Source organism: Styela clava, chromosome 13 (assembly GCF_964204865.1).
Source record: "Styela clava chromosome 13, kaStyClav1.hap1.2, whole genome shotgun sequence".
NCBI classification, from domain to species: Eukaryota; Metazoa; Chordata; class Ascidiacea; order Stolidobranchia; family Styelidae; genus Styela; species Styela clava.
In genome coordinates this window covers 15,413,073-15,475,278 of record NC_135262.1, presented here as the reverse complement: position 1 = coordinate 15,475,278, position 62,206 = coordinate 15,413,073, and the positions used below count along the sequence as shown (strand labels likewise).

The window sequence follows — 62,206 nt, the reverse complement described above, 5'->3', positions numbered from 1 at the left end:
CATTTGGACTTCGATTATCATCATGAATCTGAAATCTCAAAATTTTGACTCCGACTACGAAACGTTGAATATAGACGATTCCATCTCTCATGGAGACATGCTAATCGTTGCCTGCCCAATCTCGGTTTTGTCCCGATTTTTGTTGGGTTCCATCTAATAATATGTGCAATTTATTGTTCAATGAAGGTTTGATATATTTGCAACAGTAACACGCTCGCTCACAGTAAACGTATAAGTCACGCTATCGTTGTTATTTACACTTACCTTGGCCAACCATGCCTTCTACGTGTAGTTACGTGTAGGACCAGCATTGAAGCAACGGCCAACATACGAAACAGTCTCAGTATTTTGTTCTTCATTTCGACTCAGGATAAATATTTTAGAGACTAGAGAATTTTATTTAATTAAAACTAAACAACAAGCAAATATATTAATGCAAGGCTACAGATCTGTTAACACGAATTTGCGAATTGCCATGGTTGTAAAACGAAAAATCGCTATTCTTCTGGGCGCGCTACGCTCCAAATCATAACCTCCATATTGAGTTTGACTCCGTAGTTATATACATAGTTTATTTTCAAGACTGTACGATCTTTTTAGTCCATGTATATTTTTACGACACTCGCCCTTTTTTAATTTTCTACAACATTGTCAAAAGATTGGCGCATTCTGCTTGGATTTCAGAGCACGAGTTGAAGCGGTCTTATAATTGAAGCTATTGTTTTCGTGTATTATTGGGTATAGAAAGCGTACAAATAAGATAATCATAGTGGCTGCGAACCACGCGTCCGGCCCCGCCTGTTTATCGGTAGATGTAAATGTAACCAATGGCTTCTAGGGCGGTAGGTGAAGCAATCCGACCAGCAGAGAATACGCGACCTATCCTGCTGCTATCATTTCCCGAAAACCAGCAGACCCGTCGCAGTCCAGTAGCGGTTCTTTGAGAGTGCGCACTAAAACACTATGACCACCATGAACCCAGTAGTCAATTCGAAGGGCGTCCGTTAGAATATCATGTGGGATAATCGATCAGGGAGACGCGAGCATATCCCAAACACTTACCGCTTCAGAGATTTTTCCACATTCCTAATTGCCAAGGGTGCAACTTTGCGCAATTTCCTCGTCCGAAGAAGACCCAACACCCATCGGCCCTATTCGAGACGTTGCTTTGAATCCAGGCTTTTGTCACCAACTTTTATGCGTTTTCAGCATAAACATAAAGTGCAATCCTCTCACGTAACCGCAACAACTATCACGTTGGATGAAGAAAGAATCAATAGACGAAGAAAGAATAGAATAGCGCTACCGCGAATTTTAATTTTGTAGCGTTCGCCATATAGTTCGATTCCGTATTGTCAATAAATATATTTCGAATACAAAAAAGGCGAAACGTTAAGCAACGTAATATGCGATCGAAATATAACTTGGCCAGTGTTCGCATAAGCAAAGTATTATATATATTGTGATATCGAAAAATATGGAAAAACAGAATTGCGTCTTGCGCAAGATGTCAACCTTCTTTCCTTTGTCTTTTGCTTGCTTTCGCTCCTACAATCAACAACAATCTTACAGTTTAAATGTTATAGAAATATAATATAAGTGGTCCATAAACCAGGGACTTCTGCATTTCGTTATATAAGTCTGAAAGATTGAATTCGTCGACCGTATTGATTAAATTATGTTCAAAACATTTGCATAAATGGTTTAAAATCCATTTTATCTGAAGTATATCCGACTACTTTGTTACAATTTCGGTACCGCTCTAAAAATATATAAACAATCATCAAACGCATTCCAACAGTCAGAAAACGCGAGGCGGTCCAAACTACATAATTTCCTTCGATTACGTGAATGAAAATGCCAGAGAGAAAAAGCCAATGCGCAAAAACAATTACCCCTGGTATATATAATATAACATTTAAGTATATATATAATCGATAGCATTTGACAACTTCTTTATTCAAGAAAACTGTGCCAGAAGTTGGAAATCATCATAAGTGTAAACATCGTTTTGCTCCCACTCTGCTCATTGAGTTCTCCCTGGCAGACGAACATAAACAAACCATGTTTGGAAACAAGTGCAGTAATCCCACGATCTGAGGTTTGATCAGCAAGGTTGTGAACATAGACTCGTTTTCCCTTTTTTGACGTGCAATTTTGGCTCGGCAGTGTGGTTAAGCATTAGGGATGCCGTCGCCGCAATGTCTATAATGTGAAATACGTGTGGTCGTTTCGCAATAAGCAGCCATAAAAGACCCATCGACTTCATGTGATAGAAAAATGAGACATACACCCGACAATAAATTGGATGGTACATTGGTCGCAAATGTAACACGCATTGCACGTCATTGAATGCGCTCGATATCGCTCCCCAATGTTTCAAGTGACCCCGTTTACACACAACGCGTCACTTCAGTGCGCGGCGGCGCTTCTGATTGAGCGACACATTATTTCACATTCATTTATTATTTTTCTAAATTATAGCTGATAAAGTTATTGTATTATTGGGTAAATTCCACGCCCAATGATATTATTTATTTTTGATGCAAATCGTCACGCTAATAACCGAATTGCGTAAGTCATTTTTAGCAGTTTTGAGAAAAACGTAAAAAACTTCCTAATGATATTGTTATGCCATTGAGAGTCAATAATTTGCCATGGTTCAATTTTTTGATCGTAGCCGGATTTAAGTTAATTTGTATGACGCAGTTAAGTGACGTCATAATGGCGCACTGTGACTTAGGCAGAAATGTGTCTATGACTTGGGGACATACGCAATTTTGCAACTTTACTATATGCACCAGTCCTGAAAACTAAACATTCTAAAAACGAATGTGATTTTCAGTATCTACAATGTCTAATCCCCAAAATAGCTAATAAGTTTCAATTACATTATTTTTATGTTTAAAAATATATATTTCATCAATATAACACATTCTGTACACCCACCGAAATAAGACTAAGATTAAATATAAAGAATAAAACAGCAATGCACCCAATTTGAAAGCCAACCAAGGTGTATTGGACTCGGACAGTGAATATCACAAGTGCACTCCTCCTTATACTGTAGTATAAATTCAAATTAATACGCGCTAAGCTAGAATCCGAGATGCAAAAACTCGAAAATACTTCACCGAGGTTATTTTGCCTTTGTGACGTCACAATAGTCCTGCAGGAACAATGATAATTCATTATGACGAAACAATTGCACAAATGTGCATGTCATACTAAATCTTCATTTTTATGGGTTTCGGAATTCTTAAAATAAAATCTGAGTTAACAGACAGGTGCGCAGCATCACATAAATACCTATTTCATAAAAAACTCAAAATCGCCAAAAATGACTTACGCAATTCCGGTTTTCCGGCTTACGGTTATTAGCGTGACATTATGTTTATACTTGAAGTCTCCTCTGACTGTTCAATGTTAATATACTCTATGACTAGTTTGCTTTCCTATGGGGGTTATATCTAGAGTGGATTTGGTCATATTGAACCAAATTGCAATGGTATTCAGTTAGCAATATACTCTACATTAAATGAAATTTCTAATTGGCATACCCAGGATGGTGCATTGTAACGAATTATCCACAATTTCTCAAAATGGACAACAAACTACATTTGAAATTAGTTATGTGCGATGTGAATACTTGGTTTAATTTTATTTAATAATCAGAATATGGCAATTGGGTATTCTTGATGGTCTCTATTTTGTGGATATTCAACATAATAAATTGTAATATTGACGATGATTTATAATAAATATCTTTCTGCACCTGTCCTTGCATAGTCTGAAATAGTCTTTTTATTCAATTTCGTCCTTTTATAATTAAGTAGTTCACAGCCCATTTTACTCCCACGTATTGGAAATTTTCGATGTTCAAACTAGCTTTCGATTTCAAACTTGTTAAGTTTGAACTTTAATGTTGTTCAATGAATAATTGTATATATGACTGCCTATGTTTCAAGCAACCGCCCCTGGCGCCATCGAGCGATACAAAAATGACTCGCACAATGTGAACACCAGTGCTGCGCGACCAGGAGCGCGGCCGCAACGCAACGCGACGCACCTTAACAGTTTATTCACAAATAACATAACATCTATTGTAAAACAAACAGTGTACTAAGTGGCACAATGATCAATGAAACTGATGTAGCGTACTGCCTTCGTCCAAAATCTCATTTAAATTAGGCCCAAAGCTACATGTGCTGATTCCTCAGACCGCTTGTATAGGTATGAATCCGTTAGAGGAGATCTGTTTTCGCTTTTGGTTATTTTGATCATTCGGAATAATAATTCGAATGTGTGAGTTTTGAATAACCCGTGGGAATTAGCCGTCGATTCGTTATATTAATTGATATTTTCAACAGAAATTTATATCCATAAAAACTATAGTCGTAATTTCAGCAGACACAGGTGAGCCGGATAAAACACTTCGATGAGTCGGATCCGGCCCTCGGGCCGTAATTTGCCCGCCCCTGGTTTATAGTCATTGTAAACGTACTGCCAATAACACCATCTCATGGAGAAAAGTCAAATAACCAATATAAGCAATAAAGTAAACTATACAGGTAAACTCATAAAATAAAAAGCGGAGCTCATAAGTATTCTATGTTAGTAAGAGATGGGTAAGGAGTGACAGACACATCATAATAGCAATGTAAGTATCATCACATAAGTGTGTTTCAAATATAACAAATATTACAACGTGATCACTTTGATGGTGGAACCAAAATAAAGCCTTATCTTTAACATCATGAGCAGATTAAAATATAGTTGACAATAAACTTGAAAAAGAATAAGCTAGAAATTGGTTTATACAAAGTGTAGAAAAAATATAACATAAAGCCTTTACCGCAAAAAAATTATATATTTACATATCGACAAAATGAAAAAAAAATTGTATTTTCATAAAATAAAATTTGCTCAGTCCCAATTTCCGTTCAGTCGTCGTCCACGGAATATAAGAGTTTTCAAGAGCATAGTTTTTTGGCCATTTTGATCACGACGACAGAGATGGAAATAATGCTCCACACTAGAGATCCAATCCATGATATAGAAGAGCAGGTGGTGTTGAGATGAGGTTGAGTTAGTAGATACCCAACAATACCTGAAATGTGAGATCTTATCATCAAATAATGCAAATACAAACAATCATGCATTTCGTACCTAAACGATTTAATGTAACGTCTGGAAGAAAGTTTCAGATTATACTCCTATCTTCTTGTTCTATCAAAGTATCTGAAGTTGTTTTTGTACGAAAAAATGATAAAAATTTAATTTGGTATTTGGATATATTTTAAGACATTGCCATTCATAAACAATAAAATATTTTGTATTTGATGCTTACCACAAACTCCCCAAATGACCATCACAATTTCGCAATAGTTTATATCCCATGCTATCTCGCCGGAAGAAGCTCTGTACTGGTGGGATAAAAAAAACTGCGTAATTCAATGAATGTGTTAGTGGTAGTTAATAAAAAAATGTGCGATCCACCAGGTCACGATGAAGGTGTCTGAAAAGCCCTCCTGCCGCAACATTTCTAAATTTTAAATAATGAATCAGCATTATGCTTGGGTACTTCCAGAAGAAAATTTAAACGCAAAAATTGCTGACTCAAATATTTCTTTGACCTCCTTTTAGCCAGACGAGCATGGTTGGCACGAGCTCATATTTTCAACGATAAATTTAGGGTATCGATGGGGAGTCAATGTAACACTCTCGACAATCATTACTGAGGGCCATTAACGGCATTAGTAATGAGGTTGACAATTCTTCGTTCATTAGATTATGACAATACCTTTTTGTTCATGTAAGTCAGTTACAAATACATGATTGTCCTTATTTCTGAAGTGTTGGCAGATCGATTTTTAGTCAAAACTAGGTATATATGATATTCTAGAAATTTAGGGGTCGTATTTTATCAGCAGAGACTACGTGATATATCTTAACTTGCTCCGCCGAATTTTTGTCGCTTCTGCGCTCTGAGAATATAGACTATATAGGTCAACTTATTCAACGTTTTAAAACTGTCGGAGATCGTGTTACAAACTATACAGTAACATCTAACCATTCAGAAACGATTCAAATATTCATAACTTTATGGAGAGTACGTTAAAAAAGTGGCAGAAATTTTATTTCAATAAATTATGAACCCCCGAAAACCGTTAAATACTTAATACCGTTGAATAACCACAAATAAATAAAGATGAAAATGTTAAAATTACCTTTAATAATGATAATTACCATGCCCGAAGCTGAGTATCCGAACCATAGCACAAAATATATGAATGCACCTGAAAATAAAAAACAAATTATTTCATAGTTTCGATTCACAAAAATGTTGATAAAACAGAAGAATCTGTGGTGACGAAACGTACCGCAATAATATAATGGTTATAATTACCCAATCAGCTATTCAACATCATACTTACATTTGTTTGACACAGCCTTGGAGACAGTCTTGACATCGTCCAATCGAATCCAATTTTTTTGACTTTCGATTTTCGCTGATTCTGGATCATTGTTATTTACACCAAGCTGTCCCATAGTAGTTAATGTTGTATACACAAATATTCAATTCAACTTAGGATTTCTAAAAATCTAAATCATAAACAAATCGCAATCAAAATATAGGTACTCCTGAAGTATGTGAACCTAGATGGCGGACACCGGAACGTAACATGTGTAATAGGTTAGGGTTAGGCCATAATTTCAGGTACAAATACTACGGGAGTCACTTGGCTAGTCTTCGAACTCGTAATAGAACTAAAATAAGGAAAATTGGAATAAAATTATGGCCTAACCCTAATCTGGTAAACATACTACGTTTCGGTGCCGCCATCTTGGTTCACATACTTCGGGAGTTCCAAATAATGTATTGCAGATCTCTCTTTTCCTCTCCTCGTTGTTTACCTGTCTATCTCTCTCTCTCTCTAATTCTAAGAAATTTCATGTTGGCGCGCGATCAACCATCTTAATCATCGTAAAGAGTTCATGGTTAGAATACTCGTAGGTCGGTATTTACACGATGATAAAGTGAAAGCACGCCTTCCGGACTTCAATATTACGTAATGGGTAAGTGGTAATACAAGTCATATATATGCTCAGTATCGTATTTACCATTCATATTTACAGAACCAAACTGGTTGGGATATATTCTTATGATACCTTATATACACTTATATGAATAATATTCTATTGTTCAATGCCTTTTATTTGTTTCATCCATACTTCAATATTACGTAATGGGTAAGTGGTAATACAAGTCATATATATGCTCAGTATCGTATTTACCATTCATATTTACAGAACCAAACTGGTTGAGATATATTCTTATGATACCTTATATACACTTATATGAATAATATTCTATTGTTCAATGCCTTTTATTTGTTTCATCCATAAATATCAAGTTTCGTGTTTGCTTTTCCCATTACTTGCCTTGCCTTTCAGATACCTTAGTTGCAACATAATGTTATCTTAAGCAATAAATAAAAGAGTGAAAATGAGGACCGCAATTCGCTTGTGTTTCAGAAGATATTATTTTGAAGATGTTAATTTTGATATTTGGTTAGGCATATATTTTATAGCATTGTACCGCGCGTTAGTCATTTGTTTTTCGAATAGATCCATATCATTACCACCATTGCCTAATGAGTATACTCATGTCAACCCAATAGTTTGATTCTTTCAGGACACCTTATTAAATCAGACGTGCCCAAACTGTGTGACGCAGCACACTAGTTTGGCATATAAGAAATCAAAATTGTGCCACCAAATTTTATATGTTGAATTCATACTTTTCTTGGTCCTCCCGGAGTATGTGTAACAGGTCAGGGTTAGGCCATAACTTTATCCCGATTAAGAATTTATTAGTCCCTTTACACAACTTGATGTAAAGCAGGCAAACGAAATTAGTTATCTCCATATTAATACACATACTTCTGGAGTGCCCTTTTCTTTTTGTACCGAGAACATGTACGCGCAGAATAACGCGACATTACAAAACAGCTGATGCGGCATCGCACTTGCCTGATCCAACCTGCTTATGTCAATCAGTAAAAAATCAACTTCTGGATTTAAAAAAAGACACATCTCTGGGCACAGAATGGGGAGATGAATATCATCAAATCAATTGTTCGCGCAGAGAGATTTCTTGCGAAATTACTTCACCAATCTTACAGACGGTATCATTGAGTTATCGAATGCTTTTGAACGAATTTGCGTTTATACAGAAACACAGCAACTTGATTTGACCCAAGTCCAAATAGAATTATTATAATTAGTGTGGTAAATTATTAAATGTCTTATATTGGGTACTTTCAACATTGGACTTATTGCATGGGTTCCATTACATTTGAACCCACGTATGTATACATTTGAACCCGTAATTTAAACCCACGACAATTGCACCTGCATATTATTGCACCTATGAAATTTTTTTTTTCACGGATATTTGAACCCTTCTAACCCTAACCCATGGATTTTAGCACCCGCATATAGATTGAACCCGCGGATATACGGGTGCAAATGTATGGGTTCAAATGTACCTGGGTTCAAATGTACGGTCACCATTGCATGGTATCCTGCTCTGCTCAATGTATACTTACAATATTACTACACTATCTAATGTTCCATAGATATAGTCACGAATCAGCAGATTTCGTCATAACAGTTCTAAAATACTAAAGACAGTAATGCTGATTTTTCCAGCTATTTCAACTTGATACAAAGTTGACTGACGTATACTTACAATTCTTACTGTTCATAATTTCGGCGTCGGTCTATCTATACTCTCGATACCAATCGTCAACAAGACTGAATAATAAGACTGGATGAGGAATGAGGAACTCATATACGAACTACTGCTGTGGTATTCAAAATTGAAAACATGTTGATATCCTAAAAATGGAGAATGTCTGCAATACTCTTGTTTCGATAAAGATGCCGCAGCCCGCAATGTTGCAATCCACGATCGGGCAAAGGTGACTTATTTTTGTTCGATTATGTCCAACAGCCTTAGTCAATGTGAACCGCATGTGTGTATTGTTCATTTTAGATTTATATGGCAAACAGCAAAATGTATAGGGGTATCACCTTGTTGAAATTTTTTTAGAGGTACCATGTTTTATAATTTCACCATCCTGCCTGTAGATTGTTTACTGTTGGGATTTTAATCAAACTATATTGTGGCTCAGGGGTCAAGGCGTTGGGCCTAATTATATAGATATACATGAACTGGCTCTGCATAAACACTACATAGAAATATGTTTGTATTCTATGTAAGAAATCTTAGGATAGAAAAATGCCATTACAATTACCTGTTAGATAGCCACATAAATCATAACATTATCTTCATTATTCATATATTCAGGGGCTTAGAATCAGTTTGCTGGTTACCGCTAAATTGAAAGTTTAATCTCGTGTTACATATTTTTTCATATTTTACTAAATTTGTTTGACTTGAATTTTATTTTTAGCATGATCGTAGTTTGCACTTTCATGATATAAAATTTTTAAAATAAAAATTTGTGTTCACTGAAAAGTAAAGGGCATTTAGCCTGATTTTGTTAGCTTACGAAATAAGCGTCTCAAACGTTGAATTGTCACCAGCAAATAAGGAACAACGCGGATTCACGACCGCGACACCCTCATCGCAGAAGTATTGGTTAATTAACGCGTGTACAGGAAAATGATAAATTAAGATTGAAAAGATTATTTACGATCTGTGATTTACAGACTCGATAGAATATACCGAGGAATGAATGTGGAATTAAAATGCAAACGTTTTTATCCACAAAAATATTTCGGTCTTCAACCAGACCTTATCCACACACTGTGGAAATTTTAGCAACTAATCAAATCGTCGTCAAATAATCAAATACAATATGGCCTTGGGAATAACAGCCATCTCGGTCGAAACCTGTACACACTCCGCCGCTTCAAGGCTCGGGATCTTGCGTTAAGCAAACTTCTACAAGAGAGAAATTACAACATTCAAAGCTTGTAATCACGAATGCGATTCTTATTCTGCGACAACTATCCGACACTCATCGAAAGCCAAGCCACTGAAAACCTCGACTTTTGAGACAGACGAGAGACCACAACATCACCCATTCCTCATATTTGCTCCCATGCATATGACACACGACGTGATTTATACAATATTTCAGGCTTTGATTAAAACGTGTAAGAGTCGTGGGTAAGAAAATTATAATTATGGAAGTTAAGTGAAAATTTATAATTAACAATTACAGCGCAAAAAAAGTTTAAAACGAATACTGATAACATTAAAAAGGATGTGGATGTTGCTCTTTGTAGAATGCCTGAATGACTATATAGTAAGATGTATTAAGTATGAAGAACGAAAACATACTTTAGTTTAAATGGTTCGAAAAGTGATGATACCTTGTGCTGTAGTATTAGTGAAAATCAGAAAAGACGATATACATTTTCCGAGTTCGTATGTTAACTAGATGATAAAGGGAAGTTATTATTGATATTCATGTTAAGCATCACGAAAATACCGTCACCAAACGTTGCGAAATTGACAAATAAAATTATGTGAATGAGTCGAGTGAATAATTGAATATAGTGTGCCAACTTCAATGATAGTTAATGGCAGTATGATCTTTATGACTAAATATTAATGTATATTACTATGTTGCTTCGTAGCCACTAATTATCCGGGCCAAACGAAAAAACAATGCGTGAGACAAGAGTAACAGTTCATTAACGAAATGGGAAACGGTTAACGAAGACAAACACGATCAATGTATATGAAATCATCATGATACCATAAATTACGTACTATATATATCAATTAAAACACGAAATACAGGGTGCCCCTATTAAACAGAACCCATACATTTCTCAATCACTTCTGGGAAAATTTATTATAACACTTGAAAATCTGTTTGTGTATGACAGTACTCAAAAATTTCAGTAATATAGGACGTTTTGCACAACAATAATGTTCTCTCTAGAATATGTTCCAATTGACTTGGGTTCCGTTTTGGAGGGTCATTCCATAGGTTATGTTAATTGCTCTGAATATAAGTCTCCGTTTCAAACAGTTTAAAACACTTCTTTCATTTGAACATTGATATAAGATTGCATAAATACAGATGAAATCCGCTAAATAAAAATTACTAAGAGTCGAAGTTGTAGTGAAAATAAAAGTCTCGACTGTACAGCTGAGTTCACAGTTATTAAAGGTCTTTCGTCATAATGTTTTATTTGCAAATGATTGCTGCATCTGAAGTTAGTAACAAACTTTGATCGAAATTCTTCCCACGACAACGACAACAATAGAGACGATGCTCCAAATTAATAACCCAGTCCATTGAAACATTGCGCAAACTGTGACGTCCACTTGATGCTGAACCATATAGTTTCCTATGATTCCTGAAATATAAAAAATGAAGTTAAAAAATTTAGCCGCTGTTTTGAGTTCGTTCATGAGAAATACCAAAAATAGGATTACGTTACATTTTTAATATGAAGTAACTAAGATCTAGCCGTCTTACCGATGACTCCCCAGATAACAAGTAACAAATCACAGTTTACGGGACAGCGAGACCTGACGTCGACGTCTGAAACGTCAACGCGACGAATGTGTACGAACTCAAGGATTGTCCCAACGAAAAGAAAGACAGCCTCCGCGGTCCACCAGACAACCAAGAAACCATCGAGGGAACAGCCTAAATTACGAAGGGCTCCTGAAAAAGAAGAAGTATTCATGTCAATTACGTTGTTCCCATAAATGATAAATAACAATATATTATTTGCTCTCGGAATTTTACTTTTATCTTAGTTTCATCAAAATTGAAACTTTCTGCTAAAAATTTCAATGTTTATTTTTTTGTTGTTGTATTGGTTAAACATATTTTAATAAATATGTAATACCTTACCTAGTGTGACACAAGTAGCAACGTAGGCTATCAACATCGTGGTATAAACATACTGCCATACTGTAAATAGAAACAAAACATATAATAATATAAAAGCAATATCAAAACGACAGCCACTAAAATACACAATTAGGCTAATTGTTTTGCTTTTCCTGTTTTAGGAGAATAAAGGATTATAACACAGCCATGACAATTAAGAAATTTATGTGGCATGTAAATTGTAGAAGGAATTGAATACTAAAGTACTGGAGTACCTATATAATTCTAATCACTTCCATATTCTATATGGCCCATGATATATGTTTATACTTACAATGCGTTCGTTTTCCTTCCCCGACCGATACAACAGATTCAGTGACGTCCTTCCCTTCCTCTACTTCTGTAATTTTGACATCCCACTGAACCATTCTGACGACAATGAGTATATTAATATTAATAAGAGTATATCTGTAAATAAAAATATAACATTAAATCAAGTACAAAAATGTCGATTTCCAACTTTATCCCTGTCGTGAAGTTAAATCTCCTTGAAAATCCTTGATTTAAACCAAAAAACTGTTGCGGATTAAAACACTGTTGAGCACACAAATTTTACTGAACTTTGTCAGATCCTCTCACTTTTATATAGTCACAGAATACCAAAATTATTATCATTCGTGGTCCACTTGCTCCATATGACTATGTTGCTTTCAGTACATATAGCGTGTTCCTACGAGAAGATGACATAGACAGTTTGAAAAGTTCTGCTGTCGTAGTGCATCCTATTTATAGGCGTCGTTGATTAATTGTTCTATGTATATTTTAATGAAAATCACCTTAGGATTGGCATAGATAAAATTAATTTACAAAAAAAAATCGACACTTCTTTAATTTAAACACGTATTACGCCATAAGAACAATCGTCATGAAATACCAGAATGCAGAACTCTTACCAAATAAACAATGGCAATGATATTGTTTTGCAAAGCGACTAGCAAAAAATAGAACATTTTCGCATTGTTCTACTGTACGAATGGGATATTTTTGCGAGATATTCAAACTTGTTATTGTTTGAAATACGGGTTTAAGGGTTTTAAAACCTGGTGGATACCGAAGACACTTCACGGTGCTATTTTATATTATCCCAAGTCGAATAACTTGGGAAATGGAAATGGGAAAAATACCCATAATGCTCAGTTATATTGCAATACTCATATATATATATATATACCGTATATAGTGGGAGCGTGTTTTTGATTTATAAAATGAAGTTGTTAAAATGTTGAAACGATGTTTGTTATATACATTGTTAACGTTACCATTCAGACGCTAGGTAAAGATTTTTATAGTTTCATTGCTTTACGTTGCGACCGGATCATTGTTGGTAAGAATTACTACATAAGGAGCCTATAGAAATATTGAATTATTAATGTTAACTGCCTTAATTATGTCCAATCAAATATTTGATAACTGAAAAATTGCTGCAGAATATCATATCATGAACGTAGCGAGAATAGCACATAATATTTTACTAAACAAAACAACACAAGAAATATTCATGCCCCAGTCTGGGTTTCACCCGGGTGATTTTATATCCCAGAGTTTGAAAGCAGAACCATTTACTGTCTTTGTTACTTGAGACATTTTTGGGCAACAAAGAAGTTGCGCAAGTTTTTGAATTTCATAACATGATATCATTTCAAAATAATATCGCAATGTCAAGACAAGTACATCCCAGGAAATTTTGGTTGAATGTTGCAACACGCAACGCTTTTTTAACATCGCAACCAATATCTTCTATCTAACTAGCAGATAATACCTATTATAACTGTATAATAGTCGCTAAGATTTATTTCAAATGCAATCTACTGCATACTTACATTCACCAAGATTTTTTTATTATGATCGAAACATAAGTCGAAAGTAACAAAGTTATATTTTCGTTTTGTTACATTCTTAACGCAAGTCATACGGTATTTCAAACGGCAAACATTTGACACAAGTAGTAAGTACTTCTTATTTGCACACATTTCCGCTTTTTCTCCCCGATGGTCAGAGCGCTTATTTATATAAATTAACATATATTCATGCTTGACCAACTGCAGTTCTTCTACATGTCATACCAGGCATATTATACAACACGATGCTTTTGAATGAATTGCCTACTAAAGCCACATCTTGTAAAATATTTTGTGGTTATGAAGTTTTAGTCTGTTTGTCAAAACAACCAAATTTTATCTACGGCATATTTATGTCACCACGCGTTAAATAACATAATACAACTGAAAAGTGCTTGATACGCGTATGTATTCGAATTAATTTGAATTGAACAAGAACATGCTACGGAGTTTGTTTGCTCACTAAATAAATCGAAGCTATTTCTCCAAGTATCTATTGCATTTGACGATTTATTCCCAAAATTGATGATCGGTAATTGTTCATATTTTATCATCACTATTTTAACACCGTAAAATTTCCTTGAAATTCAATCGTTATTTTAGCTTGTGCAATATAGTTGTTTTTTAATACAATAGCAAGATATCCAGTGGCAAACAAACTTGCATGTTTGGTATCCACAAATTTCTGAGCAATGGTGCAACTTAAATGTTCTCATTGGTATTTATAGAAAACATTTCTGTGAATATCAACCTGGGAGACAGAATTTCTAGACAACGCATTCAAATATAATGATCTGGGTTTTCCTGGCTATTTATCAGATAATTATTACGCAATAACTATGGCTTATATCTACATTGTCTTTATAATACGCAACAATACAGATTCATCTGGCGCTGATTATTCGAAATCGGAAATTTGATATCTAATTTGACAGCAACCACACTCCAATATTAATCGAATAGCTAATATCACGAATATGCAAAAATTAATTTACTTTACGTGCATTTGTACTGGTACATAAAAATCGTAAAAGTCATACTTACGTCTAAGTTGTAATCTTGAGTCAACAACAGAGAAAATGTTCGCACTCGATATGAAAGAGGAACTTTAATTCATATGAAAGGTTACGCAAACTCATTGAAACGACATAATATTTCAACGAGAATATCGGTCGGAGACCGCAGACCTATCGATCGAAAGTTAGGGGATCCCCAAAACAGAAACTGTGGTTTCGATTCATTCTTCTCTGACTCTATAGTGACACCGCGTGTCCCATTACTAATTAATTCATAATTAATTCATTAATTATACGACATAATACATCCAAAAGGCTTCTGGTCCGAGATATGGTGAATGCACATGCAAAATTTGGAGCAGATTCAACTTCGCTTTCGTGAGATATCGCGTAAGATACGGAAGTGTCTAACAGACAGACAAACAGACAGACAGACAGACAGACAAACAAATACCTATCAACATACTTACCGATCAAGATCGATAAGTAATAATATCGGGATCTTCTGGACCTTATTCAAAAGAGAATACCAAATATGATTGGCTTCCAATTAGCGTTCCAATGATGAAAAGTTGCGTCGCCGTGCTTGTTTCACGGATATTATAATGGACTGTACTTCTGAACCTGTCTCTCCAAAACAATTCTCAGTCGCCAAACTCGGCTTGATGTGATCTACCATCAGAAAACTATCCGGGTAACTACCAGACGGAAAAAATATTTTTCAGGCCAAATTTTTTCCCCATGTACTTCAGTTATGTGGAATTCAATTCCTCGTGGCTGGCCGTATTGACAGGAACTGCTGTGAGTATCGCGTCAATCCGGTATGTATACCGAAGTGCAATTCTACACAACAATTCTTTATACTCTCAGTAGGTCTTACACTTTTATGGTCGCGGGTAATGTATATGATATTCTTGGAATTTTAATCTCACACGAATACTATTTTACTAATTGGGCAAAAGCAAGAAATCAACGCAAAATATTTCTTTATGAAATACTTTGAATACACCTAATTCTATCCTTGTATATTGCATTTCTTGTACGCCATGGACCGGGGAATAACCGTGGTAAATTACCAAAAGGAAAATTGAGGTTGCGCAATTTTTTGCACTCCCAACTTTACACATTAATAAATGATTGAATAACGTTATCTCTCACTGTGACATTGGTTTGTCAAATATTTCAAACTGAGTGAAAATTCCGATGATTGAATTTTGTGTTTTTATGAAGATATAACAATATGTAAAAGCTACACGCCTTATAAAAGTTGGTGGTACTTATAACCCGTTTGTTTACGCAGAACACTAAACATGTCGACAAATCTTTACAAATATCTGTGGTAATTGAGATATCATTATTATCCTTTACAGTTTACACCTCTAGATTTAAACGATTGATCCAATAAGATTTACCTCATGGTAAAGTGAGTGAAAATCAAACCGTGGATCTTTGAGCATTTGCATCACAATCAGACTATACTCAGTAACAGTACCTAATTAACAGAAGCACCATGTAGGATCAGCTCAGCAATATGACTGTAACTAACTATCACGAACTGTCGTGCTTTTGTTGTCTTTAATCGTGCAAATAGGTAAGGAAATACGACTAAAGTTACACAACCGAAACGTGGAAATTACCAAACTAAAGGCTGTGATCTACATCGTCAAATCAAAACGTTTTTTGCGTCATATACTACTTCTGCTATCATAGAACGGAGCAAATATTTTTAGGTGAAAACGTAAACATTTCTCAACTGAACCCTAAAGATAAACAGCATCGTTGTTTACCTGAAGTTGGGCAGCATGGAACTATACAAGAAACGGATTCGGAGCGTGCTTATATTCAATAATCGTATAATTTATGTTACATAAAGAAGCACTCACTCCCAGACAGTAGTCGTCAAGTAAACAAAGTCATATTTATTAAACTCGTTAGTCACGGCCTGATTACGGTTTTGTGATAAATTGAACGGAGTCTGAATCAAAGGTGGCTGTATGTTCAGTTTCTAGTCTAAGATGCTTTGGAATTTTACGAACTGGAAAAGCTACAGCATATATGGATTTCTTCATAAAAATCAAGGCAGTTAGTTTAACCGTAGTAGTATATATTTGCGGTTTAACAAACCGTATCGCCGCAATATGCTTTCATGAGCATGTTACGCTTGACTGTATGATTGGACTGTTAATTTTATTCCATTCGCATGACAAGATGAAAAAAAATTTCGCAGTCATTTAACTGTACCTATGCTCAATTTATGCATGAAACGATCCTAATCTTGCAGTAACCGGAGTGGATAACCAAAACATTTATTATGAGCGTTTATAAATTGAATTTAGGTAATTACCTTATGCCTTCATTATTAGTGTACGCGAGATGTAATCGCGTCAGCTTGTAGCATTTTGCTTGACTCATTCAGTTACAGAATTGGCTGGTGGCTCACGGACTGTGTTTTACGCCTGACTACCCGATAGACATCGTCTCATTTGAAATGGTAGTCAGGTATACAAATAGTGCTTGATAACTACCGTTATTACAGTAAGAGTAGGGATATGATTTAAATTTGGTTTAATTTCCAATTCATGTATTGTTGAACAGGATTATTATAAGTATATATTAGTTTATTTCGACTCCATAATCAAAATAACAGAAGACAAACTAATTGAGAAAAGCAGAATAAATATAAACTGAGTACAGAATCAGGAGAGCAAACTTAAAATTTAAGTTGCCCAAGTTTGATTTCGAAGTGATGAGTTGTTAGAGAACCATTCAGGGCTGATAGTGATTGATCTCGTTGTATTGTTGGTAAGTTGATAAACGGTCAGATGTGTTAGAACAACACATTCAATACCTTGCTGAGGTTTATTTTTATCCAGTTGAAAATTGATTCTAACCACATTTCACACACGTTGTAGTTTAGAAGAATAGCTCTTGTTATTTCATCTTCGGGGCGACTCGACCATCCCACGTTATCCATGCATTGTATTGGAGCCGCATAGGAACGTATTTCAAGACGTACCGACGCATCTCTCGAATTCACGCACCCATTCGTACAACACATGACAACCCTCCCATAATCGCTACAAACTTTGAACGTTGGTTACTTGTTTGTGAGGTGTCCTGATCTGTTTTTATGAAACAATTATATCTGTCAAATTTAGTCGGAATTTCATTGTTCAAAAAATTGGTTTTGACAGAATTTATCAAAAAAATTCTCAAAATTTTCTGAAATTAAAAACAATGTCATTTTAACATGTATAACAAGATTAAGGTCTAACATTTTGAAATTTTTGAATTTATTTAAAATCCATTAAGCTGTGATAATTATATTTTTAACATTATTCAGATCATGATAGAGAGCCACAAGAAAATAATTCGTCCAGCCCAACTGACACATGTATCAACCCATACAGTCAATACAATTATATTTTGAAGTAAACCCATCTTCTCTAATTTATTTTGATTTGAGATATTTCCATCAGGCAACAGGAAAAAAATGGGTACTAAACAGAATTTTGCAAGGTCATTGTTCTTTTTTTATATTATTTTATCTATACTATAGAACAGGGGCTCTCAAACTTTTGGCGTTGCGGAGCCTTTGAAAAGGTTGATTACACTGGCTAACAAAAAAAATTTTTTTCATGGTGCCCAAGATGTTTTAAACGTTTTTAGCAAATTTGAGAGCGCTGATTCCAGAAATGCTGTTACTTTTTCTCTATGAGGTCTAGTTTTTCTTCTATGGTATATCGCTCTTTGCAGGATGCCGATAGCTACAATAAAGATAGGCAGATTGAAGAAACAACATTTTTCTGTAATTTTATTGAACATATTCATGAAATCTCACCAAAATATTGACAATTAAAGCTGGAAGTTGTAACTAATAGATAAATGTTAACTAATAGATGTCATCAGCTATAAATTGACGTTTTACTGATTTTCTATAATGGGAGGACTGGCATCATCGCGCTTGATGGACTAACAGTAGTCTGCAGACATGGTGGCATCCCAAAGACCTTGATGGCGAACTTCCATGCCGCTTATATCTTGATGGAAGGGCTCCCCTTGCCCCATCATTCACAATTCACATCACCTAGATTTTCTGGAAAACGGGCAAGATGGCTGTGCAAAATATATAACTTGATGCTTATATTTGCCCCCAAGTTGACAGAGACTTGTGAGTAGTTTTTCAACAAGCTTTTTGTAGTTGGGCGCCTCTGATGTCTTTTTCCTGAGTGAAATATGACAAGAATTCAATATGGCGTTCTCTATAGAATGTTATGAGTTCTCGACAGAAGTAGATTTTTTTCCTTGAATTTTGAAGCTTAAAATTCAGGAGATTCTTTAGAAAAGTTGAAATCTCTATTCATATCATTAAGTTCTCCACAAGAAAATTGCTATGGAAGTGAAGAAGAAGAAAAAGCGACATCTGAATTCGATTACTTTTCAAAATACTGACTTGGCTAATTTGAAACTGTTCCCAGAAGCAATAACAGCTTTGATAAAATTTGACAACAATATAGCCTCGAAATATGGCAAAGTGGCGGACTTATAAAATGACATTATTTATAAGCAGGAGCGCAGCGAGGATTCTTAAGAGGGAGGAGGTTCAAATTTGGAATCGGAAATTTACGCGCAACATTCTTGGCGATTCAAAAAAAAAAATGAATAACGGGATTTCTGTTGCGCAAAATATTCAATTCATGACATTTAAACTTTAAAGTGTCTTGTCGTAATAATTTAATTGTGCTCATCGTTACTCACGTTCTTTGGAGATTACTATTAGGATTATTAAAATGAAAGAATACCATTCTAAAATAACATAAACTGCGTGATAAACTGCCAACTATAAATAAATTGGAGTCGTATTTTTGCGATCTCGGGATTTGTTAAACTTGATTTGTTCGTTCGGCCTCGAGATTATTTTTAAGCAAGGTATCGCCGTTTGAAAAATCACAGGGTCTAGGCAAAATACGAACGATTGAAATTTATTTTAGTGCATGCGGCTCCGTCGGTAGTTTCAGAGTGGAAAAATGGTACATCGCGCGCATCATGACTTGACTGTGTTTCAATTTCGCAATTACCACGATAAATAACCGAAGAAAACCTAACATAACACCGAATTTTGTGATTTACATTGTCTATAAAAGCGTTTTTATTCTGACGTGAGTCTGCTGAAACAAAACTTATAGTGTTATCTTCCATTTCAAGTTTTAGTTATAATATTTTAGAATGCCGATTTTTATTCAAGAAATTTGAATTGCGGATTTACTCAATCAAGAAATTTGAATTGCGGATTTACCTCTTTATTAACCATTATTTTTAGCATTTCGTCGCCGATGATTATAATATGGTAACATGTTTTTCACAATGAACTCATAATTCCCCGCGAGAACGAAAAAGCAATTATCGTCGTCATTGTGGAACAACACATGTATATGCCGAAGGGAATTTTTGATTTAGAGAGAATAAACACCGGCGTAAAAATGTTTGAGGTTTAAAAACACGCCATGCTGACGAAAACAATCGGCGATTGTAACAAAATGCAACAGCGCACGTTATTAGCGGCCCTCTTAAGTCTTTCAAAAATGAGGGGAAAAGATTCGACCCCTAATTTATTTATATGTTTGTCATGTGTCAAATTTACAGCATTAGTATATACAATTTATCTTTGAAACTTAGATTTATTTATGACTTGTATTAACCCTATTAAAAGGGTTTGGTATTTAAACTGAGTAAAGTACGTTTAACTTACTCAGGAATATTAATCGGAAAGTAACATTTATTTTGGGGCTCCGTGAATAATAGCACGGGCCAAAACATTTTTCGGTGTCCAAGGTTTCTAAGCTGATTTAGATTAATTTGGGGGTGCCGCGTCCAAAAATCATACTAGTTTTTTCTCATCAGGTCAAATTGTTGAAATATTAGCTATTTTATACCTTTTTTACCTTAAAATTAGGGGTAGTTCTATATTTGGTTTTAGCGTTATAATTACAAGTGTAGGTTTTTATTGTGATGTATGCCAAACGATTATGACATCACACGCCTTGTAAAAGTCAAATTTTCTATATAAAGAAGTCAGACATGAAATAAATAAGCTGCATTGTTTTGATTGAGTTGCAGATTTTTGGAGCAAAAATAAAGTATGGCTACATCTTCTCTTAGGCGACATTGTTCAAACAATCCAAATGTATTTTGCTATATTTGCGGAGAATATACATTGCAATCCAACAGGAAAGGGATCAGTAAATTTGTGAAGTGTGGTTATCTTGCCTACTTCAATATAATGCTGGGTGATCAAGATAAGGTATGGGCACCCCATATTGTATGCAAGCAATGTATTGAGCATCTTTCACAGTGGACAAAAAAGGATAGAAAGTCACTCCGCTTTAGTATTCCAATGGTCTCGAAAAATTATTATGATGACTGCTATCTGTGTGCAGTAAACACAAAGGGTATCAATAGCAAGAACAGGAAATCGTTGGTTTATCCAAACCTCGAGTCTGCAATTAGACCAATTCCACACTGCAATGAAATTCTTTTTCCAGTGTTTAAAGGCCTACCCGAATTGGAATTGCCTGGCTCTAAAGAAGACCAAACCTTCGTTTTATTCCCTGGGTTTCTCTCGCGGAGCCCTGGGGCTCCGTACGGAGCACTTTGAGAACTTATGACCTAGGACTCAGGGGTTCTCAAACTTTTGGTGTTGCGGAGCCCCTGAAAAGGTTGACTATTATTCGCGGAGCCCCAAAAGAAATGTTAAAATAGGAGCTTTCCAATAAATATTCCTGAGTAAGTGAAAAGTACTTAACTTAATTTAAATGCTAAACCTTTTTTTAATGGGGTTAATGCAAGTCATAAATAAATCAAAAATTCCAAAGATAAATTATATATACTCTTACTAAAGCTGTAAATTTGACACTTGACAAACATATTAATAAACATGAGAGCTGTGCTCAAATATATGGACACGTTAACCAGAGCGAAGCAGTATTTACCTTTGACGCCACCGGTACCCACAAAAAGTTCCGAGTTTCGCGTAGAAATAATTTACAGAATCAAACCGGACAGCCAGTGTTCCCATAGATAAAATAATACAGCGAAATTTTAAACGAAATATCAGATTTCATGCGAAATTTAGAAATAAATAAAAGTAATAGCCTTCTGGCAAAAAAATCAATCTTTACTCACTGAAAATTTCAAAGCAATTGGTCCAGTAGTCAAAGAGAAAAGCGATTTTTTTTAAAAAAAAATGATGGAGACAAATAATAAAAATAACAATAAAATTTTGAAACGATCGTTATGTCCACTATGTGTCCAACTAGGGGTCAAATCTTTTCCCTTTTGACATTTTCGGAAGACTTAAAAGGCCGCTAATAACGTGCGCGATTGCATCTTATTACAATAACCGATAGTTTTCGTCAGCATGGCATGTTTTTAAACATCTTTACGCCGGTGTTTATTCTCCCTAAATCAAAAATTTTCTTCGGCATTTACATGCATTGTTCCACAATGACGACAATAAATGCTTTTTTGTTCTCGTGGGAAATTATGAGTTCAATATGAAATACATGTTACCATATAGTCATCGGCGACGAAATGCTGAAAATAATAATTAATAATAAAGAGGTAAATCCGCAACTCAAATTTCTTGATTGAAAAACGGCATTCTAAAATATTAAAACTTAAAATAAAAGATCACACTATAAGTTTGGTTTTAGCAGACTCACGTCAGATTAAAAACGCTTTACGCTTTTATAGGCATTGTAAATCACAAAATTTGGTGTAATGTTAGGTTTTCTTTGGTTATTCATCGTATAGTAACTGCGAAATCGAAACACAGTCAATTGTGTGCGCGATATACCTTTTTTTTATTCTAAAACTACCGACAGAGCCGCATGCATTAAAATAAATTTCAATCGTATTTTGCCCAGATCTTGTGATTTTTTAAACGGCGATATCTTGCTTAATAGTAATCTCGAGTGCAAAAGAACAGATCAAGTTTGACAAATTTCAGATCGCAAAAATACGACTCCAATTTATTTATAGTTGGCAGTTTATCACGTGTTTTATGTTATGTATTTTAGAATAGTATTCTTTCATTTTAGTAATCCTAATAGTAATCTCGAATGAAACTTGAGTAACTATGAGTACAATTGAATTATTACGACAAGACACTTTAAATGCTCGCATCGGCCATGCATTGAATATTTTACGCAACAGAAATCTCGTTATCCGTTTTTTATAATCGCAATGAATGTTGCGCGGAAATTTCCGATTCAAATCCCCACTTCTTGAGAATCCTGGCTGCGCTCCAGCTTATAAATAATGTCATTTTTTAATTCCGCCTCTTTGCCATATTTCGAGGCTATATTGTTGTCAAATTTCATCAAAGCTGTTATTGCTTCTTTGAAAAGTTACAAAACTATAGTCATTATTTTGAAAAGTAATCGAATAGCTCGCGGAGCCCCTGGGTTTCTCTCGCGGAGCCCTGGGGCTCCGTACGGAGCACTTTGAGAACCTATGACCTAGGTTATATACACCTCACAATGGTCGTAACTCACCTAAGGGCGGATTCAAACATCGAACCGCAGACGTGATTCCGGATAAAGTACGAGTGTGAGAGCTGATTTTCCACTGTGCCACATGTCCCAACGTTTCATGTCCCTTTTTTAATTATGGGCGATTGCTCACGTTTTATAAACCGTAAAAATCTTACTTATGTAGGGTATTTTTTTTAAAACATTGTGCATGTTGTTGCAAATGTGCTATGCTAAACAAATCTTTGCGTCACACCCCTTCCCCCATGAAGCATTGACTCGTTTTCCGTTTAGTCCGCCATATTTTTTTTTTATGTATCAAAATATTATCCCTAAATCGAATAGCACGACTTGCACGTAATTGACAAAAATCAATTCCGTAATTACGACAAAATCAATTACGTAATGACCCCGTAATTGCGATATTTTTCCACGCATTTAAACCTATCATATCAACCAATTGAATCCACTTCTTTTCCGAATGGGACATTGAAGTTGGGTTTTCATATTCTTGGCAGTACTACACGCCGTCGGCAGATGTTAAAGACAAATATCAAGGAGTGAATTCAAATTAATTTTATTCTGATTTTTATCTTTTGTGTTAGCTTTGGTTTTCCTTTATCACCTTCGCAAATTAACCGTCCCATTTTTATGCGATCAATTTTATTTTATCATTACCGACACTGGTATAGGGATATTTATGGAAACGATAGTTTTTTAAAACCACCTTAGTACTGAATAAAAATTACGGGTTTCTAATTTATTAACCAACGACGAGCGTATTCTCTCGTTTGATTATACTTGCGATTTCCTCGCGACGAAGACTTGTTTTTGCAGCGTCTTCTGCATTATCCGACATTACTGCCTTGTTAGCATTTTATAATAATAATTATTGATGTCGACTTATTGACGATATTCCGATTACCATGCTTCATTTTACATTTAATCATTTCGCGGACTGAATGTTTATAACATTATTTGCGATAAATTTAGATCAAATATTATTTATTTGAGTATAATTTAAATATCGAACTTATATGATATGCCTTCTCCGAAAATACAAAGTTATATCGCAAAACAATGCATTTTGTGACATTTATTTTACACTCACGACATTTATTTGCTAACTCAAGTCGGCGATCCTATCGGCCAAGATTGACACAAGTTTGGTCGAGTGCCGGTGGTATTCAAGTCGACGATAAATCAAAATAAGTTTGTTATTTGGTAAGACAGTTAATCATATATGGCCGAAATATTGAGAGGAATTGTGAAAAACATCATGAGCAAGGCCAAGTCCGGACTGATATATAACGATAAAACCGTTAACAGAACATCAAGATTTTGTATTAGAAAATGGATCTCGCACAGAATAAACACACTGGCTCATATTTGATTATATATGATAGCAGTTAAATTTTTAGCGGTCCGCGAGGAATCTGTCGTTTTGCTGTTTCTCTGCCGTCTCCCCATCGCTTTACCAATGCCGCTAAGACGAAGTTGCGTTGGTTCATTACGCAATCTCTCTTTTGTCGTCATATTGCTATTTGATTAGCGCGACATTAATTATCACGGCGAGATATTGGCGCGAGTGATCAATCGCTCTTTTCGCTTATTTGGTTCCAATTCGTCGCGAAAGCTCTTCGTTAAATTTCACAAGATCGTCGTGTTGAAAGGTTATGGATATTTTCCTGTTTATACCCCAAGTCTGAAATAAAACAGCCAAAAACAGTATGATATTCCATGTTCATATATCAAGTGTTGATATTAACAATAAAGAATGGTTAAGCATTGCTAATCCACACTTGGTGGGGAATTCCCACTATTTAAACGCGTGACTATAAAATAGAATAAAATAAAAACGGAACATATATACCATAAGTAACAGAAAACTGGAATAAGTAAATAATGAATAAAAGTAAAATGGATACAAATGTTTGATAGACCATGTTTGAAAGATTGATCTCCTGCGTTCATTAGTCATTTCACCCGAAGAAGTTGAAACCGGGCGTGTTAGCGTCCATCGGTCTTAACACAATTCTTTCCCCCTATCTACGGTTATTATGTACATTGGCCATGGCCATGCTAGATAAGATGGGAGAGAATTTGGAACCAGGTGTGTTGGCGTCAATCGGTCTCAACGCAATTCTATCCCTTATCTACGGTAAGTTACGGGAGAAGTTAAAACCAGGTGTGTTGGCGTCAAACGGCCCTACTCAGTTCTTCCCCCTTAAGTACGTTAATAATTTACATTGGTCATGCCGTTGATTATAGGTCAGTAAATGGCAAAGCGTCATGCCTTCCTTCACCTACGTAACAAGAGAGAGAAAAGGGAGAAAAACGGCTGCGAATACCGGAACTCTAACTTCTTCTACTTGTTGAGCTTTCATTTTTCGCAATCGACGAAATTGACTGCTTTGAAGAAAGCTCGTTTCAATGCAATAATTACGACTTTACGTAATTCGTAACTTCCCTTCCGTAACTCCAAATAATTCCGTAATTCCGTAAATCAGTAAATTACGTGCAAGCCTAAGTCTGCACGACAATCAATTTGTTCCCGGAAAGTTTAGTTCAATCACGATACAGCGTCGAAAAGTTGGGGTATAATAAACTTTTAGTAATATATGTATTATATATTGAAGTTAGTTACCGGTAGTAGTGATATTCAAGTTATTTTCTTCCATCCAGTAAAAAATAACATACGAAATTGACAAAATACAAAATTGAAAACACCTTTTTATCGGGGAAGGGAAGTCGCGGGGAACCAGGATTGGTTATCGAGCAGCGACACCCAAGGTTCAATATCTTATTTAATTTCTAAGGTCGGAAATTTAGAACACTCTTAATATAGATTATAAACGAGCATGGCTTTGGCAGCTGAACCACATACAGCATCCAATGAACATGAAAGTTATATGAGACGACCAAAAATGGTACATGGCAAGTGGAAACATCTCGAATCGAACCCACCAGATAACTTATGGCGATTCCCCAATTGACAGGCACTGAAGTGTGTACTTTTACTTAGACTTTTAGACTTAGTACTTTTTATTAGAACGTGATTAAATGTGTGTAAAATTACAAAAACTACTTTTGGCCTTTCTTGACCTTGATTATCAATATAACAAATCTGAAACTAGAACTACGACCCTGGAAAATGTCGACTCCGGCCCCAATGGCAAAATTTTGCTCCATTTCAATCAAGGTTCTTATCCGTAACCACTGGTCGGTTACAGCTTCATCCACCGTTAAGTCAGTGTATCTGGAACGAATATTTGGTTAAATCTCATACCCGACATGAACTGGTGATCGGACGAAATGCCGACGTTCATCATATGGTTAAGTAATCTTATCGTATTTCTTCTCTCGGAATAAATGTGGAAACCCCCGCAAACGGAAATGTTTTACCGGGTACCACAACCGCACACTCCGTTGTTCGTTACATAATTGATCGTTTTATGGACAAAGCTAAGTAACTAGCGTTGACCTTTTTAAGCCCTCCGGTAATTATATTGAAGGAAACCTCAATAAAACTGAACAAAATCCGAAAAATCCATTCTACACAATTCAACTACTCCACGCTTTGTGCTAGTCAGCTAGTGTCTGTCATTCTAATGCAACTATATATATATATACTCTAGATTCATGTTGAATACAACAACATATTCTAATTTATTTGGAGAAATAATACCTCGTGAATATATGAGTTTTATTTATTCAATACAATCCACAATATGATTAGATTCTTGATTATAATGGCCGATTATATATATCTTGTCCGTGATGCTAAATCATCCTTGCAGTCCCTGAAAAAAAGACATGAACAAACTGAAAGGGGTGTCTCAAAAATACCCATTTTTTCTCACGTGTTCCAATTGAATAAACCTCACATCATTTTCCCTTTTCAACCATTTTCCTTACTATGAACTCAGAAAAGTGGGACAAGTATATAATAATAAAATGTGCCTCCGTGTAACGGATAAGACAAAGATAGGCAGAAAGTATGCAAATATCAATATAAAATCAACGCTTATTTGATTTCCACCGAGTTATAAATTATGGAAAATTGAAACTTCATTGCGGAGATTTGCTAAAAATTATCATCATCCATTCTGGACAATCTCAATATGACGGTATCTCTATTTCTGCAAAACAATGTAGAAACGCAATAGGGTGTAGTTTGTAGTTTGATAAGCGAATACCTTCAGCTACCAATATTTTTCGAGGTATCCTTCGGATCTCCGAAGTTGAAATTTTTGCAATATCAGTTTTTTGCCTTTTCACCCGCATAATTTATACAACAAACGTCTGGTTCTGCCGCCGACACCATTGTGACACAACAATATCTATTTACACACAGAGAATCGATATCCAAGGTTATACTATAAAATCATATATCTTTGCACAAAATTAGGTATTCAAATATAAAGTTCTCATTGGGATCCTAGTTGAACCATTTATTACGAGAGTGTTCGACGGGAAGCGTGTTAAAGAGCGTAGGGGTTCGGCAAGGGTTAAGAACTACTATTTTCAAAGTGCTCCATACGAAGTACCGGGGCTGGGTAAAGGAATGCTAAGAATTATTATTGCATTGATAAAATTTGACAACGGTAGCGCCGGAATGTGGCAACGAGGCGGCAATTTGAATATGACATTATCTTCAGGTTCCAATAGAAAACGGCCTTACAGCTTTGTTTAATGTGTTTGTCAAGTGTATTTTTTTCTAAAAGACAGACCATGAAATACATCCCATCGCATACGTCATTAAATAAAGTAATTTACCCAGGAACATTATTCTTTAATTAAGAAACATGTTTTTATTTTTAAATTTTTTGTGGGGCTTCGTAAATAATAGTCCAATAATATCTCATCACGACCTCATACCACCAAAAGTTTGAAAACCCCTGTGTTAGAGTGACATTTCGAGTGGGACATTTGTTTGCGGAGGTAAAGGACTAGAATCTCAATCCCTGCTTTAATATTGATAAATCCGCAATTGGCTTGGTTCAGGACCAAATTGCTCATATCTCTAACCTCAAGATAAGAAAAACAAATAAAATGAAATTGACTGCACTTACTTGACAAAGTCCACGCAGCTTTCAGGAAATTCACGAATAGGGTTGCACTCTAAAAATAACAATATTGAATTTGAAAAGTTAAATGAAACGTAGTTTTATATGTTAGCTGAAGATATATTTATTACATCAAGCTTCAGCAGTATTGACGCGGATACATATATCAACCGGTAGGATCGAATCATTGACACCACCCGAGTTACCGTTTATCAAACACTCGAATTGACAAGCCTTTTTAAATAGACTAAGAGGAACGCTTAGTGAACTTAGTTTTTTTGTTGTTGACATTACTTAGAACAGAGTAGTCCAAACCGCGGCCCACTTTATACACATTCCGTGCGGCCTGTAGAACAGTTTTAACGTGCACTACTAAACCATTGGCAGATATTTGTATTTCTTAGCAGAACAATTTCGATTTATTTTATAGCTATTCCAACTTAGAATAGTCCTTTTTCTAATCCCAATGTCGGGATTGATGTTCGTTAAAATCATGGAATTTCATTATTGTATCTATAAACGTCAATACGGTGCGGTGCCTACATGGGAATGACGTCCTGTGATCGATAAAAGGAAAATGAGTTGTCTTGTGCAGACGGTACCAAGCCGATGAGATGAGCTCGCGTCAAATAACTCCTCATTTGAAAAGACGTTTTGTGCCTTTATTTCAGTCAAAACACTGCTCTATTTTCAAGCGTTGGCCATGTGACACTGACAGCAGTGACAAACCGCAGAGCTGATTTAGCGCCGCGTGATCCAGTTTTTTTATATGGGTCCGAGGTCCCAACTTAAACGGCCTTTTTTCAGACATTAAAACTAGGCCTGCTCACGCTACCAGTAATATATTTTTTCAAAATAACAATTCATCATACAATGAGTGTAGAAAAAAGGTGACCGAGGTAAATTGGGAGGAAACGCATTTCCTTACCCACAACAACGTTAAACCACAGTGTCTGGTGCGTTTTCAAGTAATATTTGTCACGAAAGAATATAATTTTAAGCGACATTACGAAACCAAACACGAGGGAAAAATGGTACTCCCGTAGTATATGCACCAGGCTAGGGTTAGGCCATAATTATATTCCGATTTTCCTTATTTTATTTCAATTGCTAGTTCGGGGACTGTTTTATGTTAGCCAAGTGAATACACCCCTGCCCATAGTAATCAGTTCCTGTACACAACTTGATGTAAAGTAGGCGAACAAAATTAGGTACCTCCTAGTTTGTACATACTTCTGGAGCGGCGCCGAAAAGATACCGAAAATACCACGATATTTCTCGGGGTGCAAATTTAAAATAACTGAAGGCTTTATATAGTTTCCTTGAAAAACTGATTAGAATGATAAACTTTCATTCTTAAATATATTTAAAGTGAGTAAACTCGCGATGTTTTGATCACTTTTGAGTTTTCTCCGTCTACGGCCCGCGAGACCTCCTCAAAATCTCAAAATTTTGACTCCGACTACGAAACTTTGAATATAGACGATTCCATCTCTCATGGAGACATGCTAATCGTTGCCTGTCCAATCTCGGTTTTGACCAGATTTTTGTTGGATTCCGTCTAATAATATGTGCAATTTATTGTTTTGATATATTTGCGACGGTAGCACGCTCGCTCACAATAAACGTATAAGTCTCGCTATCGTTGTTATTTACACTTACCTTGGCCAACCATGCCTTCTACGTGTAGTTACGAGGATCATCACTGAAGCAACGGCCAACATCAGGAACACTCTCAATATTTTGTTCTTCATTTTGACTCAGGATGAAGATTTTAGAGACTGGAGAATTTTATTTAATTAAAACTGAATAACAAGCAAATATATCAATGCAAGGCTACATATTCTGTTAACACGAATTTGCGAATTGCCATTGTTGTAAAACGAAAAATCGCTATTCTTCTGGGCGCGCTACGCTCCAAATCATAACCTCCATATTGAGTTTGACTCCGTAGTTATATACATAGTTTATTTTCAAGACTGTACGATCTTTTTAGTCCATTTATATTTTTACGATACTCACCCTTTTTTAATTTTCTACAACATTGTCAAAAGATTGGCGCATTCTGCTTGGATTTCAGAGCACGAGTTGAAGCAGTCTTTCAATTAAAGCTATTGTTTTCATGTATTATTGGATATAGAAGGCAAATAAACAAAAAGTACAAATAATATAATCATGGTGGCTGCGAACCACGCGTCCGGCCCCGCCTGTTTATCGGTAAATGTAACCAATGGCTTCTGGGCGGTAGGTGAAGCAAGCCGACCAGTAGAGAATACGCGTCCTATCCTGCTGCTATGATTTCCCGGAAACCAGAATACCCGTCGTAGTCCAGTAGCGGTTCTTTGGAGAGTTCGCACTAAAACACTTTGACCTTCATGAACCCAGTAGTCAATTCGAAGGGCGTCCGTTAGAATATCATGTGGGGTCATCGATCAGTGTGACCCGAGCATATCCCAAACACTTACCGCGTCAGAGATTTTTGCACACTCCAAATTGCCAAGGATTCAACTTTGCGCAATTTCTTCGTCCGAGGAAGACCCAACACCCATCAGCCCTATTCGAGACGTTACTTTGAATCCAGGCTTTTGTCACCAACATTTTTGCGTTTTTAGCATAAACATAAAGTGCAATCTTCTCACGTAACCGCAACAACTATCACGTGAGATGAAGCAAGAATCAATAGACGGACAGAGCAGCGCTACAGCGAGTTTTAATTTTGTAGCGTTCGCCATATAGTTCGATTCCGTATTGTCAATAAATATATTTCGAATACAAAAAAGGCGAAAGGTTAAGCAACGTAATATGCGATCGAAATATAACTTGGCCAGTGTTCGCATAAGCAAAGTATTATATATGTTGTGATATCGAAAATATGGAAAAACAGAATTGCTTCTTGCGCAAGATGCCAACCTTTATTCCTTTGTCTTTTGCATGCTTTCGCTCCTACGATCAACAACAATCTTGCAGTTTAAATGTTATAGAAATATAATATAAGTGGTCAATAAACCATGTACTTCAATGCATTTCGTTATATGAAGTCTAAAAGATTGGATTCGTCGACCGTATTGATTAAATTTTGTTTAAAACATTTGCATAAATGGTTTAAAATCCATTTTATCTGAAGTATATCCGATTACTTTGTTACAATTTCGGTACCGCTCTAAAAAACATATAAACAATCATCTAACGCATTTCAACAGTCAGAAAACTCGAGGCGGTCCAAACTACATCATTTCCTTCGATTACGTAATGAAAATGCCAGAGAGAAAAGGCCTATGCGCAAAAACAATTACCCCTAGTATATATATATATATAGAATATAACATTTAAGTATATATATAATCGATAGCATTTGACATCTTCTTTATTCAAGAAAACCGTGCCAGAAGTTGGAAATCATCATAAGTGTAAACATCGTTTTGCTCCCACTCTGCTCATTGAGTTCTCTCTGGCAGACGAACATAAACAAACTAGTTTGGAAACAAGTGCAGTAATCCCACGATCTGAGGTTTGATCAGCAAGGTTGTGAACATAGACTCGTTTTCCCTTTTTTGACGTGCAATTTTGGCTCGGCGGTGTGACTAAGCATTAGGGATGCGGTCGCCACAATGTCCATAATGTGAAATACGTGTGGTCGTTTCGCAATAAGCAGCCATAAAAGACCCATCGACAGCTTCATGTGATAGAAAAATGAGACATTCACCCGACAATAAATTGGATGGTACATTGGTCGCAAATGTAACACGCATTACACGTCATTGAATGCGCTCGATATCGCTCCCCAATGTTTCAAGTGACCCCGTTTACACACAAAGCGTCTCTTCAGTTCGCGGCGGCGCTTCTGATTAAGCGACACATTATTTCACATTCATTTATTATTTTTGTAAATTATAGCTGACAAAGTTATACAGTAGTATTATTGGGTAAATTCCACGCCCAATGATATTACTTATTTTTGATGCATATGTTTATACTTGAAGTCTCCCCTGACTGTTCAACGTTATTATACTCTATGACTAGTTTGCTTTTCTATGGGGGTTAAATCTAGAGTGGATTTGGTCATATTGAAGCAAATTGCAATGGTATTTACTTAGCAATATTCTCTACATTAAATGAAATTTCTAATTGGCATACCCAGGATGGTGCATTGTAATGAATTATCCACAATTTCCCAAAATGGACAACTAACTACATTTGAAATTAGTTATGTGCGATGTGAATACTTGGTTTAATTTTATTTAATAATCAGAATATGGCAATTGGGTATTCTTGATGGTCTCTTTTTTGTGGATATTCAACATAATGAATTGTAATATTGACGATGGTTTATAATAAACATCTTTCTGCACCTGTCCTTGCATAGTCCGAAATAGTCTTTTTATTCAATTTCGTCCTTTTTGTTATTAAGTAGATCACAACCTATTTTATTCCCAAGTATTGTAAATTTTCGATGTTCAAACTAGCTTTCGATTTCAAACTTGGTAAGTTTGAACTTTAATGTTGTTCAATTATTAATTGTATATATGACTGCCTATGTTTCTAAGCAACCGCCCCTGGCGCCATCGAGCGATACAAAAATGACTCGCACAATGTAAACACCTGTGTCGCGCAACCAGGAGTGCGCCGCAACGCGACGCATCCAGTGTAAACGCACCTTAACAGTTTATTTACAAATAACGTAACATGACATATTATATTGTACAACAAACAGTGTACCAAGCACCATCTCACGGAGAAAAGTCAAATAACTAATATATATAAGCAATAAAGTAAACTATACAGATAAATTCAAAAAATAAAAAGCGGAGCTCATAAGTATGCTATGTCAGTAAGATATGGGTAAGGAGTGGAAGACACATCATAATAGCACTGTAGGTATCATCATATAATTGTGTTTTAAATATAACAAATATTACAACGTGATCGCCTTGATGCATGGTGGCACCAAAATATGACCTTACCTTTAACATCATGAGCAGATTAAAATATAGTTGACAATAAACTTGAAAAAGAAAAGGCTAGAAATAGGTTTATACAAAGTGTGGAAAAAATATAACATAAAGCCTTTACCGCAAAAAAATTATATATTCACATATTGACAAAATGAAAAAAATGTTGTTTTTTCATAAAATAAAATTTGCTCAGTCTCAATTTCCGTTCAGTCGTCGTCCACGGAATATAAGAGTTTTCAAGAGCATAGTTTTTTGGCCATTTTGATCACGACGACAGAGATGGAAATAATGCTCCACACTAGAGATCCAATCCATGATATAGAAGAGCAGGTGGTGTTGAGATGAGGTTGAGTTAGTAGATACCCAACAATACCTGAAATGTGAGATCTGATAATCAAAAAATGCAAATACAAACATCCATGCATTTCGTACCTAAATGATTTAATGTAACGTCTGGAAGAAAGTTTCAGAATATACTCCTATCTTTTTGTTCCATCAAAGTATCTGAAGTTGTTTTTGTACAGAAAAATGATAAAAATTTAATTTGGTATTTGGATATATTTTAAGACATTGCCATTTATAAACAATAAAATATTTTGTATTCGATGCTTACCACAAAGTCCCCAAAAGACCATCACAATTTCGCAATAGTTTATATCCCATGCTATCTCGCCGGAAGAAGCTCTGTACTGGCGGGATAAAAAACTGCGTAGTTCAATGAATGTGTTAATAGTAATAAATAAAAAATGTGCGATCCACCAGGTCACGATGAAGGGGCTCGAAAAGCACTCCTGCCGCAACATTTCTGAATTTTAAATAATGAATCAGCATTATGCTTGGGTGCTTCCAGAAGAAAATTTAAACGCAAAAATTGCTGACTCAAATATTTCTCTGACCTCCTTTTAGCCACATTGATTGGTTGGCACGAGCTCATATTTTCAACAATAAATTCAAGGTATCGATGGGGAGTCAATGTAACACTCTCGGCAATCATTACCGGGGGCCATTAACGGCATTAGTAATGCGGTTGACAATTCTTCGTCCATTAGCTTATGACAATACTTTTTTGTTCATGCAAGTCAGTTATAAATACATGATTGTCCTTGATCGAATTTTAGTCAAAACTCGGTATATAATATGATATTCTAGAAATTCAGGGGTGGTACTTTATCAGCAGAGACTACGTGATATATTTTAACTTGCTCCGCCGAATTTTTGTCGCTTCTGCGCTTTGAGAATATGGACTATATAGGTCAACTTATTCAACGTTTTAAAACTGTCGGAGATCGTGTTACAAACTACAAAGTAACATTTAACGATTCAAATATTCATAACTATATTGAGAGTACGTTAAAACGTGGCAGAAATTATATTTCGATAAATTATGATCCGCCGAAGACCGTTAAATACTTAATACCGTTGAATAACCACAAATAAATAAAGGTGAAAATGTTAAAATTACCTCTAATAATGATAATTACCATGCCCGAAGCTGAGTATCCGAACCATAGCACAAAATATATGAATGCACCTGAAATTAACAAATTATTCCATAGTTTCGATTCATAAAAATGTTGATTAAACAGAAGAAGAAAACAACTCAAACAGCGCTACTACTTCTTGTTAAATTGTTTTATCCGTGGTGACCAAGAGTATCGCAATAATAAAATGTTTATAATTACCTTAAGAGCTATTTAACATCATACTTACATTTGTTTGACACAGCCTCGGAGACAGGCTTGACATCGTCCAATCGAATCCAATTTTTTTGACTTTCGATTTTCGCTGATTCTGGATCATTGTTATTTACACCAAGTTGTCCCATAGTAGTTAATGACGTATACACAAATATTCAATTCAACTTAGGATTTCTAAAAATCTAAATCATAAACAAATCGCAATTAAAATATAGGTAGGTACTTCTTAAGTATGTGAACCAAGATGGCGGACACCGGAACGTAGTATGTGTACCAGGTTAGGGTCAGGCCATAATTTCAGGTACAAATAATACGGGAGTCACTTGGCTAGTCTTCGAACTCGTAATCGAACTAAAATAAGGAAAATTTGAATAAAATTATGGCGTTCTTTTTTTGTTAGTTGCATAACAATGACGCAACAACCGAAAATATTTCTCTGCATTGTGACTAAACCACCTATTTAACGAATTGGCCTACTTGTAGTTTGAATGAGACACGGTGGTCTAAAAATATTTATAATGACGCATCAACATGCTGAACCAAGAAATGATTTCCCCTTAAAAAAAAACGAAAAAAAAAATGCGGAACCCCTAAGGAACCTTATCAACTCACAGAACCTCACTGCATGTGTTGCGGAACCCCTGTTGAAGAGCACTGCTCTAGTTCTAAGAAATTTCATGTTGGCGCAATCAACCATCTTAATCATTGAATGAGTTCACGGTTAGAATACACGTACGAGGTCGGTAATTACACAATGATAAAGTGAAAGCACGTCTTCCCGGCTTCAATGTTACGAAATGGATAAGTGTAATAATGGATAAGGTAATACAAGCTCAGTATCGTATTTACCATACATTTTTAGAAAAGCAAAATTGGTTGTGATATACTTATGTATACTTTCTATTGTTTAGTGCCTTTTATAGGTTTTATAGATAAATATTAAGTTTCTCGTTTGCCTTTCTCAGTACTTGCCTTGTCTTTCAGATACATAGTTGTAACGTAATATAATCTTGCGCAATAAATAAAGAAGTGGAAATAAGGACCGCAATCGATTATTATGAAGAAAGAGAATACTGTATATATATTCGCTTGTGTTTCAGAAGATATTATATAAGAAGATGGATAGTTTCATATTTAGTTAGACATATATTTTATAGCATCATATTCGATTATATATATATGTTGAATCTATATTTTTTTTGTACCGAGAACATTTACGCCCAGAATAACGCGGCAGTACAAAACAGCTGATGCGATATCGCGCGTGCCTGGTCAACCTACTTATGTGGATCAGTAAATAATATTTTAAAACAAATCAACTTTTGGATTTGAGAAAAGATGCATTTCTGGGCACAAAATGGGGATATAAATATCATCAAATAGACACAAATCTTACTAATCGTATCAGTTATAGAATACTTTTGAGCGGATTTTTGTTTATGCAGAAAACGGCGCTCCCGAAGTAAATGAACCAATATGGCGGACACAGGAACATGTAACAGGTTATGGTTAGGCCATAATTTCAGGTACAAATACTACGGGAGTCATTCGGATATTTCCGAACTCGTAATAGAACCAAAATAAAGATAATTGGAATAATTTTATGGTTTAACCTGGTATACATACTACGTTCTGGTGTCAGCCGTCTTGGTTCACATACTTCGGAATACCCAGGAAATACAGCAACTTGATTTCACTCAATTTTAAACTAAAAATTTTATAATTAGTGTTGTAAATTATTGAATGGCTTATAGTTAGTACTTTCAACATTGGACTTGCACGGTATCTTGCTCCACTCCAGTTGTACTTATAATATTACAGTACTACCCTATCTGATGTTCCATAGATATAGGCACGAATCAGCATAGATTTCTCCGTAACGCCTGTTCTTGTCAGTTTTAAAATACAAATACTTAAGACAGTAATGCTATATGTTCCAGCTATTTCACCCTGATGCAAAGTTGACTGACCTACTTACAATTCTTACTGTTCATAATTTCGGCACCAGTATATCTATATATATAGGGAAGATGAAATGGGGAACTAAAACGAACTTCTTTGGTTTAGTCATAATCGAAAAACATGTTTAAATTGTAAACAATGACGAAATATCTGCAATACTCTTTGAGTCGGTTAAGGATATAATTAGGATGAATCTCGGGTGTGTGTTGTGTACAAGTATCAACTTCTTGAAACTTTTCCAGATGTACCAGGTAATTGAAACCCGAGAAATTCCAGACTATCAATTCCATCAATCTTTTTTTGGAACATGACAAGTCGTTTTATTCGTATTCAGAAGTTTTATAATTTCATCATCCTGTCTGTTTACTGTTAGGATTTCAATCAAGCTATATTGTGGTTTAGTTGTCAAGGCGTTGGGCCTAATTATATGCATATACGTAAACTGGCTTTGCATAAACACTACATAGTACAAATATGTTTGTATACTAGGTGAAAAATCTTAGGATAGAAAAAATGACATTAAATTTTCTTACATTAAATTAGCCACATTATCTTCATTATTCATGGGCTTAGTATCAATTGCGGTTATCTGCTGAATTAAAAGTTTAATCTAGATTATTCTAGTGTTACAATTTTTTTCATATTTCATTACAAATTTGTTTGACTTCAATTTTCTTTTTAGCATAAACGTAGTTCAGTGCACTTTTATATATATTGTTAAAATAAAAATGTTTAATCTATGTTCATCGAAAAGTAAAAGGCAGTTTGCCCGATTTTGCTGCCTTACGAAATAAGCGTTTCAAAGGTTGAATTTCCTTCAGCGAATAAAAAAAACAACGTGAATTCACGACCGTGACACCGTCATTGCAGCATTGCAAATAAAGATTGAAAACTTTGTTTTTGAGATCTGTGGGTTAACGGAGGCATACCATGGAATAAACGTAGAATTAGAAAGCAAACGTGTTTATTCACAAAAATATGTCGGCCTTAAAACAGACCTTATCTACACGCTGCAGGAATTTCAGCAAATAATATGGCCTCGGAATAATATGACATTTATACATGCTACCAAGCTCGCTTGCAGCAGCTTGAGCGCATTTCGCTAAATTAATTAGCCAAATGGGGCTCACCAAATGCTAAAAAAATGAAAAAAACAATAATGCCTTCCATCTCGGTCGCAACGATATCGCGATCAATCTGTACACGCTCCGCCACTTCAATGCTCGGGATCTTGCGTTAAGCAAACTTCTACAGGAGAGAAATTACAACATTTAAAGCTTGTAATCACGAATGCGATTCTTATTCTGCGACAACTATCCGACACTCATCGAAACCCAAGTCACTGAAAACCTCGACTCTTGAGACGACGAGAGACCACAACATCACCCATTCCTCATATTTGCTCCCATGCATATGACACACGACGTGATTTATACAATATTTCAGGCTTTGATTAAAACGTGTAAGAGTCGTGGGTAAGAAAACATAATTATGGAAGTTAAGTGAAAATTTATAATTAACAATTACAGCGCAAAAAAAGTTTAAAACGAATACTGATAACATTAAAAAGGCTATGGATGTTGCTCTTTGTACAATGCCTGAATGACTATATAGTAAGATGTATTAAGTATAAAGAACGAAAACATATTTTAGTTTAAATGATTCGAAAAGTGATGATACCTTGTGCTGTAGTATTAGTGAAAATCAGAAAAGACGATATACATTTTCCGAGTTCGTATGTTAACTAGATGATAAAGGGAAGTTATTATTGATAATCATGTTAAGCATCACGAAAATACCGTCACCAAACGTTGCGAAATTGACAAATAAAATGAATAAATGATGTAAATGAGTCAAGTAAATAATTGAATATAGTGTGCCAACTTTAATGATAGTTTATGGCAGTATGATCTTTATGACTGAATATGAATGTATATTACTATGTTGCTTCGTAGCCACTAATTGTCCGGGCCAAACTAAAAAATAATGCGTGAGTCAAGAGTAACAGTTCATTAACGAAATGGGTAAAGGGTTAACGAAGACAAACACGATCAATGTATATGAAATCATCATGATACCATAAATTACGTACTATATATATCAATTAAAACACGAAATACAGGGTGACCCTATTAAACAGAACCCATACATTTCTCAATCACTTCTAGGAAAATTTATTATAACACTTGAAAATCTGTTTGTGTATGATAGTACTCAAAAATTTCAGTAATATAGGACGTTTTGCACAACAATAATGTTCTCTCTAGAATATGTTCCAATTGACTTGGGTTCCGTTTTGGAGGGTCACCCCATAGGTTATGTTAATTGCTCTGAATATAAGTCTCCGTTTCCATCAGTTTAAAACACTCCTTTCATTTGAACATTAATATAAGATTGCATAAATACAGATGAAGAGTCGAAGTTGTAGTGAAAATAAAAGTCTCGACTGTACAGCTGAGTTCACAGTTATCAAAGGTCTTTCGTCATAATGTTTTATTTGCAAATGATTGCTGCATCCGAAGTTAGTAACAAACTTTAATCGAAATCCTTCCCATGACAACAACAACAATAGAGACGATGCTCCAAATTAATAACCCAGTCCATTGAAACATTGCGCAAACTGTGTCGTCCACTTGATGCTGAACCATATAGTTTCCTATGACTCCTGATATAAAATATAAAAAATAAAGTTAAAAAGAAATTAACCGCTTTTTTGAGTTCATGAGAAATACCAAAAATAGGATTAGGTTACATTTTCAATATGAAGTAAAATCAAGGTCTAGCCGTCTTACCGATGACTCCCCATATAACAAGTAACAAATCGCAGTTTAAGGGACAGCGAGACCTGACGTCGACGTCTGAATCGTCAATGCGACGGATGTGTACGAACTCAATGATTGTCCCAACGAAAAGAAAGACGGCATGTGCGGTCCACCAGACAACCAAGAAACCATCGAGGGAACAGCCTAAATTACGTAGGGCTCCTGAAAAAGAAGAAGTATTCATGTCAATTACGTTGTTCCCATAAATGATAAATAACAATATATTATTTGCACTCGAAATTTTATCTTAGTTTCATAAAAAATTGAAACTTTCTGTTAAGAATTTCAATGTTTAATTTTTTATTGTGTTGTTTAAACATATTTTAATAAATATGTAATACCTTACCTAGTGTTACACAAGTAGCAACGTAGAATATCAACATCGTGGTATATACATACTGCCACACTGTAAATAAACACAAAAAATATAATTATATAAAGGCAATATCAAAACCATTCATTATACAACACAGCCACTAAAATACACAATTAGACTACTTGTTTTGCTTTTCCTGTTTTAAGAGAATAAAGGATTATAACATAGCCATGACAATTAATAAATTTATGTGGCATGTATATTGTAGAAGGAATTGAATACTACTAAAGTACTGGAGTACCTAATACTTATCACTTCCATATTCTATTTATATCATTGGCCCATGTTTATACTTACAATGTGTTCGTTTTCCTTCCCCGACCGATACAACAGATTCAGTGACGTCCTTCCCTTCCTCTACTTCTGTAATTTTGACATCCCACTGAACCATTTTGACCACAATAAGTATATTAATATTAATAAGAGTAAAATCTGTAAATAAAAATATAACAATGAATTAAGTACAAAAATGTCAATTTCCCAACTTTACAACTTAATCCCTGCCGTGAAATTAAATCTTCTTGAAAATCCTTGATTTAAACCAAAACCAAAACTGTTGCGGATTAAAACACTGTTGAGCACACAATTTTTACTGAACTTTGTCAGATCCTCTCACTTTTGTATAGTCACGGAATACCCAAATTATTATCATTCGTGGTCCACTTGCTCCATATGACTATGTCGCTTTCATTACATATAGCGTGTTCCTATGAGAAGATGACATAGACAGTTTGAAATGTTCTGCTGTCGTAGTACATCCTATTTATAGGCGTCGTGGATTAATTGTTCTATGTATATTTTAATGAAAATCACCTTAGGATTGGCATAGATCAAATTAATTTACAAAAAAAAATCGAAACTTCTTTAATTTAAACACGTATTACGCCATAAGAACAATCGTCATGAAATACCACTATACCAGAATGCAGAACTCGTACCAAATAAACAATGGCAATAATATTGTTTTGCAAAGCGACCAGCAATAAATAGAATATTTCCACATTGTTATATTTTACGAATAGGCTATTTTTGCAAAATATTCAAACTTGCCATTGTTTGAAAGACGGAACTAAGGGTTGTAAAACCTGGTGGATACCGAAGACACTTCACGGTGCTATTTTATATTTATCCCAAGTACGAATAACTTGGGAAATGGAAATAGGAAAAATACCAATAATGCTCAGTTATATTGCAATACTCATATATATATATACCGTATATAGTGGGAGCGTATTTTTGATTTATAAAATTAAGTTGTTAAAATGTTAAAACGATGTTTGTTATATACATTGTTAACGTTACCATTCAGACGCTAGGTAAAGATTTTTATAGTTCCATTGCTTTACGTTGCGACCGGATCATTGTTGGTAAGAATTACTACATACGGAGCCTATAGAAATATTGAATTATTAATATTAACTGCCTTAATTATGTCCAATCAAATATTTGATAACTGAAAAACGAAAAGCTGCATAATATCATATCATGAACGTAGCGAGAATAGCACATAATATTTTACTAAACAAAACAACACAAGAAATACCCATGCCCCTGTCTGGGTTTCACCCGGGTAATTTTTATATCCCAGAGTTTGAGAGCAGAACCATTTACTTTACAGTCTTTGTTACTTGAGACATTTTTAAGCAACAAAAGAGTTGCGCAAGTGTTTGAATTTCTTAACATGTCATTTCAAAATAATATCGCAATGTCAAGACTAGTACATGCCAGGAAATTTTGGTTGAATGTTGCAACACGCAACGCTTTTTTAACATCGCAATCAAAATCTTCTATCTAACTAGCAGATAATACCTATTATAACTGTATAATAGACGCTGAGATTTATTTCAAATGCAATCTACTGCATACTTACATCCACCAAGATTTTTTTATTATGATCGAAACATAAGTCGAAAGTAACAAAGGTATATTTTCGTTTTGTTACATTCTTAACGCAAGTCATACGGTATTTCAAACGGCAAACATATGACACAAGTAGTAAGTACTTCTTATTTGCACACATTTCCGCTTTTTCTCCCCGATCGTCAGAGCGCTTATTTATATAAATTAACATATATTCATGCTTGACCAACTGCAGTTCTTCTACATGTCATACCAGGCAAATTATACAACACGATGCTTTTGAATGAATTGCCTCCTAAAGCCACATCTTGTAAAATATTTTGTGGTTATGAAGTTTTATTCTGTTTGTCAAAACAACCAAATTTTATCTACGGCATATTTATGTCACCACGCGTTAAATAACATAATACAACTGAAAAGTGCTTGATACGCGTATGTATTCGAATTAATTTGAATAGAACAAGAACATGCTACGGAGTTTGTTTGCTCACTAAATAAATCGAAGCTATTTCTCCAAGTATCTATTGCATTTGACGATTTATTCCCAAAATTGATGATCGGTAATTGTTCATATTTTATCATCACTATTTTAAAACCGTAAAATTTCCTTGAAATTCAATCGTTATTTCAGCTTGTGCAATATAGTTGTTTTTTAATACAATAGCAAGGTATCCAGTGGCAAACAAACTTTCATGTTTGTTATCCACAAATTTCTGAGCCATGGTGCAACTTAAACGTTCTCATTGGTATTTATAGAAAACACTTCTGTGAAAATCAACCTGGGAGACAGAATTTCTAGACAACGCATTCAAATATAATGATCTGGGTTTTCCTGGCTATTCATCAGATATTTATTACGCAATAACTATGGCTTATATCTATATTGTCTTTATAATACGCAACATTATTATTCGAAATCGGAAATTTGATATCCAATTTGACAGTCACCACACTCCAGTAATCGAATAGCTAATATCACAAATATGCAAAAATTAATTTACTTTACGTGTATTTGTACTGGTACATAAAAATCGTAAAAGTCATACTTACGTCTAGGTTGTAATCTTGAGTCAACAACAAAGAAAATGTTCGCACTCGATATGAAAGAGGAACTTTAATTCATATGAAAGGTTACGCAAACTCATTGAAACGACATAATATTTTAACGAGAATATCGATCGGACCGAATACTTATCGATCGAAAGTTAGGAAACTGCGGTTTCGATTCATTCGCTCTGACTCTATAGTTACACCGCGTGTCCCATTACTAATTAATTTATAACTCGCTAATTATACGACATAACACATCCAAAATCAAAAGGCTTCTGGTCCGAGATATGATGAATGCACATGCAAAATTTGGAGCAGATTCAACCCCGCTTTCGTGAGATATCGCGTAAGATACGGAAGTGTCTAACAGACAGACAGTAAAACAAACAAACAAACAGACAGACAGACAGACAGACAAATACCTATCAACATACTTACCGATCAAGATCGATAAGTAATAATATCGGGATCTTCTGGACCTTATTCAAAAAAGAATACCAAATATGATTGGCTTCCAATTAGCGTTCCAATGATGAAAAGTTGCGTCGCCGTGCTTGTTTCACGGATATTATAATGGACTGTTCTTCTGAACCTGTCTCTTCAAAACAATTCTCAGTCGCCAAACTGGGTTGGATGTGATCTACCATCAGAAAACTATCAGGGTAACTACCAGACGCGAAAAAAGAATTTCGAGGCCAAGTTTTTTTCCCATGTACTTCAGTTATGTGGAATTCACTTCCTAATGGCTGGTCGTATTGACATGAACTGCTGTGAGTATCGCGTCAATAGGTATGTAAACCGAAGCGCAATTCTACACAACAATTCTTTATACTCTCAGTAAGTCTTACACTTTTATGATCGCGGGTAATGTATATGATATTCTTGGAATTTCAATCTCACACGAATACTATTTTACTAATTAAGCAAAAGCAATAAATCAACGCAAAATATTTCTTCATGAAATACTTTAAATACACCTAATTCTATCCTTGTATATTGCATTTGTACACACTTGTACGCCATGGACCGGGGAATAACCGTGGTAAATTACCAAAAGGAAAATTGAGTTTGCGCAATTTTTTGCACTCCCAACTTTACACATTAATAAACGAATGAATAACGTTATCTCTCACTGTGACATTGGTTTGTCAAATATTTCAAACTGAGTGAAAATTCCGATGATTGAATTTTGTGTTTTTATGAAGATATAACAATATGTAAAAGCTACACGCCTTATAAAAGTTGGTGGTACTTATAACCCGTTTGTTTACGCAGAACACTAAACATATCGACAAATCTTTACAAATATCTGTGGTAATTGAGATATCATTATTATCCTTTACAGTTTACACCTCTAGATTTAAACGATTGATCCAATAAGATTTACCTCATGGTAAAGTGAGTGAAAACCTAACCAAGGAACTTTGAGCATTTGCATCACAATCAGACTATACTCAGTAACAGTACCCAATTAACAGAAACACCATGTAGGATCAGCTCAGCAATATGACTGTAACCATTACTAACTGTCGTGCTTTTGTTGTCTTTAATCGAGCAAATAGGTAAGGAAATACGACTAAAGTTACACTACCGAAACGTGGAAATTACCAAACTGAAGGCTGTGATCTACATCGTCAAATCAAAACGTTTTTTGCGTCATATACTACTTCTGCTATCATAGAACGGAGCAAATATTTTTAGGTGAAAACGTAAACATTTCTCAACTGAACCCTAAAGATAAACAGCATCGTTGTTTACCTGAAGTTGGGCAGCATGGAACTATACAAGAAACGGATTCGGAGCGTGCTTATATTCAATAATCGTACAATTCATGTTACATGAAGGAGCACTCTCTCCCGGACAGTAGTCGTCGAGTAAACAAAGTGATATTTATTAAACTCGAAAGTCACAGCCTGATTATGGTTTTGTGATAAATTGAACGGAGTGTGTATCAAAAGTGGCTGTTAATTTCAGTTTCTAATCTAAGATGTTTTGGAATTTTACCAGCTGGAAAAGCTACAGCATATATGGATTTCTTCATAAAAATCAAGGCAGTTAGTTTAACAAACCGTATCGACGCAATATGCTTTCATGAGCACGTTACGCTTGACTGTATGATTGGACTGTTAATTTTATTTCATTCGCATGACAAGATAAAAAAAATTCGCAGTTATTTAACTGTAACTATGCTCAATTTATGCATGAAACAATCCTTATCTTGCGGTAACCGGATTGGATAACCAAAACTTTTATTATGAGCGTTTTTAAATTGATTTTAGGTAATTGACTTATGCCTTCATTATTAGCGTACGCGAGATGTAATCGCGTCAGCTTGTAGCATTTTGCTTGACTCATCCAGTTACAGAATTGCGCGGGTGATTGATGTCGTTGTATTGTTGGTAAGTTGACGAACGGTTGTTAGAACAACACATTCAATAACTTGCTGAGGATTATTTGTTAAGCAGTTGAAATTTATTTTAACCACATTTCACACACGCTGTAGTTTAGGAGAATAGCTTTGTTATTTCATCATGGGGGTGACTCGACCACCCCACGTTATCCATGCATTGTATTGGAGGCGCACAGGAACGTATTTCAAGACGTACCAACGCATCCACGAATCCACGCACCCATTCATACAACACATGACTACACTCCCATAATCGCTACAAACTTTGAACGTTGGTTACTTGTTTGTGAGGTGTCGTGATCTGTTTTTTTGAAACAATTATATCTGTCAAATTTAGTCGGAATTTCATTGTTCAAAAAATTGGTTTTGACAGAATTTATCAGAAAAATTCTCAAAATTTGCTGAAATTAAAAACAATGTCATTTCAACATGTATACCAAGAGTAAAGGTTCAACATTTTGATATTTGAAAATTTATTTAAAATTCATTGAGCTGTGATAATTTTTTATGTAACCTTATTCAGATCATGATAGAGAGCCACAAGAAGATAATTCGTCCAGCCCAACTGATATCTGTATCAACCCATACAGTCTCGGTAGCCGACCTATTATAAAGGAAAAAATTATATTTTGGAGTAAACACATCTTTTCTAAATTATTTTGATTTGAGATATTTCCATCGGGCAACAGGAAAAAATGGATACTTAACAGAATTTTGCAAGGTTATTGTTCTTTTTTTTATATCATTTAATTATACTATAGGTAAATCTGGACTCATTTTCGTCATTACGCAGCTAGAGCTTAGCTTTCACTCATTTATAATATGTTAGCTTTTCAGATACAGAGCCAAATATTGAAGAAAATAGAAACAGAATATACGAAATGAAAATATACAATACACATTCCCACCGACGGCGCTATTGTCCATGCTTTTGGTATTATACAGTTTTATATGGCCCGGCAAACTTTTTGAGTTCATCGGTACTGTATCCCCTATGACCCGCATACTTGATTTGAACAATAAACATTGGACTGTTTCACTGAAAAAAAAATTAGTTGTGGGAGGTTGGTACACTTTTTTCTTTTGTATATTGAGACCTATGATCTGTGCAATTTATTTGACATTGCAGCACTAATGGGGCAATGTAGTTTTTATTCAGCGACTAAGAAATTTCTAAACGATACACATTTTACCAAAAAATACTTTGAAGGACGTTTTTTAAATGTCCCACTGCGCCCCGTTGGTTGGGTACATTCGGACACATCCTTTAACAACTTTTTTCCTTACTACCAACTTGGCACAGCCAGTTTTTTTCGCGAACTCTACGACTGAAATAAAAATAAAGTAAAATTTAATAATGCAGAAAAATAAAATTGACAATACCTTTAATGAGCACTAAGTAGCAGAATTGAGTCTTTTCGCAACTCAACGGGGGTCGATTCCCCAAGTTTGAAGAGCTCTGATCTAAAGAACTGTGGGACCTCAAATTAGTAGATTTAATATCTTCAAAATCATTTTCCAAAATATTCCAGACATTTTTTAAATAAATTCAAAACAAATTTACCGCATTGGCAGCTGAAAACAACTGTGGAGACATACTACTTGCTGAATATTTTAGATTCTTGTGATTAAATATGAAAGCAATTCATTGTTTTGCTTTTGGATTATGCCTAATTTCAATCAATTGAAGATCTCGACAAAGACAGTTCTTCGTTAAAATGGCCACAAACGGGTTTTGCGTGCCCAAAATAAACAAAAAAAAAAAGTGACGAGACAAATTGTTAGTTGCTTGTAATAGATTGTTTTTTACCCTAAGTTCCGATCGTGACCGAGCATAACGGGAAAATTTTGCATTTCTTGCAATTTACAGCGTCTGAATTAGTGTTTAAATAATATTTAGTATATATCCATCGCGGATTTTATCGTTATCCGGGTGTCATTGATGATAATATTGTTTCAATTTAAGTTGGCGGGACCAAATTGTGAGCATAGAAAAGCATCACAAGCCCGCAAAAAATATTTAAATCAGCGCCGACTCCAAGAATGAAACAGGATTTTTGGTCTCCAATGTATGAGGGAAATTTGGTGATCGGGTTCACTCCCCTTATTGTTCTTCGCATTTAAACAAATACATTTTGTACAAAAACGGACACGTGTGAACCGGACGATGCTGAAACGTGAAAACCGCACAGACACATAGATATATACCACCAGAGAAGTGCCCCCCAGTCCGGTTACCGTACCATGTTGGGCATGGCAATAGTTGGCCAGCTACCGTATTGTACATAAATCCTGTACATATAAATCCTACACGTCACGCTTAGGGTGAGCAGAGGTGCGATGGCATGTTATTATTACGGATTTCTATATTTAACTGAAGAGAAGTATGAAGACCAGTGGTTCTCAAACGGTGGGGTGTACGAGATGGGGCACGAAACTCGACTAATTCTAAAAAGGGGGCGAGGCTTTAAAAGTTTGAGAACCACTAAGATCCTCTGGTTGTGACCAGTAAGAAACACCTAGGGAAAAGCACAATGCGCCAAAATAATAATCCTCCAAGTGATAAAGACTATGTATATTTCATACAGTATTAAAAAGGCAAATTGCGTACATAATATTCCGGATATTACATATATGTAAATAATGGGAAATTTTTTTTCTCAGCAAATGTAGTTTATGAGCAAAGCAAAGTTTTTCATTATTTTCAAAATGTATAATTGGTCATCATCTCGTAAAATACTTCTGAACAAAGCAGCTATAAATTTAAAAAAAATGGTTGAAGAAATATATCAGCAGTGGTAGTATTTAAGACAGCTTATAAAAATAATAAAATGCATACACATCCGAATAATACAAATTCATTAAAGATTTCAATAAAAAATATTAAAACAATTTTAAACACACAGAAGAAAAACAGTAGATCTAAAACATTTGGAAACACTATGGCATTATTAGGGTATGGCTTGGCTTCCACCTACAGCAAGCTTCCAGATCGTATTGACAGCAATTAGGACTTTTTATCTATGTGCAAAATACTCAAAATATGCACACATAGTAATATATTGAAGACATAGGAGAATATAATATGATGAGGATGTTGCAGAAAATTATATACAATCTACCTAATAAAATCTGTGAGTCAATTCATAGAAAAAAATGTTATATTTTACAGTATGTATCTCACAAATTTGACATGGTGGTCATCATATGCCTCATTGATCAGATAAGGTATTCTAACTAAAGCAGACCTCATGTTAAGTAAACCTTTTCTCCCTAATAACAGTACAATAATCTCATATCATGGCAGTGGTACATTGCATAGTTTTTTAAAAATTTACAAAATGAAAAAAAGGAGGATAAAATAATTTGGCATGTGTTTCTGAATTCCATAGTCGTTCAATCACTGGCAACAAACAAATAAAGTTGACAAATGGAAAAAACTATCTATGAAGAGTTACACACGTATGGATGTACACATAGAACGATTTTGATATAGATGCCATTTTGGGTGGCCGTAGCTATACTTTGGCAAGCTCTTTGACGTAATCTTTGGATGGCGGAGCCAAGTGGGTGTTATGAATAACATATGAAAAAGTCGATGTGACCCGTTTAGTGAACATGCGCTAAATTGTGTATGTATGTATGAGTAGTAGTACCATTTTTCCAAGTATAGCAATGCTGCAATATTCACGCTCGAGCTGTTAATCATCATTTCTTCTTTTGTCGAAATGATAAAGTCTTCAATAATCTTGATCCAAACATTGACCGCACTGATCTTGATTTCTTTTTTTCAGATAATCTGGAACCAGACCCATCATCAGTGGATTTCAAGTTGGCAGGCAATGATGAGCATGACAAATCATCATCTAATTTTAAGTTTTTGTTATACGCTTGGGAAGAGCTTGCAACTGCAATATCATAACTAGGCAACATAGACTGTGATGTCGTTTCATTAACCGAAATTGGAAGTGAATCTGCAGAAATCTCCAATTCTGTCAGAACAGAGTCATTTACTACATTGTTATTAATAACACTACGATCACTTATACTGAAAAAAGCAGGTGGGCCATATCCTGTAGTAGTAGTTGCTAGCTGAGAAGGAGGGATAGATTCCAATGTGTCATGTTCCACATTCGTATCACTTTGAAAAGAAAAATTGTCTTCTCTAAAGCTTCGACAGGTGGGTGAGAATATATCATTCATGGAACTGTAAGATTCCATGGGTTGTTCTACAAATGAGGGATGAACTAGATCAAAGTTTTGTTTTTCAAATTCTTCCACTTTTTGATTGGCCGAGTCAGACGTTTCTTGTGGTTCTCTACATCCTGTGGAGCTCACGACCACACTGATAGTTCTATGCATCACAGACGAAGAATGACCAGGAATTGATTCTATAGTCGGACAAATTGATGGTGGCATTACAAAAGTACCATCTCCATGCTCGCAAGGAGACCTATTTTTGAGCTGATCTTTTATTTCTGTGTGCTTGATATGTTTAGAATTTTCAACATTAATTCCATTAGAATCAAAACGAGCAGTTTCTGCATGACTGTATTCACTTCCCAGATTTTCTTTGTCCGCTATGCTTTTTTGTTGTGAAGAATGTTGTGTAGATGGAAATGGAATCGATTTACTGAAAGCAAGTTTGATACGATTCTCAAAAAATTTTTCAGAGAAGAACAGAGGCGATATTGTAGCCAAATCTAACGGCAAATCTGCTTTTTTCACTTCGCTATCCATGACGACAACAATGACAGAATACATTTTTTCTTCGTTGTCAAGCATATCCTGTATTGACATGTCAGTTCTTAGCTGAAGCCAGAAATTTGAGATGAATTTCTTTGTGATAACAATACAGGTATACCTACATACTTTCAATGCACTTTGTAGAACTTTCCTTTGTGGTAATCCGGGAGGAGCATCTCGCGTAAAGTCGAAAATTTCTAAGTTTTGAGGTTTTAAATACTCCATTAACTTATCTAGATAATAGCTGTTTTCATCTGGATCATAAATTAAAAGCACATCATATCTGTATTCCATGGATAACTGACTTTCACGTATTGAATACGGACAGAATTCACTGCTTTTTGAGTTGGTGGACGAGGAAGTGAAAGTTTGACTCGAAAACTCAGCAGTTTTTAAAATTCCGGAATCATCAGAATTCTTTCTCCAATCAGACTTGCCAGATCCATCCATTTTTAGAATATCTTATTCAATAATTACATATTTTTACTGTTTTAAAAGCAAGGCACACTAGATTAAAAAAGTGTTAAACCAGTCAAAACCTGGCTGCAACAACTACGATATTATATGAGTCAATGTTTACCAATACGGAAAACACAAGACAAAAAGCTCATTCACCATTGTTCAATAAAAAGAAAAGGATGAGCTTAAATGTATTTAGCTATTACTAAAGCTGACCTCAAGCAATTCCCTTATATGCTGTATATCTACGATTCAAGATTATTTTACTAAAATTTTAAGAATTTGTGCCAAATTTTCGCTGCAGAGTGGTTTGTCAATTGACACTACAAAAAAGATATTGAGAACTCTTAAATACACAGAATTCTTCAAAAAAAAAAAAATCCCAAATATTGTAGACAGGCAGGCAAATTGAACCATATACATTATGCATGCAAATGTCAAGAAACGCAAATAACAAAACAGAAAGACTGCAATGCCAGAGGCAAATGACAATATTTACAGAAAGTTTTTAGAATAATTTTAATCTTTATTAAAACTGTATAATGAATTTCTTAGGGACGCACCAGAATATTTGTATAATGTCATGTATATATTATATAAGTATCAAAACTCATTTAAAACGAATAAAGTTTAATAAAAATTTATACGAAACATAAAAACTGATTACTTGCAGACACATATTTTGGTTTAATGAATTGATAAATTAATGCAATAAATAAAAAATAATTTGATGGTGTTGCTTTAGTACGTTAGGCAGCATAATCCCAAACAGAATCTCTTCACAACTTTTAGTAATATCAACACATCAGAATACACCAAAATATATACAAAAAATGAGATGAGCATTGGGCATAATTATCCCACCAAATAGGCATTTAATGACTATGGTCCATTACTGTGTATGTTACTTTACTATCATGTTTTACATTTTTGGCCTTGTAGACTTAATTAACGAGCTTTGTAAAAATAACAAATGGCATGGCGATAACTTATTAGATAATTACCACTTTTGTCATGGTTCAATTACTCCAGCAGAAAATTTCTTTCTGCAACAAAAAAATTTGTTCAAAATTTTGGATTGCATAAAATGATGGCATATGGATATTAGCATAGCATATGATTAATTAAAAGATGAATTATTTTGAATTAGCCAAAAACTTTTCATTAATTAGGATAACCAATTCAATTATAAAATATCCTTCATTTAATTATCCTAATTACTAAGTTGTTCAGTAAATATTATATACCGATAATACATACACTAATATACATCAGCCTGTATAAAATATTGTATATTACAATAAATAGACAGTATTCAGACACAATGTGGAACTTCATAAACATCTGACATATTTATAAAAAAAAGGCTCATAAATTATAAAGGGTGATGATATAATTTCACTGTCTGAATGAGCCAAAATAAACAAGACCTGAATTCACAAACATCTATAGTACAAATATGACTTCAAAAATCGTAATATTGTTGAGCAAGTGGGATCATTGAACTATGGTACTTAAAAGTGAGTTGGAACATTCAAATGGTCAAAAAAAGATTTTGGAAATATATATTATGTACGAATTTAATTTTTTGGCGGATTTACCCACTATAAACAAGAATATTGTAAAAACGTAAAAAAGGATCAGCCTGTATCTCTAATGTAATTGTAGATAAAAAGTGGATAGCTGAATTAGAAAAAAGTTTACTATACGTTACTGTTATGTAGAAACTACTTTATTTTGGAATGACTAGAATCTTCTCCGTTCGACATCGTCTGCCCAATTTATTACACGTTGTGTGTGGTGGACGACATGGGATTTGAACCTTCGATGACTTTATAGTTAAGCCTGACGCCTAAACCACTAGGCCATTGCCTATTTCAAATGTTTAAAAAAATATTATAGGGCCTATTAAAAAAAACTAGCTGAGCGCATTTATGGTAATTCATTCTAGGATCTGAGATTAAAATTCAAAGTAATTACAGTTAGTTTTTGGCAGCCTAAAAATTTTATAATAAATTAAAAATTGTACCATACAAATAAGAGAACAATTAAATAGGAATTTCAAAGTTTTGGCACAAAATATTTTGAATTATAATAAATAGTAGAATTTCTATGAATTGATATAACACCTATAGGAATGCTAAAAATCATAACTTTCAGAATTGCATGTCCCACTGCATGACAGACCACATTGGTCTTCATTGACAACTTCCACACAATTGGAAGGAGTTTGTCTTTGATCAGAATCTCTTTGCTCATCTGCTGTATGAGGTACTCCAACATCAAGAATCGGTTTTCGAATTGAACATGGACGTTCACACGTTTCAGGGTCATGTAATAAACCCTGTCTTGAAGAGTTTAAATTATAATAGCAAACACAATTATCCCGATCAATTGAACTGTTTTGATTCTGCCATTGTTTGCGGATCTTTCTTCTAACTTTCCAAACGCGAATAAGTAAAAAAGTAGATAATGAACCAGCAACAAATACTCCGATTATTATTCCAATCATTTCCGCAAGAGAACTTGAACCAAGACTATATTGTTGGTCATTATTGCTTAAGACAGAATTAAAAACTGTCGTGTTTATCATATGTGTCTCAAAATGATCTATTGTTGATATTTCGTTCGTTTTATCTTCTAATTTAAATTGAACTCCATTTGTCGTATTAGATACTGAATTTTGTTTAGTAATAACCCGATTATCGCCATGATATGTACTTTTTGAACTTACTGTACCAGATTGCGATGAGGTAGAAATCGAGGATTCATCCCCAACTTTGGTAGTCGAAGGCATAATCATTGTTGTCGTTACTGGAAGCACTGGAGTAGTGAAGCATAGCGTTGAATTTTCAATTTGAAACCATACAAACGTAGTCCTTAATCTCATTTGAGATTTTACACCATTACATGTAGATCCATGAAATATATTATTATTCATTTGACGACTAATATGTATAGCCACACGCCCACCATCCTTGTTAGCAAAAATACCAGAATGAAGTGCCGCACAACACAAGCTAGATGATTCATGATATGGATTCGAGCCTGTGACTCGGCACATTGGTCCAAGGCATGAACCGGGACATTCAAAGACGATGTCAGAAGTTTTGATATTTCGTTTTTCGATGATATTTTCCAATGACGTCTCGCATCCAATGGAGCCCAAATCTTTCAAAGAACTACCAAGTTCTGGTATAACAGTTACAGCCAGTGCAATCAGCATCCAATACAAAGCCACATTCTCCATCCAACCTTCTACTATGCTTTATCCAACTACATTGAAACATTTAGTATAATTGATAGTACATAATAAATAACTATAAAAATCTGTCAAAAATACGGAACAGAATTAGGAAAACCATGAATTTGGCAAAACATAAAATTGCAACTTATATGAGAAAGTTTAACATCGGCATTCAATAAGTAATGAAGAGAGTGGAGTCACATAATGATTGGGGCAGTATTGTAACTTATATAACCTCATATTGAAAAATAACAAAAGTTCTTTAAAAACATTCATTGATATGATGGCAATGGAACACAATATGAACTACTTCAAACAATATTATTATTATAAGCTTGTAACATACGACAGATAGCCGTGGGCTGTTGCCTTAGTTCGTTATCTGATATACAACTAAAGTCCATATTACATAATTTGTTAAATTTAATCTATTCATTATCGCTGTTGATGTAGGCTGTTTCCAATAAAAATATAACGAAATCATATTTCTCAGAAACGTTTCAAAACAAACCCAGCTTGAAATACACAAACAATATACGTGAGACACTGTTATCACAGGAAATTTAACTATGACCCAAACAAATAAAATTATTAACTGATATACCACAAAGATAATTGGTTTGAATTATAGCTGGACAGTTATGCAAGAAAAATTGTCAATACACTACAACAGGGTTGCACAACTCAAATGAGGATACGTGCCAAATTTTTCAAAATAATCTTGTCGTGTGCCACGCACAATTGTGGTATTGTAAATTAACTCCCGCAAAACAAACAAATTTCAATAATAATAACATAATAACGGATATTTATTTATTGAAACAATTTAATGTCCTGAAATACTGCTGATTTTGATATAAACGTGTTATTTTAATGTATATCATAAATAATTTTTTTTTTACAAAACCGTTCGCGTGCCACGTTTGAGCGCATGGCGTGTCAAATTTGGCACGCGTGCCCCGTGTTGTGCACCCCTGCGTTACAAGATTTAACCTATTTGTGAACTGTAAATTTTCAGAAATTAGGCAGTATTCATCTGATTTTGATTATTCAATGTAAAAATGTAATTGCTAAACCGTTGCTGGAAGTACAGCTTATGCCTGAATAATTTCAGAACTCAATAGGTCAAGCGCAAATCTTTTAGAAAATCACTATCAAACCAATTTCTTATTGCAGCAATGTTTGTTTTTAAAAATATTCATTTTATATGTTGTTTCTTTGTGATTTATCTTGGATTTATCATTATGATATTTATCATTATAATCCCGGTATGTAGCATTAAATGCATATTCATATATAGGGGATGTAAACCGATAGAATACCTCGAAACACAAATCATGTGTCTTAAATTGATCGAGTTGTTTAAAGCAGGGGTGCACAACTCAAATGAGGATACGTGCCAAATTTTTCAAAATAATCTTGTCGTGTGCCACGCACAATTGTGGTATTGTGAATTAACTCCCGCAAAACAAACAAATTTCAATAATAATACATAATAACGAATATCTATTTATTGAAACAATTTAATGTCCTGAAATACTGCTGATTTTGATATAAACATGTTATTTTAATGTATATCATAAATAATTTTTTTTTTACAAAACCGTTCACGTGCCACGTTTGAGCGTATGGCGTGCCAAATTTGGCACGCGTGCCCCGTGTTGTGCACCCCTGCACTACAAGACAGTAAATAATTACTTATTAATGATTTGTATTGAATCATGTTAGAGCAGTTCAAGAGTAGAGCAGAACCAATAATGAAAGTCATTGCTGGAAAGGTAGATAATTGGATAATTGGATTAGATTAGTTCTTCCAATAATACAAAAATGAGATTTCAGTTCAAAATTTTTGTACAAATCATTAAACTTAGATCATGGTAATGGATTGTAAAAATGAATTTACATCCATTATGTGTACTTACAAAGAATTAAATAGTTTGATTCACCATTTCTTGTAATAAAACATAAAAAGAGCGATAAAAAGATTGCCCCTAAAAAAGTAGACAAGGTTCAGTAACCTTTCCTATTTTTTCTCATGATCTCATGATTTTACTTGTTAAAAAGGTGTTATTAAGAACATTATCACATTGATATTGTATTTTTGTTTTTAGTCAATAAAAAGCATATTTGTAGAGTCTCAGTAAATAAAATTTTTGATTCATTTCAGAATATTTTGTACTTTGCCATGTTGTATTGTGTTATTCACTGAAGTACACAAATAACTTTTTCTTTGCAATCCCATATTCATGGCTTCAAATATTTTGACTTATGGTCATTTGTCAATTAATGGACATTGACTGCTCGTCAGTAATTGGATTTCAATCATTCTCTTGTTTCATACTTTTTGCTTTTTTATGTTTTTTCTTACTTTTTTCACCCAGTTCATCCCTTTTCTTTTTGTTCTTTTTTCTTTTCAATGAATTTGTAGAGTCATTATGTAATGTTTGGGTAGCACCGTTTATTGAATCATCGTTATTTGTTTCTTTATCCTTTTTTTTCTTCTTTTTTGGTTTTACCTGTTCGTCAAAAGTGGGCGATTTTAATTCCGGTTTAGCATTTTGCTGTAGCAAAGATATTTCTGATTTTGAGTCGAATTCAGTGGAAACGTTACTTACAGAATTATCATCTACAGCAATTTTCTTTTTGCGCCTTTTCTTCTTTGTTTTTTGTTCGACATTGTCAATTTTAGCTTCCTGTTTTACATGAGATTGAGCTAATGAACTGTCAAGTTCAAGTGTTTCCCCAGCAATGTCTGTGCTTGTACTAACTGCATGACTTTTCTTTTTCTTCTTTTTAGGTTTCTTTCGAGTTTGTTCAGTTGCTTTCCATTCATGTTTCAGTTCCATTTGATGTTTTTCTGATGATTCTGCACCCATTATATTGACATTATTTTTGCTATCAATATTACTTGTGACAGAATCCTTGCTTGATGTCACTGGTTGCTCAATTTCCTGTATCGTTCCTTGCTTTGTTTTTGACTGGTATGCAAATATTTCAGGTTTAGAAGAACTTTTGGGGTCAGTTATCATAGGTGTTGATGTTTCAATAGGATTAAATAATGGAAAAGTTGAAACAGAGTCTAATTTTGATTTTTTACTTTTCTTCTTCTTTGCTGATTTTGTAACAGAAGGTACTATGAAGTTATTTGTTTTAGAACCTGTTTCGGGTTCGTTTGAAGTGTTCGACTGATTTGAAGATGACAAGAGCGAAAGGGGAATGTTAATTCCAAGTTTTTGTAAGTGATACAGAGCTTGTTGTTGATGTTCGAATACTTCCGAATTCTGGGATGATGCATTACCAACATCAAAAACTGCATCTGGTAAACTTGAAGACGGTAAAGCAACATCCGAATCTAGTAAAGTCCTTTTAGCTGGCGGTGAAAGAAATTCCTCTTTAGCCCCAAGTTTTCTTTTTTTCGTAGAAACTTTACTATCTTTCTGTTTTATTGTTGAGGGTTCAGTTGTGGGCACATTGTTTGTAGTAGCAGGTTCTGAATCTTTTTTATGCCAAGAAAGAATATTACCCAAATCAAGGGATTTTAAAACTTCTTTATCAGCACCACTGAATGTATTTATATTCGAATTTACAGAAGGCTTTTGATCAGACGGTGGAGTAGAGTCAGTTGGATTAGTTGAACCTTCTGTAGTTATATTTTGACCGATTGTTTCAATTTGTGGATTTTTTTTATTTTTCTCTACCTTTTTCTTTTTCGGACTGGTATCTAGGGTATGATTAGTGTTTGTAACAGCTACTGCATTAGTTATGTTCTGCTCTCCCTCATTATCATTATTCTGTCTTTCAGGACTGTTTATATTTTCAGCCCTAGACGGCAGCGGAGTATGCAGCTCAAGTTTTTGAACGACAGTAGGCTTATTGGATGGAAGAATTTTATGCTTAACTGCTTCAGTATCTTTTTTCTTAGGTGAAAATGTAGGTAAATTATCAAATTCAAAATTAGACATTCCGAATTTAGATGACTGAATTGAGGAAGTCTCATTTTTGATCTGTGAATTTTCATCTTTTTTCTTTTTTTCCTTATCAGACTTCTTGTCTTTTTTCTTTTTTTTCTTCTTCTTTTCTATTTCTTGTTCGGCGAACGATTCTGAAAGTGTTGTTGTAGCGTCGGACTCATTTACATCATGTTCCTTTTTCTTCTTAACTTTCTTTTCTTTCTTAGATTTTTTAGGTTTCTTGTTCTTTCGAAAATCAAGATTAATATCCTCTTTTATGCCATTTACGTCCCCAGAACCTGGGGGTAGAATACCTAGATTCGATTCTTGAGAGTTGCCAACAATTTCATCATGCTGACTGGGGAATAAACTTGAATTCATAGTATTGTCTATGATTCCTGAATCGGGGCTATGAATAACCAGGCTGGCTGTGTCAGAAATATGGGCATCATCAGAGTCCACATTTTTTGCCTTTTTTGCAGCACTACGTCGCCTCAATGGTGCTCCTATAATAGACAGTACACCATTCCCATCCTCTTCTAGCTTTGAAATTTTGAGAGAAATTTCATCACCAATTTCAATATTTGAGAAAAAGTCGTCTGTGTTTTTATTTTTATGATGAATGGTTGCATAGAAGCATCCATGTATCAAACATCCAACCGTATTCCCTGTAACTTTATTCACAATTCCGTTAAGAATTTGTCCAATCTTAGGTTGAAACACGATAAAATCACATTTTATATCACAATGCACATACGACTGTGCACCAATTGTTTTTCCATGTTTTTCTAACAGCTTCACAGACTTCTCATCAAAAGCAACTGGCACCCCATGCATATCAGGTGAATATATTTCCAGTTCATCTTTTAAAACGACCATAATGGCTTTCACAATATCAGATAAATATTCACAAGGCATTGGTGTATGAAGCACATGAGACACCAGGACAAGTGAAGATCGTTGCTTACCAACCAGCTCTTTGGCCGCAGCAAAATTGTTGAGTAATGACTTCATTGTTATCTATGATAAATACACAATCAGACAGTGCTTAATTACATTAGATTGGCTACTACATTTGTAGCTTAACAGCTAAAAAAATAGTCAAAATAGAAACTGAGTATAGAGGATAACCATGGCTCGAAACTGGTTTGCATCATTTAATAACTATAAAATTACTAATAAGATTTATTTATATGGCGTGGCCTGGTAGTTACTGATATCTAACAATATGTATGAAGCCACCAAAATTTTTTTAGGGGTAGGGAGAATGGCCACAGTGCTGCACAAAATTAAAGTAAATTTTATTCCAATGCAATTCTAAACACTTATTGGTTGGACTGATGATTCCATGGTAACTTCTGAACTTTATCAAACTTGGTCTCTTCATAATTAAAATCAGTATATTATATATTATGTTTTCATACAGCTTCCTCCATCATCAAGTCCATGCTTCCGAAATAACAAATACCTAACTAATCCCATACCCGACATGGAATGAAAATGAATGGTAACCGTACGAGAGGCCGTGGTTCACCATACAGCCATATGGTTAGGCAGTCTTAGCGTCTTTCCTCTCCCCCCGGGATAAATATGTAAATCCTAATAAACACAAACATTAGGGTCTGTGATAAATCCAGTGGGAATACAAGCTGATGAATTTTATTTTGACTCCATAATCAGCATAACAATAAAATGATTGATAAAAACTGTATATGATATCAGGAGAGCAAACAAAACCTTAGATAAGGTTTAAAACGTACAAAATATCTTAATGTTTATAAGACAGTAAGATGGAAGGTTTCGCTAAGAAGAAGGGGTACCGGTACGGTACTGGTACATCCGTACGTGTTCACTCGCCTAAAATAATTGAAATATTTCACACACGCACCCACAACCATAGAGAAGGTATAAAGTAAGAAGAACATGATAAATTACATAGGTACCGGTACCGTACTGGTAGTAACGAAAATGAAAAAAAAAAAAAATAAATGAATAGTCTATTACCGTATTTCAGTATTTGCCACACCATATTAATAATTTTGTAATGCCGGTGGTTGCCAGTTGCCACTGCCGAATTGATCGATTTTCTATATGGGAGTGAACAGTAAAGATAAACTTTCATCAAAAATATAGGCTACCGGTACGGTATTGCCAAGCTGATTGTAGTTGGAGTCATATACCAAAAATGTCCAACCAAAGTTACCAGGGCCTATTTGGAAAACGTTTGGGATTTCAGTAGACTATATTCGAAACCAGAAGAAAACATTGTAAATATACCGGTACCAGTACAGTGCGCCGAAAAAAACACTGGAGAAACTTGTATTTACTGACTTATACGGTACGGTACCGTTCCTACACTGTGCTAACCACACACTTTCAGACTTATGCTACCGGTAATTCAGATTTACATTTACCAGGGTGCTGTTCACAATGCGCCCTCATTCAGTCTAATCAGTCATTGTATATTATGCGCAATTCCTAATGCGACCACGCATTATCCCAATCAAAGTAACTATAACACTTTGACCCAATGCGCTGTTGATAATACCCTCGTTGTCGGTAATGCGTCGTTCGCAATGTGCCGTCAGGCCCGTCACTGTTCCTAATGCGCTCCTCGTACAAGGCGAACCGGTGGCAAATTTGGCCTTAGTAGTACCGTACGCTAGTACCGATACTATTCTTATCTAAATACATAGGGTATATATTTTATTTAACTAGTCATTATACTTACTTTTATTCCACTAAGATAAACCTTACAATACAATTCGTCATTCGCGGTGTACCGTGTGACATAATAACAAGAGAGCTATGCTCAAATATATGGACACGTAGAGTCACATAATTTTAATGACGTCATAGCGAAAAAAAAGTAATAGCCTTCTGGAGAAAATTTTTATCTTTAACCACTGAAAATTTCAAAGCAATTGGTCCAGTATTCGAAGAGAAAAGCGACTTTTTAAAAACGTGTCAAAGAACAAGAACAACAACATAATATTGAAACGATCGTTATGTCCACTACGTGTCCAACAAAGAGATGAGAGTTGAATTCACGGCGGTACCGGTACCTAACGTAGGTGCGGTACTGAGTTAGCAGTCAGCCAGCATCTTACCTGTACACTGTAGGCCATATACGGTAATTGATCACAGAACAGTTGTTCCCTTGCAAATTTTATGTTGTTTACACTTTGGGACAGATAATTGATCACAGAACAATTCTTCCCTTTCAAATTTTATGTTGTTTCCAGTAGACTCTCATCAAAATAAACAAATATAGTAGGCTACAAGTGCTACAACGCTTGCATTACTGCACTGGTAGGACCGTGAAAGAATAAGTTACGGTAATTTCATTGTGGTAAGACACCGGTACCGGCACCAGTACCAGTATCGTACTTACGTACTGAGCTACCAGTACCGGTTAGCAGTCAGCCAGCATCTTCCCTGTACATTGTAGGCCATATACGGTTTTGATCACAGAACAGTTGTTCCCTTGCAAATTTTATGTTGTTTACACTTTAGGACAGATAATTGATCACAGAACAATTCTTCCCTTTCAAATTTTATGTTGTTTCCAGTAGACTCTCAGCAAAATAAACAAATATAGTAGGCTACAAGTGCTACAACGCTTGCATTACTGCACTGGTAGGACCGTGAAAGAATAAGTTACGGTAATTTCATTGTGGTAAGACACCGGTACCGGCACCAGTACCAGTATCGTACTTACGTACTGAGCTACCAGTACCGGTTAGCAGTCAGCCAGCATCTTACCTGTACACTGTAGGCCATATACGGTAATTGATCACAGAACAGTTGTTCCCTTGCAAATTTTATGTTGTTTACACTTTAGGACAGATAATTGATCACAGAACAATTCTTCCCTTTCAAATTTTATGTTGTTTCCAGTAGACTCTCATCAAAATAAACAAATATAGTAGGCTACAAGTGCTACAACGCTTGCATTACTGCACTGGTAGGACCGTGAAAGAATAAGTTACGGTAATTTCATTGTGGTAAGACACCGGTACCGGCACCAGTATCGTACTTACGTACTGAGCTACCAGTACCGGTACCGAACCTGTAGGTCTGATATTCCGTTCCGCATACGATAGGCTATAAAACTTGCATTGCAGCATTAGTAATACCGCGGAAGGAATAAGTCAATTTCACTGCGTTACGGTACCGGTATGGCAACTTACAAGTACCGACCGACAGTAGCTGTAGTACTGAGCAAGACAATCGATCGCGAAACCGCTTGAAATAAGTGTAA

At 34.9% G+C, this 62,206-nt stretch overlaps 6 protein-coding genes and 1 long non-coding RNA gene across 7 annotated transcripts; all 7 read right to left on the bottom strand.

The window, feature by feature from the left end:
- Nucleotides 1–4,518: 4,518 nt before the first annotated feature.
- On the bottom strand, nt 4,519–6,647 carry LOC120332800 (uncharacterized). Its single transcript, XM_078119575.1, has 4 exons — nt 6,438–6,647; nt 6,231–6,299; nt 5,351–5,426; nt 4,519–5,110 (listed from the first exon to the last, which is right to left on the bottom strand). Exons 1-4 carry the CDS (start codon nt 6,550–6,552, stop codon nt 4,927–4,929), a joined length of 444 nt encoding a protein of 147 aa, XP_077975701.1. The 5' UTR covers nt 6,553–6,647; the 3' UTR covers nt 4,519–4,926.
- A 3,584-nt stretch (nt 6,648–10,231) lies between these two features.
- On the bottom strand, nt 10,232–12,388 carry LOC120332992 (uncharacterized). The gene is made up of 4 exons (XM_078119269.1): nt 12,232–12,388; nt 11,919–11,978; nt 11,535–11,726; nt 10,232–11,412 (listed from the first exon to the last, which is right to left on the bottom strand). Exons 1-4 carry the CDS (start codon nt 12,323–12,325, stop codon nt 11,270–11,272), a joined length of 489 nt encoding a protein of 162 aa, XP_077975395.1. The 5' UTR covers nt 12,326–12,388; the 3' UTR covers nt 10,232–11,269.
- A 14,589-nt stretch (nt 12,389–26,977) lies between these two features.
- On the bottom strand, nt 26,978–30,217 carry LOC120333470 (uncharacterized). The gene is made up of 3 exons (XR_005568235.2): nt 30,074–30,217; nt 28,418–28,466; nt 26,978–27,145 (listed from the first exon to the last, which is right to left on the bottom strand). It is a non-coding gene; the product is annotated as an uncharacterized LOC120333470 (long non-coding RNA).
- Nucleotides 30,218–33,007: 2,790 nt separating this feature from the next.
- On the bottom strand, nt 33,008–35,242 carry LOC120332914 (uncharacterized). Its single transcript, XM_039400256.2, has 4 exons — nt 35,074–35,242; nt 34,826–34,894; nt 33,977–34,168; nt 33,008–33,736 (listed from the first exon to the last, which is right to left on the bottom strand). Exons 1-4 carry the CDS (start codon nt 35,186–35,188, stop codon nt 33,600–33,602), a joined length of 513 nt encoding a protein of 170 aa, XP_039256190.2. The 5' UTR covers nt 35,189–35,242; the 3' UTR covers nt 33,008–33,599.
- A 3,278-nt stretch (nt 35,243–38,520) lies between these two features.
- On the bottom strand, nt 38,521–43,272 carry LOC120332690 (uncharacterized). Its single transcript, XM_039399991.2, has 5 exons — nt 43,131–43,272; nt 40,518–40,652; nt 40,191–40,250; nt 39,815–40,006; nt 38,521–39,687 (listed from the first exon to the last, which is right to left on the bottom strand). The coding sequence occupies exons 2-5, from the start codon at nt 40,609–40,611 to the stop codon at nt 39,545–39,547; spliced, it is 489 nt and encodes a 162-aa protein (XP_039255925.1). The 5' UTR covers nt 40,612–40,652; nt 43,131–43,272; the 3' UTR covers nt 38,521–39,544.
- Nucleotides 43,273–50,766: 7,494 nt separating this feature from the next.
- LOC120332860 (uncharacterized) lies at nt 50,767–53,996 on the bottom strand. Its single transcript, XM_039400186.2, has one exon. It carries the CDS (start codon nt 53,993–53,995, stop codon nt 52,886–52,888), a length of 1,110 nt encoding a protein of 369 aa, XP_039256120.2. The 5' UTR covers nt 53,996; the 3' UTR covers nt 50,767–52,885.
- A 78-nt stretch (nt 53,997–54,074) lies between these two features.
- On the bottom strand, nt 54,075–59,043 carry LOC120332859 (uncharacterized). Its single transcript, XM_039400184.2, has one exon. It carries the CDS (start codon nt 58,954–58,956, stop codon nt 56,311–56,313), a length of 2,646 nt encoding a protein of 881 aa, XP_039256118.2. The 5' UTR covers nt 58,957–59,043; the 3' UTR covers nt 54,075–56,310.
- Nucleotides 59,044–62,206: the final 3,163 nt, after the last annotated feature.

What these genes read in the sequence shown, in the direction of transcription:
- LOC120332800 (XM_078119575.1), bottom strand. Translation starts at nt 6,552, where the DNA reads ATGGGACAGCTTGGTGTAAATAACAATGATCCAGAATCAGCGAAAATC. An exon ending in CAAGGCTGTGTCAAACAAAT is followed by an intron (nt 6,300 to 6,437) that starts GTAAGTATGATG and finishes TTTTATTTTCAG; the next exon opens with GTGCATTCATATATTTTGTG. An exon ending in GGTAATTATCATTATTAAAG is followed by an intron (nt 5,427 to 6,230) that starts GTAATTTTAACA and finishes TTATCCCACCAG; the next exon opens with TACAGAGCTTCTTCCGGCGA.
- LOC120332992 (XM_078119269.1), bottom strand. Translation starts at nt 12,325, where the DNA reads ATGGTTCAGTGGGATGTCAAAATTACAGAAGTAGAGGAAGGGAAGGAC. An exon ending in GGAAGGAAAACGAACGCATT is followed by an intron (nt 11,979 to 12,231) that starts GTAAGTATAAAC and finishes TTCTATTTACAG; the next exon opens with TATGGCAGTATGTTTATACC. An exon ending in TGCTACTTGTGTCACACTAG is followed by an intron (nt 11,727 to 11,918) that starts GTAAGGTATTAC and finishes CTTCTTTTTCAG; the next exon opens with GAGCCCTTCGTAATTTAGGC.
- LOC120332914 (XM_039400256.2), bottom strand. Translation starts at nt 35,188, where the DNA reads ATGGGACAACTTGGTGTAAATAACAATGATCCAGAATCAGCGAAAATC. An exon ending in CGAGGCTGTGTCAAACAAAT is followed by an intron (nt 34,895 to 35,073) that starts GTAAGTATGATG and finishes TGTTAATTTCAG; the next exon opens with GTGCATTCATATATTTTGTG. An exon ending in GGTCTTTTGGGGACTTTGTG is followed by an intron (nt 33,737 to 33,976) that starts GTAAGCATCGAA and finishes CTCACATTTCAG; the next exon opens with GTATTGTTGGGTATCTACTA.
- LOC120332690 (XM_039399991.2), bottom strand. Translation starts at nt 40,611, where the DNA reads ATGGTTCAGTGGGATGTCAAAATTACAGAAGTAGAGGAAGGGAAGGAC. An exon ending in TGCTACTTGTGTAACACTAG is followed by an intron (nt 40,007 to 40,190) that starts GTAAGGTATTAC and finishes CTTCTTTTTCAG; the next exon opens with GAGCCCTACGTAATTTAGGC. An exon ending in TGTTATATGGGGAGTCATCG is followed by an intron (nt 39,688 to 39,814) that starts GTAAGACGGCTA and finishes ATTTTATATCAG; the next exon opens with GAGTCATAGGAAACTATATG.
- LOC120332860 (XM_039400186.2), bottom strand. Translation starts at nt 53,995, where the DNA reads ATGGAGAATGTGGCTTTGTATTGGATGCTGATTGCACTGGCTGTAACT.
- LOC120332859 (XM_039400184.2), bottom strand. Translation starts at nt 58,956, where the DNA reads ATGAAGTCATTACTCAACAATTTTGCTGCGGCCAAAGAGCTGGTTGGT.